The sequence below is a fragment of the Gossypium arboreum genome, chromosome 12, assembly GCF_025698485.1.
Source record: "Gossypium arboreum isolate Shixiya-1 chromosome 12, ASM2569848v2, whole genome shotgun sequence".
NCBI lineage: Eukaryota > Viridiplantae > Streptophyta > Magnoliopsida > Malvales > Malvaceae > Gossypium > Gossypium arboreum.
Window position 1 is genome coordinate 114,314,297 of NC_069081.1, and position 62,525 is coordinate 114,376,821.

General features: G+C 32.4%; 7 protein-coding genes across 9 annotated transcripts; 4 read left to right on the forward strand and 3 right to left on the reverse strand.

Moving 5' to 3' along the window:
• Positions 1–10,232: 10,232 nt before the first annotated feature.
• LOC108476988 (uncharacterized) lies at positions 10,233–14,224 on the forward strand. The gene is made up of 10 exons (XM_017779385.2): positions 10,233–10,439; positions 10,857–10,916; positions 11,038–11,077; positions 11,604–11,782; positions 11,922–11,960; positions 12,063–12,149; positions 12,524–12,584; positions 12,884–13,008; positions 13,715–13,806; positions 13,940–14,224. Exons 1-10 carry the CDS (start codon positions 10,392–10,394, stop codon positions 14,052–14,054), a joined length of 846 nt encoding a protein of 281 aa, XP_017634874.1. The 5' UTR covers positions 10,233–10,391; the 3' UTR covers positions 14,055–14,224.
• A 2,971-nt stretch (positions 14,225–17,195) lies between these two features.
• LOC108479555 (E3 ubiquitin ligase PARAQUAT TOLERANCE 3-like) lies at positions 17,196–23,671 on the forward strand. Of its 2 annotated transcripts, none has more exons than XM_017782234.2 (15): positions 17,196–18,186; positions 18,407–18,503; positions 18,696–18,777; positions 18,921–19,087; positions 19,179–19,255; positions 19,672–19,728; positions 19,825–19,981; positions 20,074–20,222; positions 20,325–20,489; positions 20,583–20,882; positions 21,309–21,350; positions 21,460–21,709; positions 21,897–22,016; positions 22,237–22,315; positions 22,807–23,671. In XM_017782234.2, exons 1-15 carry the CDS (start codon positions 18,021–18,023, stop codon positions 23,467–23,469), a joined length of 2,571 nt encoding a protein of 856 aa, XP_017637723.1. In that variant the 5' UTR covers positions 17,196–18,020; the 3' UTR covers positions 23,470–23,671. The 2 variants fall into 2 exon arrangements, with proteins under 2 accessions (XP_017637723.1, XP_017637722.1); XM_017782233.2 differs by having other exon boundaries at positions 17,201–18,186; positions 19,663–19,728.
• Positions 23,672–24,434: 763 nt separating this feature from the next.
• On the forward strand, positions 24,435–26,233 carry LOC108476540 (60S ribosomal protein L15-1). The gene is made up of 4 exons (XM_017778768.2): positions 24,435–24,578; positions 24,934–25,100; positions 25,536–25,733; positions 25,822–26,233. The coding sequence occupies exons 1-4, from the start codon at positions 24,575–24,577 to the stop codon at positions 26,065–26,067; spliced, it is 615 nt and encodes a 204-aa protein (XP_017634257.1). The 5' UTR covers positions 24,435–24,574; the 3' UTR covers positions 26,068–26,233.
• A 14-nt stretch (positions 26,234–26,247) lies between these two features.
• Positions 26,248–35,533, reverse strand: LOC108476539 (DNA mismatch repair protein MSH4). The gene is made up of 24 exons (XM_017778767.2): positions 35,342–35,533; positions 34,578–34,781; positions 34,427–34,462; positions 34,223–34,335; positions 33,181–33,226; positions 32,935–32,981; positions 32,734–32,841; positions 32,464–32,539; positions 31,574–31,646; positions 31,299–31,444; positions 31,122–31,207; positions 30,553–30,692; positions 30,323–30,462; positions 30,173–30,223; positions 29,803–29,866; positions 29,155–29,298; positions 28,999–29,066; positions 28,875–28,933; positions 28,316–28,472; positions 27,423–27,475; positions 27,249–27,347; positions 27,034–27,148; positions 26,836–26,958; positions 26,248–26,586 (listed from the first exon to the last, which is right to left on the reverse strand). The coding sequence occupies exons 1-24, from the start codon at positions 35,405–35,407 to the stop codon at positions 26,422–26,424; spliced, it is 2,379 nt and encodes a 792-aa protein (XP_017634256.1). The 5' UTR covers positions 35,408–35,533; the 3' UTR covers positions 26,248–26,421.
• A 55-nt stretch (positions 35,534–35,588) lies between these two features.
• On the reverse strand, positions 35,589–38,057 carry LOC108478457 (uncharacterized). The gene is made up of 7 exons (XM_017780917.2): positions 37,498–38,057; positions 37,226–37,396; positions 36,804–36,968; positions 36,570–36,734; positions 36,342–36,476; positions 36,087–36,184; positions 35,589–35,994 (listed from the first exon to the last, which is right to left on the reverse strand). Exons 1-7 carry the CDS (start codon positions 37,678–37,680, stop codon positions 35,793–35,795), a joined length of 1,119 nt encoding a protein of 372 aa, XP_017636406.1. The 5' UTR covers positions 37,681–38,057; the 3' UTR covers positions 35,589–35,792.
• A 2,103-nt stretch (positions 38,058–40,160) lies between these two features.
• Positions 40,161–41,298, reverse strand: LOC108478263 (uncharacterized). 2 transcript variants are annotated; one of them, XM_017780702.2, is made up of 3 exons: positions 40,986–41,298; positions 40,713–40,865; positions 40,161–40,461 (listed from the first exon to the last, which is right to left on the reverse strand). In XM_017780702.2, exons 1-2 carry the CDS (start codon positions 40,989–40,991, stop codon positions 40,713–40,715), a joined length of 159 nt encoding a protein of 52 aa, XP_017636191.1. In that variant the 5' UTR covers positions 40,992–41,298; the 3' UTR covers positions 40,161–40,461. The 2 variants fall into 2 exon arrangements, with proteins under 2 accessions (XP_017636191.1, XP_017636190.1); XM_017780701.2 differs by having other exon boundaries at positions 40,717–40,865; positions 40,986–41,297.
• Positions 41,299–54,819: 13,521 nt separating this feature from the next.
• LOC108477432 (uncharacterized) lies at positions 54,820–60,155 on the forward strand. The gene is made up of 11 exons (XM_017779973.2): positions 54,820–55,368; positions 56,112–56,187; positions 56,362–56,472; positions 56,749–56,865; positions 56,942–57,289; positions 57,673–57,995; positions 58,276–58,375; positions 58,467–58,526; positions 58,675–58,761; positions 59,090–59,230; positions 59,529–60,155. The coding sequence occupies exons 1-11, from the start codon at positions 55,208–55,210 to the stop codon at positions 59,856–59,858; spliced, it is 1,854 nt and encodes a 617-aa protein (XP_017635462.1). The 5' UTR covers positions 54,820–55,207; the 3' UTR covers positions 59,859–60,155.
• Positions 60,156–62,525: the final 2,370 nt, after the last annotated feature.

Consider the following 62,525-nt stretch of genomic DNA (forward strand, 5'->3'; position numbering starts at 1 on the left):
CTAAACCTAATTAGCTCTGATACCAATCAATATTGTAACGTCCCCCTACCCGAGACCGTTGCCGGAGTCAAGCAGGAGACATTACAAAACTTATCTTAGCACTTAAACAGTTTTCGTAGTAAACTATCCATCTGCGTCACGGTCGCTAAAAAAATCATATCTCGAGTTACGAAACTCGAAATCCAATTCTGTAAATTTTCCCTGAAACTAGACTCATATATCTACCTACTAATTTTTTTCTAGAATTTTTGGTCTGGCAAATTAGTACAGTTTATTAGAAGAAGTCTCCCCTGTTTCAGGGTTCGGCTACTCTGACCCTTTTGCACTACGAATCAAATTTCTTCTTGTACAGAAATCCAATGACTATGAAATTTGTTTCAATTAAAAATAGACTCAATAAGGAATCCATACATATAAAGTTTGAGTTCTAATTATTAATACACAATTTATGGTGAATTTATAAAGTCAGAACAGGGAATCCAGAAATTGTTCTAACCCTGTTTCCCCAAAACGTAAATATCTCATAAAATACAACTCTTTTACCTATTTTGTTTCTTCCATATAAAAATAGATTCATTAATATTCAATTACATATTTTATTCATCATCTAATTCAATTTATACTATTTTGGTATATTTTCAAAGTTGGACTACTGTTACTGTCCAAATCTGTTTTAGTATAAAATGTTGATAACTAAGTTTATAACATTATCATTTCTTCTCTCTACAACATTTACCAACAATTCCTCTTATTACTCTTCACTAACATATCAAAACATACCATACTTAAGGTTTTGGTAACATTTATAAAACATACCAAAATATCACTTAACAACTTAGATACTTTCAAAATAACCAAAAGACATCCTAGGTACAATGCCATTTTCTAAAAGATAGAAACTTCACCAATTTGAGTTTGGGGATCGGCTTGTATCTTTGAGTCCTTATACTTTCGTACCTAGCTGCATGACGAAACAAACCGCACGCTGAGAATACTCTCAGTGGTATTTCTATAAACAATAGCTTAATCAACTTTAAAACATGGTAATTCAAACACATTATTGCTATTATTCAATATCAATCGATACTTTAATAACCTTTACTTTATTTACCCTTATTAACATAACTCGGACACTAACGGATACACGGATCCAACCCACACTCCGGGATAAGCACATAGTGCTTCATCGAACAAATCCGAACTTTAACATTATAGTACACAAAGTACTTCATCGGAACAAATCCGAACTTTAACAAGAGTCGACACATAGTGTCTCATCGACTCAATGTCGGAATATCCCAATACTTCCAATTCCTATGACATGTCAACTATATCCGACTAGCCCGACATCTTTGTTAATAGGGTATTCAAAATCACATTCATTTCAATATGGTAAAAATACTTACCTCATTCACATTTTCATACAATATAAATATCAAATATAGCAATAACGATTAAGCTCGGTTTATAGAAATACAAACCACTATTTATCGAATTTAATCGATATCTTCCTTCACTTTCTCTTTTCCTTCTTTGATGACGTATCCGATTGCTACGTTTGCTACTATCAATCATACAATTAAAAATCATCAATATACTAATTCATAAAACACATTTTTCACTTTCTATCAAACTTTTACAAAATTCCAATTTCGTCCTTTTTCCATTACTAATCTTTTTTCTTTAACTTAAGCTTCATATTCTCTTTTAATCAACTCATTAACAAATTCTAACTCATAAAATTCATTATAAAACATAAATTTTGAGCTCTATTCAACTTAATCCCTATTTAAACCTAACTTAGAATTCTTTTAATAAATCACTCAATTTTCACTTCTAACTTCAATTCCTATCAATTTAACCCATAAAACCTCAATTTATTCAACCAAATCAATATCTAAAATTTTCTATTTTTCTTCATTTTAACCTCATACATGTAGAACTTTGAATTAGGCATCCATAAACATAAAAATCATAAGAAAATGAACTAAAACAACTTACCAATTAAACTTTAGGGCCTTAATCCTCAAATTTCCCTTTTCTTTTTCTTTCTTTCTTTCCTTCTTTCTTTCTCACGTTTGCTCTCTGTAACTCTTTCTATGTTTCTTTACTCATTATTATTAACCTATAAAAATATAAATTAACATGTGTAATAGCTATAACATAAAATATCTTATAGCTATTACACATATATACCAACTATTACACATGTTATATCATACATTCACACACATGGCACTTAGGGTCTAATTGCTAGATTAGTCCCTTTTACTAATCTTTAATCTATAATTAAACTTTTATACCGTATGCAATTTAGTCATTATTCTAAATTCAAGCTACTTAACTTAATCAAACATTAAATAACCATTCAACTATAATTCATAAATATTTCTAATAAATATTCATGAATAAATTTCACTGAAACAAGACTCAAGACTCAATTTCCGATACCGTAACTTTCGGTTCATTACAACTATGGAGCCGTGGCAATGGGCTCAAAGTTTTGACGAGGGCTTTCGTTATGGTCAAATGACCACAAACTTAGTGGAGGGGGTTAACGCTGTATTGTTGAAAACACGACATCTTCCGATTTCAACAGTCTTCTCGGCTACATTCTACAGGTTGGCTACCTTAATGCCAAGAATAGGTCAGCAACAAGTTAGCCAGATTGAGGCGGGACACGTGTTTGTCGAAGATATTAGGGATGCAATGGTTGCAAACCGTCGGATGGCGAGGTCGATGAATGTAGAAATATATTCATGATGCCTTGAAACGTTTCGAGTTACGGAGACCATTGGTCATCGACCCGGTCTACCACTTAGGTCCTATGGAGTTAATCTCTGGAATAGACAATACGATTGCAGGAGATTCCAAACACTTCATTATCCGTGTGCGCATGTAGTTGCAGCGTGTGCTAAAGTGAACCTTAATGTTGAACAATTTGTCGATGCTGTGTACACGCTCAATCGCATGTTACGTGTATGGGAAAACGAGTTCCCTATCCTGCCCGACCTGTCTACATGGGAAGTGCCTCCGATGACTTTCGAACTTGTCCCAGATAGAGGGCTACGCAGGAATCCGAGAGGTCGTCCGCAATCAACTAGAATCCGTAATGAAATAGACATTAGAGAGAAATCCGACGGTACGCGTTGTGGATTATGCAGGTTAGCTGGTCATAATTGGAGTAAATGCCTGCAGCGAAACTATCATGTCGGACAATCATCATGATCAGGTAGGAATTGAACTTATGTTGTAATGTATTTATTTTATATGGAAAAAATTATATTGCAAATATTCCTCTATTTGTTAAAAATCCATCAAGCTGTTTTCTGGAGTTACAGTTATGAATTTATTTATATCTGGAGCTACGGAACTCCAAATTAAGATCTGCTAATTTTTCTAGAAACTAAGCTCACATATCTTTTTACCATAAAATTTTCAGAATTTTTGATTTAGCCAATTAGTACAGTTTATTCTTTAAAATTACCCTTGCTTTGTTGTTCCACAGCTCCGACCCTTATTCACTAAAAATAAATTATATTATAGTACAGGATTTGGATAATGTTCTCGTCTATTCTCCTGAAAATAGACTCATTAAGGATTCTAAGCATATAAATTTTAACTCATAAATATTTTTGTGAAATTTTTAATAATTTTCTGAAATCAGAACGGGGGATTCTACAATCATTGTGGCTCTGTCTCACAATAATTCAAATATCTCATAATATGAAATTCTTTTACTTACACCGTTTCTTATATGTGAAACTAGACTTTATAAGCTTTAATTCCATATTTCATCTAGCCTTTAATTCAATTTCTACAATTTTTATTGAATTTTCAAAATCGGACTACTGCTACTGTCCAAACTATTTTTATACAATATAATGATATTTATCATAATATCATTTTCAACTAATCATGAACTCACCATTTCATGGATCCCATGGTCAATTACACAATAAAACTTAATATAATCATCATTCAATTCTCATGAAGCACACATAACCAAACATTTTTACCAATTACCTATACTCAATCAACGAATTAGTCACATATACAAACAAGGTAATGGTTGAGTTTACATTTACTCAACTTGCATATATAACTACATATGTATCATCTATTTCATACGTCCATGAAATCTCTATATATACCGGTAATAGTATGTTCCAATTTAATTAATGTTCTAATTAGATTAATGTTGTAATGTATTTAAAGTTTGTTCCAATTTATATTACAAGACTAAGTTTGATACAAGTTTTAGTGTTTTAATGTTCAAAAATGTCCAAATTAATCTAATTTACGTTATGGTCAAATTTTGTTCCACGTTTCAAAGTTTCAATTAATCTAATTAAATATATACAAAAAAATACAAACTTTTTAATATCAAAACCGAAGAAACCCCTAAAATTGATTGTTCGATGGTATGGTCCTAGGGGTATATTTCTGCGGAGGTCGACGTTCACGTTGTGGGTGATCGCGACGACCAACATCCTCTTCAGTCGCAGGTGAAGGTGTCTGATACATAGAAGAAAAATCATATGGCTCGAATGGCATCGATGAACTTGAGCCGGGAGGAGTGCCATGCTGCGGTGGCTACAACCCAGTAGGAGTGGAGTACTGCAGTGGATACGGGCCGGGGGGTAGTGCTATAATGCGGTGGATATGGGCCGGGAGAGGTGCTATGCTGCGGTGGGTACGACCCAAACATATCAAATACTTAATGGTATTCGCCCCCCGATGATCCCGGGAAATTGTCATTGCCCGCCAAATCCGGATGATAAGAAGTATCAGCCGAATGTGAATGCGATGACGAGCCCGGGAAATAGTCATTGCCTGCCAAATCCGGATGATAAGAAGTATCAGTCAAATGTGAATGCGATCGCTCGGACTCGGCCTCCGGCTGTACCTCAGGCTCCGGCTCTAGGTCATGCTCGGCATCTGGCTGTGGATCGGGCTCTATATCGGCCATTAGCTCGTATGCCCCAGATCGCTGCACGTGCGAGGGGACTATAGTCGACTGCCTACCAAGTAAATATGGCTTCCCCATACTAAAGTACCATTGTATGTACTCTAACGATGGGCGCAAATCGGAAGACATATCCATCTGAGGTATTCGAGCCATCCGACTCTCCCACACCGCAATATATCTCCGGTGCGTAACCCTCCAATGCTGTCCATGTCTCCCTCTCTTGTTCTTACCGTGAACCTCCTCCCCCACCTGCATTGGCCGATCCGGGATGTACTGGATGCAACCAAACTGTCGTAGTACTCAATCCCCGTGGTACCACTCGACTATATTGAAACTAATAATTGGTGCGTTAGTGCACCACAAATGAGAATCAACGTAGGCAGACGAGGGTAGAATAGCTGCAATTTATGGTCTACGGTATGGCATCCATATAAACTGCATGATTAATACCATGATTAAAATTTAACACGGTTGGAGTAAGATATACAAAGTAATTACATGTCACGAATATTTGAATAGCTTACCCCTTCCCCGGCATGTTGTTCAATCACAGACGATATATCAGGACAATGTACGACCTTCTGATACCCGGATAAATACTTCATCTACGAAAACAACTTTCAAGTAAATATAGTATCATTAGAATAGTATCATTATAAAGAAATTGTCAATTACTAACAAGTTAAATTTTATCACCTGTTAACTAGCGGATATACGTATGGTTGGTGACTAACCGATGCCAAGAATGGCATCCGATAAAGAGCCCATGATTGCAACAATATAAGGCATCCGCCCATGTCTACAGCATTAGGCTTTGTCGTCCGACAAAGCTCATGATACAACATAGCTAGAACTACGGAACCCCAACTATAGGAGCGAACACTACGCAGATTAGCTAACAGAGGTAAATACTGGATATGAACCTTGTTGTTGTTCGAATTGGGCATCAATACACCCCTTATGAAATGCACAATGTATGTTCGAGCTGCGCACACCAACTCTTCTTCGGTGGTATTATCTGATAAATGCTGAAAATGGGCTTTTAGCCATGTAAATTTCAACTCCGAAAAAGTAGACTCAACATCGCCGGGCGAGGCTCCTTATAGGCTATAACAAAGTGCAGTCGGCTCAGCTATCGCACTTACGCCCGTGAAGGCATCCCCGTCGATTGGGAGCCCAAGCTGTAATGCAACATCCTCTAGAGTGACTGTGCACTCCCCACACGGTAAATGAAAAGTGTGGGTCTCCGATCGCCAACGCTCGACCAATGCGGATATTAAATAGTACCGCAAATCAAACGTCCGGGTCAATGCTGCTGACCCGAATCCAGCTAACTCTAAGTAGGGCATCAGTCGTGCATCCGGGGAATATCCTACACCATTTACCCGGCCCCTTAATATGCGGTACGAGTCCTGACAGTGTTAAATTACAAAAAATAGTTATAATAACATAATTTATTTTCTTAAATTACGTAGATCTTTTTTTAATGGAACCCTTGCTTAACAAATAACAATATATTACCGTATTATTAACTGTGTCACATATGTGAGAAAGTTTCGTATTGATCAATGAAGCCATTGCGATGCCTGCAATTCAAAATAAATTTCGGTTATTAATTTTAGTGTTTGATAGATTTCAAATATTTATTAGAACAACTTATAAAAAAAATAGCAAACAATTTTTTCGACAACATATTTTTTTGCTATACTACATTAAAAATTAAATATATCAAACTTAAATACAAATATTATTATTATTTTAAAATGATAATAAGTAAAATATTTTCGTATATTATTTTTATATTATTTTAGCAAAAATGTTTCAAATGTATTATGTAAGTGTTTTTTATATTAATTTAATAAATAACCCCGATTTTGGCACTTTTTTCGTATTTTTTTATTTTCAGTATCTTATTTTTTAAAATATATTATTTTTGTATTTTATTTCTTTATATTATTTTAGTAAATAATGTTTCAATTGTATTATTTAAGTGTTTTTTATATTTTTTAATAAATAACCTGATTTTAGCACTTTATTCGTATTTTTTCATATCTTATTTTTAAAATATATTATTTTCGTATTTTATTTCTTTATATTATTTTAGTACATAATATTTCAAATGTATTATTTAAGTATTTTTTATATTTTTTAATAAATAACCCTGATTTTAGCACTTTATTAGTATTTTTTCATATATTATTTTTAAAATATATTATTTTTGTATTTTATTTTTTATATTATTTTAGCAAAAATGTTTCAAATGTATTATGTAAGTGTTTTTTATATTAATTTAATAAATAACCCTGATTTTGACACTTTCTTCGTATTTTATTTTCGTATCTTATTTTTAAAATATATTATTTTCGTATTTTATTTCTTCATATTATTTTAGTACATAATGTTTCAAATGTATTATTTAAGTATTTTTATACTTTTTCAATAAATAACCCTGATTTTAGCACTTTATTCTTACTTTTTCAGTATATTATTTTTTAAAATATATTATTTTCGTATTTTATGTTTTTATATTATTTTAGCAAAAATGTTTCAAATGTACTACTTAAGTGTTTCTTTATATTAATGTAATAAATAACCCTGATTTTGACACTTTCTTCGTAATTTTTTATTTTCGTATCTTATTTTTTAAAATATATTATTTTCGTATTTTATTTCTTTATATTATTTTAGTACTTAATGTTTCAAATGTATTATTTAAATGTTTTTATATTTTTTAATAAGTAACCCTAATTTTAGCACTTTATTCATATTTTTCAGTATATTATTTATTAAAATATATTATTTTCGTATTTTGTTTTAGCATAAAATCTTTCAAATGTATTATTTAAGTTTTTTTATATTAATTTAATAAATAACCCGACTTTGGCACCTTGTTCGTATTTTTTAATTTTCGGATTTTATTTTTAAAATATACTATTTTCATATTTTATTTTTATATTATTTTAACAAAAAATCGTCAGCACCACTTTCCCCAAAAAGTTTTTTCATATTTTATTTCTTCTCGTATTTTATTTTGTCATTAATATATTTTTAATATTTTATTTTTATACTATTTTTGTAAAAAGTTTAAAACCCCATCACATAAAAAAATAATCAGAATATAATAAGTCAAATAAATTTAAAAATCTTTTAAACAACCTAAAACACACTTAACAAATAAATTACATAAAATAATAACAATAAAACATTATTTACACATAAATGCTTATTACTTCAATGAAAATATAAAATAAATACGAACATACCTTAATATCTATTCTTAACCAAATAACACCTTGCAAAGAAATAAAAATAAAAATTATATTTGATTTAAATCTAAATCAATCTGTTGTAATTACTAAAACAAATAACTTAAACTAACATTAATTACTCAAATTTATAAAAAATTTATCTTTTTTTTTTCCTTCTTTTTCCTTCCCTCCTCTTCTTCTTCTTCTCCTTCACTTTTTCTTTTTCTTTTTTCTTCTCTCACTGCCGGCCTCCTTCTCCTCCTCCCCTTCTTTTTCTTTCTTCTTCTTCTCTTCTTTCCTTCTCCTTCTTTTCTTTTTCTCCTTCTTTGTTCTCGAAAATGAAGTTTGGGGACCATATATTATGGTTCCCCAAACAAAAAAACAAAACCCCTCTGCATGAGGGGTCAAATCAGCTGAAAAGCACCTGGCACCGGTGCCGCCTCTGCCAGAGGCAACACTGGTGCCACCTCTAGCACCAACATGACCCATTTTTTTTTTTTGTTTTCAGTGTTTTTTTTCTTTTTCAATTTTTTTTACGGTTGAGGCCGTCACGTCAGGGTGGTGCCGCCTGTCAGAGTGGCGTGACCACCCTGACCATACCATTTTCATAATTAATTTTTTAGGTGTATTATTTTTGAATTTTTTTATTTTTTTATATTTTTTTTAGTAAAAAACCTTGTCTTTTATCCTTAAAAAAAAGAAAAGAAAAGAAAAACGACAGGTAAAAATTGAGATTAAGTGGGGATTCTTTTTAACTACTGGTGTAGATGGCATTCCGGGAAACCATGTCTAAAATAGTTATTTGAATTTAATCCAATTGAATTTGTCAATTTATTTTTAGAACTTGAATTTTTTTACTATTTATATTAAATTTAAGTAATTTTATTCGAATCTAATTAATTAAATTATCGGTGGAATATTTGAATGTGTTAAACATTCCCGACTTAATAATTTCAAATAATATTTTAAGTGAAAATTTATAATGTAAATTATGAATTTGAAAATCCAAATCTATTATATGCAAAAATAAAATAAATTTGTATGAAAAATTTGAGTCCATAAAAATAAAATTATTAGAGGATTACTATTTATAGATACTACAAATAGTAATTAAAATATTGTTAAAATCTAATATAAAAAAATTGAAGATTCATAAATATTCTAATTTGACAAATAAGCATTGGATGCAATGATAAAACATACTGTATTTTTAAAAAGGAGGTATAAGTTCAAACCTTAGAGATAACATTGTTGAGAGAGATAGTCACGAATCTCGAACATAAACTGTAAATTAAGAGGGACAACTACGACCTCAAACCCGTGACTATGGCCTATGAGAAGCTTCTCTTGCTGCACTTTTCCCATCTTTCCTTTTTTTTTTTTTGAAGATTTTTCTCCTCTATCTTAAAATGTCTTTGTATTATTATTTTCAATTTATTTTTCAAGTATGTATTTTCAACCCCGAAGCTATTTTTTGTTAATTTTGTCTAATTGCTTAATGTAAAAAGATGTAATAGTGTAATATATATTGGTACTTCTTACATAATTGGATAGTTTTTTTTTCCTTCATACTTTAAAAATAAAAGAAGAAGAGAAAGTGTAATATTTGTCGACTACAAAAAATATTTTACATCATTAGATATTTCAAAAATCACATTAAAATACTTATAGAATTAACGAAAAGAATCAATAAAATACATAATTCGAAAAGTAAAAAACTAAGATTTAATTATAACAGAAGAATTAAATTAGTCAAAAATGTATAGTACAGGGATCTACATTAAATTTTACCAAATAAAATCATAAAATTGACTTTAACAATTCCGGAACACGTCGAGATTTGAAACATTGCCAATAATATGACGCCATGTCATCAAAAGATGCAATAATGACCGGATCAAAATTTAAATGACTAAAAAGCCACTAAGCAACATTCTCTATCCGCCGAGTTCATCCGGCAACAACAGAAATCATCGAGGCTAATTTCGTAACTTAAATCTCCACGTATTTCATCTTAGATCGCCTGCTTCGATAAAGAACAAACGCATAGAAAACAAAATTTCTTCTATTTTTTTTTTAATTTACTTTCCCCTCATGAGTGATTAAAGTGTAGAGAATTCGGATTAAATCTCGAAATCGAAGAATTAAATTTCAAATTCGAGATCTCGTCCATGGCTGCCCCTTTTTTTTCCACTCCTTTTCAACCCTACGTGTATCAGGTAACGTTCTTAAGCAATGTTTCTTTTTGCTCTCAGCCTTTTAGTGATTTTTTGCTTGTTTCATGAGAAAACTAAGGTAAAAAGATTGACAAGCTGGCGTGAAATTTTAATGGAATTTAGGCTTTACTTTTGCAGTTTATATGTTAGGATTTACTCGCATTGTTGAAGCTTTGTAAATTTTGGGGTTTCTTTAATTAGAGCTGACTTTAATTCAATTTCTCTTGAAATTGATCCGTTTATAACCGAGTTATATACAAATTTGTGTAGACTGCAGTAACCAAAGTGTTAGCTAGCTTGTTTGCCTAATTGGGGAAACAGTTTCCGAATGAAACTAGAATTTTAATGTTGTGTAGTTTGGATGTCTGAGCATGTATATTTATATCCGCAATAATCTCTTGTTGATACAAAATCATGTAGAGTCCGCAAGATGCTGTGACCCCATTTCAAATATTGGGGGGTGAAGCTCAAATAGTTCAGGTACTTCCAAGGTTTTATCAAGAAATTTTCTTCTAATTTTAGCCTATGATCTCGTACCTACATTGTAAAACTCTTTTTTTTTTTTTCTTTTAATCTTGGTAATGGTTCTTTCATTTACCAGATAATGTTGAAGCCACAAGAAAAGGTTATTGCAAAACCTGGTATGTTATTTTTCTTTTGTTGTATCCCTTGGTTGGGTTAATGCTGCTATAGTCTTGTGTTTTAATATAGGTATGTGGTCTTCATGCTTTCATGATGCTGGCCGTTGTCGTAGTTTAAGTATTTTGGGATTATACACTAATGTCTCATGGTAAATTCATGAATGATGAGGCTTTCTAGATATTGTGTTAAGTAAATTCCTGGTTGCTAGGCTAGGAGTTTAGCTCTATATTCTACAATTTGAAATGCTACAGTTTCTATTGCCAAGAACATATTGTAGTACAAGTAGTGGCTAGAAGTGTCAAAGTTGAATATAATGGATAAGTTACTTTACTATCAATTGAGCTATCCAGTTGTATCCTATTGGTTTTGCCTATAATTACGATCACATTAGATCCTCTGCTGAAGATCAGTAAGGAGTACTGCTTGATCAATAAGATGATTGGCTTGCTGCATTTGTTAGTTATTGTTTGTTATCATGTAAACTTCAATTCATGCAAAGTTGATGTGGACTATAACAAAATGCAGGTTCCATGTGCTTCATGTCTGGGTCCATTGAGATGGAAAATACTTATGTCCCTGAAAATGAGGTAGGCATGTGGCAGTGGCTCTTTGGCAAGAGCATAACTAGTATTGCTCTTCGCAATAATGGTCCAAATGATGGATTTCTTGGCATTGCTGCACCTTCTCTTGCAAGGGTTCTTCCGGTTTGTATTTCAAACTCAATAATTATCTACTTATTTATAGTGCATGTCATGTCTGAGTACTTCATGATCCCAAAATGGTTGTTTTGTTAATGCTAACTGTGAGCTACATGTTGCTACTGGTTCATGTTTATCTTGACAGATTGATTTAGCAATGTTTGGTGGGGTGCTTTTATGTCAGGTAGCTGACTTGTTCAAGGGAATTCATTTTTGTTGCAAAATTAGCTTGTTTTTTATTGCACTAGTTGGTGTCTTAATGCCATATTGTAAATTTGTTTTGTAGCCAGATGCATTTCTTTGCTCTATCAATGATGTGAAGGTCAATAATACAGTTGATCAGCGGCCACGGAATGTTGTAACTGGTGTAGAGGTGACATAATGATAAATTAATTTTCTTCTCATTTTTCCTTCATCTCTTGGATGCTTATGCAAGCTGTACTTGAAGATCGAGTTATTATCCTGTCCACCACCAGTGGAATAAAAAAAAATTCCAGAAGCAGAGTTAGGACATTGACATGTGTCCTTTTTATTATTTTTAAAAACTTTTAAATTTATTTTAGGGGCACATGCTAATGTCCTGAACCTGCTTGTGGAATATTTGTATTCCACTGGCAGTGGACGGAATAATTACCCCTCAAATATCTTTTTCAGATATATTTCAGATTTGGTTCCTTTGGTTTAGTTCACAGTTTTTTTAAGCTGTTTTTATCCGTGTATTTGATGGATGTGCTATTGGCATAACAGGGGTTTCTGAGACAGAAGTTAACTGGCCAGGGGCTTGCATTTATCCTTGCTGGTGGATCTGGTATGTAGCTTTTCTTTCGTACGTCCTTTAGTCGTCTTTTGAGTTTCTTGAGTTCAAAAGATAGCACATTAGAGGTCATGAAAGAGCATGTTCTATTTTTCTTATGATCTTTTTGTTTTCGCCTTCCTTTCCTGGAAAGTCAAAAGAAAAAGAAAAGGACAAAGAAGTCTTTTCCTATTATTTAGCCAATCATTGATAACATATTCCTTTTACTAGTTACAGCAAAATTTTGACTTTATAGATTTATAAACCTAGGTAAGCTGACCATTGGGATTCTGTGGGCTTCTTTCTTTTGCTAGTTGTGCAGAAAAATCTTGAGGTGGGGGAGGTATTGGCAGTTGATATCTCCTGCATTGCGGCACTTACTTCTTCCATCGATGTTCAAATCAAATACAATGGTCCGATAAGAAGAGCAGTCTTTGGGGTAAGATGCTTTCAGTTAGTTCTTTTCTCTGATACGGAAGTAGTTTTGTGGGGGTACTGGTGCATGTATGTTGTTCTTTTTACAATTGTGTGCCTGTATAAGCATTTTTTATTTTATTTCAGCCAACAATTTTGTTATTGTTAACAGTATTCCTTAGGGTAGCGTTTGGAAACTAAGATTTTAGAATTTGGATTTGAATTTCAAAAATAGTGTAAATTAAGTAGTAAACTATTTAGAAATGTCGCACTCATGATAAAATTTCAAATCCATGGATTTGTTAGATGCCTATTTAGTAATGAATTTCAAATTCTTAAAATTATTTTGGATTTGAGAAATCCATGATTTTATACTTTTCTAATATACATTATATTGAATCTTAACTAATTTATCCGTAACATATGCATTTCATTCTTACAATTTACATTATAAATGAAATTCAAATTCTCAAATCCATGTTCCCGAACAGAGCATAGAAAAATTAGCGATTACATATTGTTAATCTATGACAAATTATGACGTGAAATTATAAGATTGTCATCTGGTAGCTGCCACTGTTGTCAATAAAAGTCAGATCTTCTGATTCTCTATTATGAGCACACTGAATGGCACTTGGTTGATTACTCTACTTGTTCTTAGGACTTTGTTCAATGCCTGTGACTGGGATGTTCGCATATGGCCTTGTAACTTTCTTTTGTTCTTTCTGCAGGGTGACAATTTGGTTACAGCCATTCTAACAGGACCAGGAATTGTTTTCATCCAGAGTTTGCCATTTCATCGTTTTTCACAGCGAATTGCAAGGTAAAATCTGGTTGCACCATCCACAATAGCCACTTGCTGTATCATAAGTTCACTTTCCATATCCTTTTGTACTCCATCTTGACCATCCACAAGGTTTTAACAGGATGAATAAATTGTGGTTTTGGTTTTGCAGGGCGGTTACATCTCCGAACATGAGAGAAAATCCCAAGTTTTTCGTTCAGATAGCCATTTTCTTTTTTCTAGCTTATGTGGTGATTGTATCTTCTTTGATATTGACCGATGTGTGAAATTGTCTTCTTTAATTTTTATTGACCAACTTATCACACCCCCAACCCTTTTTGTTCTTTATTAAACTTAGATTACGTAGATCACAGTGTTTGCTTGTTGGAAAGAAATGTAAACTCTTTTGTTTCATGAGTGAAAATGCTAATTTTATCTCTCTTTTTTATATTAATAATGTATACGGACTAAAGTTAAATTGAACTGTATTATGAGTTAATTTTGGACTATGTCCTTGTATTCTAATTTTAGTGAAATTTTTACATAAATCATGGGTGGATGACATTTCAAAACTAGAAGGATTCACCTTCGGCCATCACTGGCATAACTGGGATAACTCTGCACAGAGATTATCAGATGGGCCTCTATATTGGAAAATGTTCGTTTTAGTTTTATTTTTCAGCAGTTTCTTTTGTTCCTTCCAAATCTCTTTTGCTATTGGACGTTGGAACTGAATCAAGATGGTCAATTCCACTTCGATACTGTATGTATAAGCTGGAATGCTTCATTCTAGTAGTAAACCAGACAATTTTGGATTTTGTTTTGATTGTATCTACCAACTAATAGCAAAGAATAATTAAATAGATTTAGATTTTAATTATGTTTTTAAATTTTTGAATTTTATATTATTTATTTTAGGTGTTGAATGATGAATTATTATATTCATAATATTGACTCTAATATTAACTATAATTAGCATAATGATTAAAATTTTATTTTGATTTATTGTGGAATGTTTCATACACTTGTCAATCCAATTAACCTTATTGTAGACTAAACAAATGAGTATTATTAAATATTTCATTAAAATATGTCGTAAGTTTATGTATTTTTCGTAATTTTAGAATTTAGTCTTTGTATTATTTTTTTAGAATTTAGTTTATCTACTTTTTAAATTTCAAAATTTAAGTCCAATTATTAACGCTATTAAAATTATTTTGTTAAATACAAATTCATTACTGACGTCATTATTTTAGTTACATGATTATTAAGTAAGTATTTTTTTATTTTGAAATGTCATACCAAGTAAATTTAATAAAAAAATTAACGATGTTAAGAATTAGACCTAAATTTTAAAATCTAAAAAGTAGAGGACTAAATCTCTTAAAATAAAAATATATGAATTAAATTTTAAAACTATGAAAAGTGCATAAAACATATTTTAACCTAAATATTTTTATGATTTGCAAATAAAGTTTCATCATCTTAAGCATGTAGGTAGTTAGGTTTGAGATTTTAAATGCTCATGTTTGAGTTCCGTAATATGAAAATTATATATGATTAATTTCTTAGTTTTTATTCAAATGAAAATTTACACATTTATATAATTTGAGACTCAAATCTAAAATTTTAAAATTCCTAGAATTTTAATCTTACCATTAAATCAAGGCATTTAATTTTTAATGATTGGACAAATTACTTCATCATGATATCTTTATTAATACTAATATTTTTATAAATTTTAACGAGTGTACAATATGTTAGATATAAATTTTATTGTCATCAAATTATTTAAACTTTGGAGATTAATAATTTTCAGACATCCTCAAATAATCAATCATTTAAGTGTATGATTTTTGCGTGCTTCTATACATACATTATTAGTTTGATCTTGAATGACTTTCTTGATAAACTCCTTGATTTAAAAAAACATTTCAAAGTCGGTCAACAACTTTGGTTTGACCATTTTTTTGAAGGATGTAATATTGAATTGTGTTGGTAGGAGTTTGGTTGCACCAACTTATACATTTAATTGAATCTCATGAAAACGTTTTGTTGAGATTTGCTGCAACAAGAAGAGTCATTTGTTTCACTAGAACAGTAGTCATATATTTATATTATTGTCGAGATTCTTCACAACTGACATCACAAATTTGGTGAATTTGATGTCTGCAGAAAAGAAATGAAATGCAAAGATTATTTGGCTATGCATGCTAAAAATTTAAACATAAATTTTGAAATAAATATCTGACTTGAAAATTTTAAAGACAAATTTTTTTACTAAACTTTTAAAGAATTCGTTTCTTTGATGGAATCTAAAGATTGTTTAATTTTGATATTGGATGGATGTGATTTGTTTTAAATGTCGTGATGCTTTACTTTTATGGGATTTGGAGAGATGTTTGCTTGATAACTTAATTCAATCTGAATTCAAGAATCTTTTAAGATTTTATTTTGAAAATGATTTTAGAAAGAGTTTAGATTTGAGTATCTTTAAGACTTGATCTTGGATGGTTAAATTTACTTCAAAAATTATCGAGACTTAACTTTAAGAACAAGTTTTATCTATTTTGTGTTGATGCAATTGAATCATGAATCAAAAAACAATTTTTTTTCAAAAGTGGTCAAAGTAGTTTTCATTCTTCGGGATATTTTCATGTTGTGTAATTTTTGAGATTTTTAAAGAACTCTTAGTATTTAATACATTCTCTTCAAGGCTTAATTTTAAAATTTTAAATTTAATTTTGAAGTTGTGAATAAATAAGATGATTTAGAGTGAACTCTTTTATAGTAGCAACTATTTAGATAAAAAATTATTATCAACTATAAATTAATCATTTGAGTGTTTTATAAAGATTAAACTTTTTATTTATTATTCATTTATATTAATTTAAATTAAATAGAGATGAAATAATAATTTATTACAATTACATAAATAATTTGGGTATAATTGAAATTTTAACTATTAATATTCACTCTTCTTTATCACATTCATCGTAATTTTCTTTTTAAAACAAATTTTATCTCAACTTTTAAAATTTAGTGAAATCATTATTATTTATTGGAAGAAAAGTGAAGATCCTTAAAATTATGCCACTAATTTAAATGCGTTAGTGGCAGTCCATGTATATTAGCAGAGTATACACAGCTTATTAAAAATTTTGAAAAAGTTGATAAATATTAAAAAAAAATTGCCTAGTTAAAATTTTAACACTTTATCAAATTTTTATTGAAAAAGATTAATTTAATTAATTTTTGGAAAGGTGATGATGAAAGTGAAAAATAGTCAAAATGACATTCAGAACATTGTAACATTAATTTATTTTAATTTAATTAGTGATAATATAAAATTTTATTATTCATTAATTAATTAATTAAGTTAATGTAATAATAAAACAAGATGCAATATCATTATTTCAACACACGATAACTTTAACTAATTTCGTGGAAAATTGTTTTTAATCAGCACGGCGGCATTTGCACCGCACGTGTAGGCCATATGGCGGTCCAGTATAGATAATTTTTATTTTATTTTTGTTGAAGGTCCAGATTCGGTTATATCTTTTCGATAACCTCTTCCCAAATTCCTATTTCCCCTTTTCTGAAACCCTTTACCCAATCTCATAGCCCTAGAGATTCACGATTATCGCTAATCCTTTAAACCTCTCCAATCTCTAATCGGGTTTCTGCAAGCTTCTAATTTTCATTTTCTTCACTATTTCGGCGCATCAGAATCTCAAGCTTCGAAGCTTCCCGGAGTTTATGTTTGAAGATCCATCCATTGTTGGATTATTTTCTGAAGATTTATTTTTGGTCGCGTTTTTACAAGATCTGAATCGGGCGGATTGATTGATTCAGAGCGATTCTTTAGCACAATAATCGGTAATCGAAGAGTTCGTGTGAATTTGATGATCTAAGAGCAAAGGGGCTTTTTCATTATTCCCTACGATTTACTCTAAACTTCTGGTTTTGCTGAAAGATTCGATTTATTGGAACACTTCATGGAGTTACTGTCAGAGTTGATATCTTGAAGACAGAGCGCGGGATTTTGCATCTAAGAAGGAGCGAGGAGTTTGGTTCGGTTTCTCTTAGAATAAGGAAAAAAAAAAGATTTGTACTGTTTATATTTGTTCTTTTTTCAAGTGAATATCAGGCCTAATATTGTTTTGAAGGCCAATAAATAATTTCATATTTTCTTTTCTGTGTTTTTTAATCATTACAACAATTTTTTTAAGAGGAAAGAAACGTAAAAAATGGCTGTTTATTACAAATTTAAAAGTGCAAGAGATTTTGATTCAATTTCCATGGATGGTCCGTTTATAAGTGTTGGTACTTTGAAAGAAAAAATATTTGAATCAAAGCACTTGGGCAGGGGTACGGACTTCGACCTCGTTGTCACTAATGCACAAACTAATGAAGGTTGGTCTTTGTCAATGCTTTGGATTTCTTGTTTTTCATTAAATCTAGCATAAAAATATCAGTTAGGAGTATGACCAAATCTTCCGTTCTATTGGAATTCTCCTCGGGGTCTATTTTGTTTCTTGACTGGATATTAAGATTGTACTTTAGTAATTGTATTCGTTCATGAAATAGTTTGTTTGTAGTATTTTATAGACTCGTTTTCTTTTTTCAATTTCAGAATATCTTGATGAAGCAATGTTAATCCCAAAAAACACTTCTGTATTAATTCGCCGGGTTCCTGGAAAGCCTCGCATGCCCATTGTTGCTGCTCAAGAGTACTATCTCAATCCTTTAGATACATAACCACTCAAATATTTTAATTTAGTGACCTTGTTAAGAAAGCAAGTATGAAAGGTTCAGTTACCTGCATGAAGTTGATGCTTTGTGTGTTCAGATTAGTTCCGACTTTTAGTGGCTACTATTGTGAGAGAACACCTGATTCTAGGTTTGCGCTTTATTCTTCACAGGCCTAAGGTGGGAAATCAGATTGAGAATGCTCAACCAGAAAAGAGTAACTTACTGGATGCTGATTCATCTGTACCCAAATATGTAAGCTTCACTTTGACATATTTTCCTTGATGAAAATTGGCTTGTCTTTCTGCTAACGTTTTTTTGCCTTTGACAAATGTTGAGTTTATCAGAAAAGAGAAAAATATAGAAACCTAATGGAAGGCTTGTATTTTTATTTGTAGCCTGAAGACTCTGAATGGGATGAATTTGGGAACGATTTGTATTCAATCCCTGAAACGCTGCCCGTGCAGTCAAGTAATCCACTTCTTGATGCTCCCCCTACCAATAAAGCTGATGAGGACAGCAAGATTAAGGCTCTAATAGATACACCTGCCTTGGATTGGCAGCGGTGAGTTGAGTGCAGTTTTCTTTCTTTCTTTTTATTTTATTTTATTTCTTGTATTGGTGCAATTTTCAATCTTAATTATCTCGATTTGCAGCCAAGGTGCTGATGGCTTTGGACCTGGTAGAGGCTTTGGTAGGGGTATGGGTGGAAGGATGGGCGGGCGTGGTTTTGGTGATTCTCTTATGCCCTTTTTAGCTTCATTACATTCTTTATCATGGTGGTGATGGTTGGGGGGTGTCTTGGTGGGTAGGGTCATGAGTTTCTGTATAGGATGTTCATTTAATGTTAAATGTGTTGGTTATTTAAGCTTAATCTTTTTCTGCTGCTTATTATTGTGGTATAAATGTGCCTTGTGCCTTTGCTTGTTAGTGACCTATGTAGGTTAACTGAAGTTGGAACTTCCACTTTTTTGGTGGAATAACATATAACAATTTTTTGTATAAACTTGTTTCTGCTTGGAAGAGAGTCGTTCGTTCTCATTTAGATCAGTAGTTTTTGAAATTTTGTGGGACATTTCGTTGCTGTAACCATTCTTCTGAATAGTGTTCTGAGCTGAGATTTATTTGTTTCTCATTGAGGTCGATTAGGATTGGAGCGCAAAACACCTCCTCAGGGCTATGTTTGTCACCGTTGCAAGGTGCCTGGTATGTTGAATTTACATTCTTTCTTTCTTTCTTTATTTATTTGCTTTTTGATCACTTTTTAGTGAACCTGTGGTTACTATGGAATTTGTGATGCAGGGCATTTTATTCAGCACTGCCCTACAAATGGTGATCCAAACTATGATATTAAAAGGGTGAAACCTCCAACTGGCATTCCAAAGTCAATGCTAATGGCAACTCCAGATGGCTCATATGCATTGCCAAGTGGAGCAGTTGCAGTTTTGAAGCCCAACGAGTAACTATTTTGTCTTATTAGTGTGGTTTTGTCTTCTGCTTGTAGGCAATTTTATTTGTCATGCTTGAAAACTAATTTTTGATTTCCAACAGGGCTGCTTTTGAGAAAGAAATTGAGGGCTTACCTTCCACTCGTTCTGTTGGTGACCTTCCACCGGAACTCCATTGCCCATTGTGCAAAGAAGTAATGAAAGATGCTGTTCTAACTAGCAAATGTTGTTTTAAGAGTTTTTGTGATAAATGTGAGTTTTGTTGCTTCATTTTCCATGCATCTTTGGTTCTTTTCCCTGTCAAATGGTTTTGTATGTGCGTGTTGAAGCTCACTTTAACAAAATGTAACTCAGGTATAAGGGACCACATTATCTCAAAGTCAATGTGCGTATGTGGGGCGACCAACATACTCGCTGATGATCTTCTGCCAAATAAGACCTTAAGAGATACAATCAATCGTATACTGGAGTCTGGTAACAGCAGTGCTGACAATGCTGGAAGCACTTTTCAAGTTCAAGGTTCATCATTTTGATCTACTCAAATGAATTCACATTCAAATGACTCTATGGCGTATGTTCTTTTTAATGATTTGTCCTATCTCTCAAATTTAGATATGGAATCTGCGCGGTGTCCACAACCAAAAATTCCATCTCCTACTACATCTGCTGCATCTAAGGAAGAGCAGAAGCCAGTATATGTGAAGGAAGAAAGTTCTGATGTGAAGGATAAAGCTAATGAGATTAAAGTAGATATTCTCCCACAGCAGGTCTTGGAGAAAGTAAAGACTGCTAAACTAGCTGATGCATCCGACGCCACATTGGAATCAATGAGTGTGAAGGAGCCTGCATCACATGGGAGTGCCCCACTTGTGGACGAAGAAGTGCAACAGAAGTTGGCTTCTGGAGAGGCAGGTAATTATGATTTGTTTCGTAATTTATTTGTTATGTTGGTTTGGCCAAGTTAAAAGACAACACTTAATAACATTGGTACTGATCTCCTCTCGGAAGTGGTGAGATTTAGGGTCAAACCTGGGTGGAAATGCTTGGTGTGGGTTATCTCATTCCATTTTAGCCTCAGTACCATTCTTTTTCTTCAAAGCTTGTGGCTGGGATATATTTCTTGTGTCATTTTCTAAAGAAGTTTCCGAATGCATCTATTAAGAACTTAGATTCTTAAAAGGCACTAAATTTTTGTCATCTTTCCTGTTTCATCTAGCACTCTTGAGTTGATTTTATGTTATTTGTGTGTATTATAGGGAGAGTAAATGTATTATTTTTTAGTGGAAATGAGGAAAATAAATGGATTGGTGGTTTAATTTTGATCCTTTGATTCTCCAGGAAAGAAAAAGAAAAAGAAGAAGGTTCGTTTGCCAGGAAATGGTAGGCCTGCAGCCTTTATTTTGTATTTCGTGATGGTCCAAACTACATGTTAGTTTCCTAAAATCATTAGGATTATTTCTAACCTGAATGTTATTCGTTTTCATTACAGATTTGCAATGGAAAGCCCCTCAGGATCTTGCAGCTGAGAACTATATGATGTCTATGGGTCCCTCTGCCTATAACCCTTACTGGACTGGTATGCAGCCTGGGATGGATGGATTTATGGGTCCCTATGGTGGAGCAATGCCCTATATGGGGGGCTATGGACTAAGTCCATTTGATATGCCATTTGGAGGTGTTATGCCTCCAGATGCTTTTGGTGCTCAAAATTATATGTTTCCTCCTGTCCCACCTCAGAGGTATGTGTGACATTTGTTAAGTAGCCTATGCCATTTTATAGCAGTTGTGTTTGGTGTTGCTTGAGTTTGAACATGGGATTTTTGTCATTTCTGAAAGAGCTATTGTCTCGTATATCTTATGATTTGTTATGCAACTTGATGCCATCTAGACATCGTTGATTGAATTATTGAATTTAATGGTTTGTAGGGATCTTGCGGAGTTCGGAATGGGTATGAATGTTGCCCCACCTATCATGAGCAGAGAGGAATTTGAGGCTCGGCAAGCTGCTTTGAGGAGGAAGCGTGAAAATGAGAGACGAAGTGAAAGGTACTGAACATACTTTTCTCATTCTGAGCTTTCTAGTTGCACTAATTGTTCTTCAATTGGACTACTTTCCATTGTCCTTGGAATAACTCCTAGTCATTCACTTGAGTCCTGATATCCCCTGAAAAGGGCTTCCTATAGGTGTTAAATAATATCTTTCTGTTCACAGAGATGGGTTTCACATGATGAAATGGTTTACTTACTATTTCCAAAATAATTGCAGGGAGTTCTCTACTAGAGACCGGGAATTTGTTAGGGAAGTAAGCAACAGTGCTGATGTTTCGTCATTGAAGTCAAAATCTGTATGTGTTCTTTATTTTCCTAGCTTTGTTTTATTCTTGTTGTTTGTGATGGCAGGAGTTATGCTACATGATTTTTAGCAACCGATTGGCTAGGATGCGCTAAGTTGTAGATACCAAATTTGTTTGTCATTAAGTAAATGCGATTCAATGGTTGTTTCAATTGGCCATTCTAATTTTTATGCTTTTAATTTTGGCTATGAACACATGGTTCCACATAATTGATATTGAGAGGAAGAATATAAAACTTGGATCTTTCTGGCAGGCTGTTTTAACTCGGACCTACACTGCAAAGTTTTGAAATTTCTACATTTCTTGTTTTTTGAATTTTTATTCAAATAATTTCATGGCTGTTTACTCTTTACATTGGAAAATGATGAGCACATGGAGTTGGTCAGAGTCAGGGTTTAAGTGCTGTATTTCTGCCAAGTGACATCAGAAGAATAAGATGGTCTGCTGATGGTGACCATTCCTATTACGTTTGTTTGTTGCAGAAGCCTATTCCACAAATGTCAGGTGGTGACCGTCGCAGCGATCATCTACGGCATCGATCAGAGAGGACCTCCCCAGAACGTTCCTTACAGGACCATGAAGCACCTCCCTGCCCTGCAAAGAGGAAAGCTGACCAGCATCATGACCTTGAACGTGATTATGACTATGATGATCGTGACAATGGTCGTGATCGCGAACGTGATCGCCATCATCATCATCATGATCGCTCCGAGTCTTCCAAGCATTCCCTCGAACCTGCAACTAAAGCCACTTCCTCGACTGCTACTGCAGGAACTGATAAGAAGCCAAAGGCAAGTGTGTTTTCTCGCATTAGCTTTCCTGAAGAAGAAATTAGCAAGAAGAAAAGGAAGATATCTTCTGATGCACCTGCATCTTCTGGCCATCACAAGCCATCCTCCAATGGATATGATTACAAAACATCTTCCTCTGCCAAGCCAGTTTCTGCTACAAGTAGTGGTGGCGGGAGAAAGAGCAGCAGTAGCAATGCTGTAGACTATGAGTCGAGTGATGATGATAGACATTTCAAAAGGAAACCATCGAGGTACGAGTCATCACCGCTGCCATCAGCCGAGTGGGAAGAAGAACGGAGGCATTCAAGAGGATCAAGGGAACGGGAGCGTAGCAGCTATAGTAAACATAGATAGAATATAGAAGAGGTTGTAGCACTACTGCTTGTTGCTCAAGAAACGTATGCACGCTTAAGAGCAATAGCATGCCTTTGCACCGTTATGATACTCTTTTTGAAGTCCTAATGGAGGGATTTGTGGGGAAAATGATACTTTTTTTTTGGGGGGGCTTTGTACTTTACTAGTGTCTTTAATAATTAAAAAAAAAAATTCCAATTTAGTATTATACTTATTTTTTTCCTTATCGAATGCTTTTTTATTATTACATATACATGTATTTGTAAATGGAAATTCTCAACCTGGACATTTTTGTTTATGAAAGGTATAAATATAAATTAATTCGAGTACTTTGATTCAAGCAATTTATATATGTAGTTTTAGTGTAATCATGTATATAAACTTTTAATTTTAATTCAATTCTATATAAAATTGTAATGTAAAATTGTTTGAATTAAATTAAAATATTGTACATGCAATTTAAAAAGTACATGAATAATTTTAACAATTAAATCAAATTAAAATATCATATATACAGTTACTTAATCCTTTCTTTTTTAATAGTTAAATAAAAATTAGCATGCATCCGTCTAACCCTAAAATGATTGAATTAATCAATATTTCATCTCTATAAAGTTATTTTTTTCATGTTTTTAATTATTTAAAATTATTTATAGAAGAAACTAATTGAAGAAAGCTCTTCTATTAAGTAAAAACATTAATTTAAATTAATTGACATTATTATTGTTGCAATAACTGATAAAATAGGGATGAAATATGCTTAAGTATGTAATGATTAATATTGTGTACTTTAAAAAATTGAGGGCGTAGTTTTTATAGAGATTGTAAAAAAAGAAGAAGAAGAAAAAACACTAACCAAAATAAAGAACACAAGCATTTGATTGGGCCAAATTGGCTGTTCTAAAGTAGTCCATAATTTATTTGGAAGGCTCCCATGTTTATCTTTCAGGCTTGAATCATAATAACTAAAATGAACGGGCCAGTTAAAGGTGTCCAATCAGGCTCGTTCTTTGTAATAGGTTATTTATTTGACTCTTTGCCCTAGCCTCCTTCAGCTCTGTTTCTGTACAAGCGAAACCCTAGCCACTCTCTGCTCAACTCGCCAATGGGTACTCCTTCGAACTCACATTCCTTCTTTCTCTACTGATTATAGCCACAGATCTTTCAATGTTTTTCTCATGGGTTTCATTCTAAGTCCTTTCACATTTCTATTAAGCGATTGATTCTATTATTATTTTTTTTTTTTGGCGGTTTTGAAAAAAGTTGGATCTTTTCAATTTGTATTGGTTTTTATGGTTTTATACTGGTATCTGATGTCGCACTGTTATGCTATGGAACAAAGTGTTCATGTTTATAGAAATTGCGAAGCAATGTATTTAATTTATATATATTAATACTCTGTTTTGCATAACGGTTTCTGTGAATTATTGAAGGATCCTTATTTATGGGAATGGTTAAATGTAGGGGCTTATAAGTACGTGTCGGAGCTATGGAGGAAGAAGCAGTCGGATGTGATGAGGTTTTTACAGAGGGTGAGGTGCTGGGAATACCGCCAGCATCCATCAATTGTTAGGGTCAACCATCCTACTCGCCCTGACAAGGCACGCCGCTTGGGTTATAAGGCCAAACAAGTAATGTCCGTTTCAACATTTTGTGCATGCTTATTTTAGTTAAGGTGTTAGCCTCTTCTTTTTTTTATTTTTATTTTTACATATAATTCTAAAGAACATAGTAAGAATGCTAGCTTTAACACTTGATTTTTGCTGAGGTCAAACTAAGTGTCTAGTGTCCACTGCCTTATCAAGGGATGCTTCTTTTTCAGATCACTTAGATTAAATTAAACAATTAATCGTTTGTAAATGTCATTTGATGTTCCTAGGTGTTTTTGTTCTTTGAAATGATATATAATGTGATTTTTTGGGACAGAATAGTAACTATATCTATCCATGATTTTTTCTTCTTCTTCCTTTTTTTTTTTTTCAAATTAAATCTATGTCATTGTATGCATGTAGGTACCTTTTTTCCCCAATTGATTTGATCTGAAAAATTTGTGCACTCCTATCCAGGGTTATGTGGTTTACCGTGTCCGTGTTAGGAGGGGTGGTCGCAAGAGGCCTGTTCCCAAGGGTATCGTGTATGGTAAGCCCACAAACCAGGGTGTCACCCAATTGAAGTTCCAGCGCAGCAAACGGTCTGTTGCTGAGGAGCGTGCTGGCCGAAAGTTGGGAGGTCTCAGAGTTGTTAACTCGTACTGGATCAATGAGGTATGTTGTAGGGCTTACTAAAAGTTACAGTTTGCCACCTGAATTTGAAATGGCTTGGCTCTCATTTCTGCCTTATTTTATTGATTAGGATTCTACTTACAAGTACTTTGAGGTTATCCTGGTGGATGTTGCACACAATGCTATCCGCAATGACCCAAGAATTAACTGGATCTGCAATCCGGTTCACAAGCACAGGGAACTTCGAGGACTTACATCTGCTGGTAAGAAAAACAGGGGTCTCCATGGAAAGGGTCATTTGCACCACAAGAACCGTCCTTCTCGCAGGGCAACCTGGAAGAGAAACAACACTCTCTCCCTTCGCCGCTACCGCTGAGTTACTGTGTTCAACTTTTTATCCTTGTTGATTTTAGAAGTCATCGTTTTGAGTTTGAAATTTTTGGAAGTTTTAAAAAACCTGACTCTTTGAATTTACATGCAATTTATTTTCGTTTTGGATGCTATGAATTTCTGAAGTTATTGCTACGTGCTTTTCAGAATAACTACTTGCACATCATTTGTCTATCTTGGGCTCTTATTTTCTGTTAAATGCCTTCTGATTTTATATTGAGTAGAATTTGTCATCGACTCCTTTACATCCAAATTCATTGGTAACATTATCTTTGGGTTCTGAGCTAATATCTGGGATTACCATTTTATTCCCTTTACTGTTTAGATTAAGAGGTCAGCTTTATAGTTTACCATCAATATAGCTCTCCTTGAGAAGGTGCAATGCCTGCCGGATAGCGTCTTCCTTTTGATTTGAATACTTTAAGCATATTAGTCGTTGAGCAGCATGGTAGGCCATCATTATTTGATTATGATTCAGGCAGTTCACTTCCATCTCGTTTACTTCCTGGACATTAGACATTATTAGAATGCTGAATTAGCACTGTCTGCTATAGAGATCAACAAAAGAAGAAACCATAACCATCAAGAGATCAGGTACATAAGATATTATTCGGACGAAAGTGGCATTGCCTGCCGTAGTATGAACTGTTAGAAGGCAATCGCAGGTGATAAAGTGGTTGGCTTTGCCCTCAAAGCGTTGCGCAAAATAAATAAGATTTTCAGATCATCTTTGTTTCTAGTTGATGGAAATTACCTTCTCCGTAATCCTTGATGTTATGCTTCGAGCTGTTTCAATCACTGAACTTGGTAACCCTGCAACTTCTGCTAGTAGAAGACCATAGTGTGCTACGTGCTTAGGGCCATCATTGAGTCGGAACTGGGTAAAATCGGTGTTTCCAATCAGCAAAAGTTGCAAAACTCTTTGTCAGGGCAAAAAAGATGGAAATCTCACCTTAAAGTCTAGGTGGCTGTTTCTAATGTCAACGTAGAAGTGAAGAATTTTCACATTTGGATATATGGTTGCTAGTTTCGACAAATTCTCCATATGAGTAGCAAATATAGTATACCTAAAGATAACAAAAAATGTACAAAAAAAGATTTCGATTTGTGCAAGTTTGATCATTGCTACACAAAAACAATGGAAATGGATTAAGAAAAAACGGTTACGCGTTGAGGGATAGCAAATGTTCACAGCAGCTCCATGCTATTGCCAAACCATCAGAAGAAGAAGTAGCCCTCCCAAGTTCATCCATAACAATCAAGCTCCTGTATCACGTGAGCCAACGTAATCTTTGTTACATTTCATATACCAATTTGTTAACGACCTCAAAAGATTATTACCTTTGGGAGACATTCTGCATGATGAATGCAGTCTCTTTCATCTCTGTCATAAACTGTAACAACCAAACAACGAATGAGATGGTACTTTTTATCCTTGTGGTTCATTTCTAGAAGAATCTAAATTAGACTATCCGATACACCGTTCTATTGCATCTCGAGGAAGATGCCTAGACTTAATGCATTTTAAAACGATTTTATTTTGCCTCCACTCCTAACCAGATATTTCCGGCATTTGCATTGAAACACTAGTTTACAAGCCTGGATGATGGTTTGAAAACCTAAAGACAATTCCTCAAAATATAATTAGGATTTAGGAGATACAAGCATATTATATTTCAACCTAACAATTAATGTATTCTTATCAAGTAAATGTATTTTCTCTATATTTATATAATTTTTGAGGCATTAATATTGTTTGTGTTTTATAAATTCCGAGACACATTTATATATTCATATTGTGTTTATGTTAAATTTTTACATCGTGCTTTAATAAAATTTCCCATATAATGTCCAATTTTTTTTTAAATCCCATTTGTACAAATGTTAAACTTAAAAACTTTAACCCTTAAAGTAAATTATACGCCAGAAAATGCAAAGAATCGTATGGCGATCACATTTATAATTTTTTTACATACTATAAGGAGCTACGCCCTTGTACAGACAAAAAAAGAAGAAGATGAAAACAAGTTTCGGCATGTTTAGATATGACATAGTAAGGACTAAAAATGAAATGAACCCAATAACCGTTGGTCTTCAAGTTAAACTGAATACACGGTGCAGCTTCCATTAAACACTTATTTTGAACATTATCTTTGCTTTTCATCAGGAATAAAAGCAAGATGGCACGAGAATATTGCTTAAATATTTGCGATAGTGAAGTTCAGATAATGTACCGTACTAGAGTTTGATTCAAGGTTATCCATTGTGCCCATCCTTGTAAATATACGATCAACTACTCTAATTGTTGCGAAGTGGGCCGGAACATAGCAGCCAATCTGAGCTAGAATAATTATGAGACACACTTGTTGAAGATAAGTGCTCTTCCCGCTCCTGGTTGAAGAAAGTAGATAGTTTAAAACTTTGAACTAATGCAAAGAATTATCTATTTTACTCTATTATGGTAGCATAACTATCAGAAGTTCAAAAAGTTATTGATCATGTTTAGGTAAAGTAATGACATAATGTGCAAAGACCTGAGGCGGCCACCTAAGGCTAAAGCGAACTGCAATCAGAATCATGAGAGTCGGTCCAAACTCGATGATAAGAAAACAATTATAAGGCAAAAAATTCTGCAGTCCCAGTCATCACTTGAAGTTAAAAAGCAAGTAAATGTTTTTTCTTTTATATACATAATATCTATGTAGATTGGAAGGGCTACAATGAAAACAAAAAAGGGTAGCCACAATGGCTTAAAACTCTTAACAAGGCAGTTTCCATGAAAGAGTTCCTTACATGTTTGGTCCCATTACAATCACCATATTTGATGCTTCAGAAATAAAGATGCTGTTGGGCTGCAACCAAAAACATTAAAAATCTTAATGGTACCAAAGAACTTTAAGAAGAATCCACGACATACCACGAAATCGCTGTGTATGCTTTCTAGGATGGGGTGTCTTCCAGCGTCAATTGCTAGAGGGCCATTATCTGCTAGCAACTAATCACAATTAAATTTACCCTAATCAAACCCGGAACATGAAAAGAATACATGTTACAAATTGGAAAATAAAAATACCAGTAAATTCTGGCCGAGTATATCGGTCAACAGGCTTGGTTGATATTGTATGAGCAAACGAATTCACAATCATATCTAAGAGGCACAGGACTTCAGCAAGAAGTGTGAACATCAGGATGTCCTCCCTTATGGCATCAACTAGGGCTACAAATCACATAAAGTTAACATAAGAATGAATGAAACAATAAAAACATTTAAATAACATAGATAAAGACTCCATTTGTGAATCAAAATTTGAAAATATAGTATGCATCTTTAAATATTTTGATTACTCATCATCCAGTACTTTCAGAAGCTATATCGGTAAGTTAAATGAAATCTATATAATCAATGCAATTAATTGCAATGGCACTTACTTCTGACAAGATTTCTAGTGCCAATTGCATCAATTGGCAGAATGTTAAGAACGAATTCCAAAAAAGTAGAAGAACAGAGGAATTTGGTAGACGAGAGAGAAAAGAGAAGAAGAAAGAAAATGTTTCATTCAACGTTTCATTCAATTTCCATCCCCTCTCCTCTGCTGTTAAACACGAGGAAGAGAGGTCCGGCTGGTTTTGAATTTCGGTTAAAAACGGTTATGGCCAGCTGTAGTATGAAACACTCCGTTTTATTAAACGGTGATATAGGAACTACGCAGTCAGCACAAACCTTCCAAGCAAACTTCGGTTCTAACATAGCACTCTCCAGCTGCAGATTTATTTCTGACATTCAACTGCAATTACACAATTTAGATTGATTGATCAAAGCATTTTTTAAGACCTAGAGAAGCTGATAAAAGTAGAACTGTTAAAAATATAGTAGCAAGCTGATATTGACAAACAAAATTTGGCTACATCGAATACAAAATCAATTGTTATTCTGATAATATACTAATCAATCAACCCCAGAACTGTTTCCAATGAATATATGCAAACTAACACCACAATCTTTGGTTTTTTTCTGGATAAGTGAGCAGATTCTATATCATACCACGAACCAAGATCAAACCACAACAATGGCATCCTTAAACAATACTTACAGATGCAAGTTCCAAAGTCGAGCAATGTACATTATTCCCATGTTTCACAACCTGATTTTTCAATCACAAGCATACCAAAGTCTGAGATGATCCAAGGAAATCATCATTTATATCATAGATGAAGTAACAAAGAGAATTGCCAATTTCAACCTGAATGAACTTGCTAGGAAGCTTTCCTTGAATATCTTTACGGGGAATGCTAAAGTAAAAACCCCGTCTATTGTTAAATGGAAGTTTCAGATTTGGCAGCTTGTATTCTTCCCGATACTTGTTTGCTAGGTTATGTATAGCTGTCAATTCAAAATGAAATAGTAAAAATAGCCAATTCAAGAATGATGGAAATAAAGGAAAGAAAGATATGGAGAAGAAGAGGGCAGAACCTTCGCTAGTATCACAAAAAGATCTCCGAGCAATATCTAATAGTCCATCAATTCCAGCCTTGACAGCAAAACACTGCTGTGTGCGAGCAATAAAAGGAACACGTGCGTGAAGCACATTTTCATCAATCACCTCTCCAATTCTAACAGAAGAAAGTTTCTTCCAGAAATTAGTAGTTCTGTTTTATGCTTATATAGTTCTTTTTATCTGTTGAATATAAGATTTACCAGATATCAATGAGAAAAATGCACAGCAAAATATTAATCAACAAACTGAAGGGAAAATCTGTAATTTATCAATAGAATGTCAATAAATCATTAAAATTCCAATGTTAAGTTCTTAAGTTTTTGGAGGAATCCAAAATCAACATGTTTGCCACTTGCCAATAGTCCTGAGTTTCCTTTTCAATAACTTGGAATATGCTTTCCATTTTTCTTTTGGCTAATTAGAATCTTGTTAGCATCTTGGGCACAAATTGAAAAGCAGATGAATGAGCAATACTCTCAGGGAGAGCGTAGTAAAGAAAAAAAAATATTTCCAAGTTGTCAGTTTAGGACAATGTGCCACATACCTCTTTCTAATGTCAGCATATTTCTCATTTTCACATACAGACTTGTAAACGTTTGCAAGAATAAAACATTGTGCATCCTTAAGAACCTAAAATTTTTAACATTGCCACCAGTATATCAAAATAAGTTCCAGAAGTTCAATAGGAGCCCACTGGTGAAAGGGAGAAGAGAAACTTTACCTTGGACAATAATGGCAAGGCATCTAATGCAGTTTTGAGAAGGATAATACTTGATATCAACATTTGGCTCTTCTTAGCATCGTCCGCACCTAAGACTTCATTTGTTATTTTCTTTGGCTTGAAGCAGAAATGACAAAGTACCCTATCTGAAAGATGAGAATGAACAGGTCAGTTTGCAGTCATAAATCTACAAATTTCTAATTGACTGATTAATCTATATTCTTGAATTTTTTTTTCTGTTTAGGGCTATGCCTTCTCCTAAAACTTCCACTTACCAGTCTCCTTTGGGAACTTACGCAAGACCTGAGAGAGTCCAAAAAATAGCTGTTCATTGCTCATTAACTCATCCTGGAAATTCAAGAGCAAAAGAGATTATCTTTTGTATTGTTCCAAAACAGATACCTGTAGGTTGTTGCAGTGTGCCTTAATGAACTTAGACTTTGGAGTCAGACTAAAGCTCATAAGGTGACTAAGAAGGAGTCTCTTATCCTAAAAATTGAAATGAATATCCTAATTTCAAATATTTCAAAAGATCCTAACCAGAAAAGTATCTATGATTGGAAATTAACTCAATCAACCGAGAAAGGAAATCAACCTGTCAGACAAGGCCCTAAGAAAGTAAGCATTAGAATGTCTTTGAGTTTGGAGCATCATAATGTCACTCTAAAACAATATGGATAGCAAGTAAAAATGAACAAGAACATACAGCTCTTTGTTTAAGCTCACTTCACACTAATCCCTAAAACATAATGGAACCATCACCAAGCAGATCTGAACGGTTAAAAATGGATTCATTCACCACAACCAAGTGGTTGAGGTGTAAGGTTCTGGTGACTTAACTTGAAAACATATAGCTAATATATACTTTTATACCATTAATTGCATTCACATCTTCAAGTGTGCAAAAAAATGAAATAATGTAACCAACCAATGGAATTATTTTTGGCATCACCTGATAAGTGCTACTACTTTAAAATGATTTCAGTTGAAAACATAATGCTGCAAAAAGAATTGCTAGTCTATATAGAATGCTCGTTTTAAAATCCACAAGATCTCCAGGAGAAGTTAGAGAAGTCTATGGAAGTTAGCAGAGTCTCATTGAGTAGGTCAAAAGTTAAAATAGCTCCATAGCAGAAATCTGATGGAAAGTAAAAGCAAGACTAACCAAACAATCCAGACGAGTATTGATAGTTTCAATATCTTTTAGAGGCTGCAAAAGATTAGCGCGAAGAAGTCTAGTCCTGGAGAAGAAGTTTCACATTTGCATACAAAAATAAAAACATTAGGTGCTATCCAAAATGGTTTTCCGTGATCAAATAAAAATTTTAAATACTCCTCAAGGGAAGCTTTTAAGCGGTGAAACAAGGTAGCTTAAAAGTAAATGGAAGAAGCAGTTCATGCGACGACATGTCATCATATCTGATTCTCAACATACCCTCCAATAGTTTTTGTTGTCTTGAGCATGTGGAACAAACTTCTTTTCTTGCTGCTTGTACCCCAAAGTGCAGAATGAAGTGGTTCAACAATTTCCAAGTTATGGACACTGCCATCCACAGTCAAACATAAACCTTTTAGTGGAAAAATATGGTTACCAGATCCAACTGATAGGTGCAAGAGAAGCAGAAAGTAGCAATACCTCGTAGTATCAATGTTCATGTGGTCAAATGATCCATTAAATGTGACCTGGGGCAGAGAATATTCAAGAGAAAAAGGGTAAAGGTTGTAACTCTTCACAAAGCAAAAGGATGATGAACTAATTATAACAACTCTTACTTTGCCTCAAGGTGACACACATATATTTAAGGGATAGATTAGCTTTAGTGATAGAACAATCACTCAGTTTTTACCCAACCATTGCACTGGTATGTTATGAAGCACATACCGCTAATGAATGGCTTGTGATAATGACACCTTTCTCTGCTTCAATCCTGAGTAAGGGCACAAGATTGAATTTATGTTTCAGTCATATAAAGTTGGTAAAAAAAGGTAAATAAAAATTTTATGAGAAGCACCATGAAATCAGAAACTTGAAGAAAGGAAGACTCCAAATGATCAAATTGAAAGGAGAGCCCAAAGATGAAAGCAAAGCATATAGCTCAATGAAGAATGGGATACTTAGGGTAGTTTACAGGAACTAGCAGATGAAGAATGGATCATATTTGGTTTTTAGCTTTCAATCAAAGTTTTAAGTGCAGGAAAGTTTTCCCTTTAACTCAGTTTTATTTAGCCCTTGATGATAAAGAATAATACCATTTTCAAGAAAATCTAAAAGCTTTGCCAGGTTTGAATTTTTCCTGATGAAGAGCTTCCTTAAACAATATCAAGAGAACGAGAGCTGGATAGGCAATGACATACAAAAATAACCAATTTGTTCTGGCCCCAACAACTTATTGAAACTATTCATAGAAAGATGCCCATCTCATTCAGTTTCAACACAAGACCTTAATAGACGTGCGAATCCATGTATGTGTATCATATCTCATGTTTATTCCCACATTAGTGATGTAAATATAAACACATCACGAATTATAAAATGTATCAAAATTCTAAATGCAAATATGATATATTAAATACGTTGCGTTAATCACATTTAAACATGTCATGTCGCATTTATAGAACATGTTTTTTTGTTTTCATCATGTTTGAAATTGCTAGATCTAGACCTTAAACACCATAGGCTATAGTCTAATTAATGCTAACCCTTCTTCAATTGTTAGGAAAAAGATAGAGAGGTTGCAGCTATTATGACTATGCCAGTGTTTTTTTAAGCCTGAAAAGTTACCAGTCCTGAATCTCAAGCTTTTTGCCCGACTACTTATAAGACTGACATAGACATCACCCATGAACAATAAATGACACCTAAAACATTCTACCATGTCAACCTGACTAAAGTTTCAAACAAGTAGTTTAAGCTCCGAAAGTACCACTTGATTGCAGCAGAAGCAGAAGCCAAGCAAAGATAATATTGTTTGTAGTATGTATCCAGACCAAGGGCTGAAGGCTCTCTGGCTGCTAGATTCTTAATCAGCATTGCACCCTGAATATTTAATGACGGTGAAATTCCCACAAAAGACATACAACTCTCAGCCCTGTAATATAAAATGTTGCTGAAGAGTGAGATGTATGACCTTGGTGTCATCAAAGCAACCACGAGCCATTACAACCTGCAAAAACCATACATGGTTTTTAACTAAGTCATCAAGTTAACAGATAAATTTCATACATAAATAAATTTGCTCACAACAACATCAGGACTTTCTAACTGTCAAGTTATGTCACCTTCTTGACTGAAGCGTAAAACCGATCCACCAGTTCTGATACTCCCACCATACCTTCAGGAGCTAGTTTGTTAGGAGGAACAATGATCACCACGGGATCATAGAAATGCAGCAATGTTTTTGTATTTTGATATGAGATACTGGTTTCAATGTATTGAGAAAGATGCAGTGAAGCTGATCTTAAGTCGAAGGCAGCCATTCCAACCTGTACAAAGATTGCAGATAGCCAAGCAGTATGACTGCACTGCTAGATAATCATATAACCTTGCAGAGTATTATTTTATTTAATCAGGCTATTATTGAATTGGACTCAGTGCCGATTTCTGCTTGTGGAATTAATCTCAAGTAGTACTATGTCATAATAATTTTATAAAGCCCAGCCGTCCATTGTGATATGAAACTTTTAGTTAGGCATGTATATTTGAAATAACAAAGGGAAAAAAAGTAAATGGAACACAGTTTGTATCATATTTCAAGCGAAGAAAATGCAGTTTGAGCGTTGACTTGCAGGTTTCATTGCCTAGAAACTGAAGGGAAACGGAAATAAAGAGAAGATTTAAGTTGATTTTATTTTAAAATTTTGAAATTCGAAGTGGAAACTACATTACACCATGCGAGTAAAATCAGGTGACTTCAATGAAAAAAAATTAAAAGCTGCCGGAGCGAGTATTCAAACAAAAAATAAAAGGAAAATTACTGCTAGTAGAATCTCAAATATTTTTTTTTCAGTTTATCATGCATTTCTCAAGATCCAAACGGAGTTACCTCTTTAGCTCTGTTTTCAATGAGACCGATCACGAAGCTTGACCTTTCTCCTCCATCGTCTTCCATATCGATTAAGCGGCAAAATGTTAACGCCAAATTTTAAAATAGGCGTTAAAGCCCGCGAATATTTATACTGCATCACGGCCCTTACTTAATTGAACGTGGTGCGTAAAGCTTGTTATCATGCGCACCCCCAAGGCTAAGGGTAGCAAATAATAAATAAATAATAAAAAGAACAATACACTCATTTTCTCCAGAATAAGAAAAAGAAAAAGGAAATTAAAAATTATTTAATTTTACAAATTTATTATTTATACATGCACAGTGTCATATGGATTGTTTAATCATTATAGCATGTCATTTTGTTTGTAAATAAGATACAAAAAAGGAGAAAGTAAATAACAATAATTATGGTGAATTTGGCCTTTCTGATCATGGTGACAATGAAAGCTTAACAATTATGTTCATCCAAGACTTCTTCAATGTTAACAAACCGGCCCTTCTGGATGGAAAGTTGTGCCCCAACTCCCATGGCAACTGAGATCAACCCATCATTTAAATCAACAGCGGGAGTCTTTGCACCTTTTACTCTAATTGCAGACAAGAAGTTAAGGTGCTCCAAATAGCTAGAACCGTGATGCAATCCTTCATACCTGGAAAAATAAGGCAGTTTTGGATCAAATCGAAATGCTAACCATAAACAAGATGTTGGTGCTGGAACTGAGAAAAAGAGAGAGTGACCAACTTTATTAGTCGATTCTCAGCTTTTAGAGTCTGGACCCCGTCTCTACCCTCCATCCTAGAGCCGAAACGCACAATGCTTTCAGGAACAAAGGCTTCGCCCTAGTGCAGTATCATAATTTGAATCAGAGGAACAATTATGATAATGCATCTCTGGCAATCATTATGATAATGCATTTAGAAGCTACTAACGAAGTCAATAACTATTAGGAACAATGACAAACACCACAAGTTCAAGCATAAGAGGAAGAGAAAAGACCTTGCCAGTGTGACCGACAACAGAAATTTCTTGCTCATTTTTACTCCCTTCCGCAAACATGCAGAGGTCAAGCATCCCTCGAGCACCATTGTCAAATTCGACAATAACATATGCATTGTCAATAATGTCAGGTACCTGGTCATAAATAAAAGAAAAAATTGACATTCAGGAAACGTGAGCATGATACTCAAATCTATATCAAGCAAAAGAATTTAGTCATACTATGACCTTTCCGTCATATATTTCATCTTTGTGATTAACATCCATGGCACCAGAAGCCATCATACGAACAGGGTTTGCACCTGCAAACAGCCTCATCAAATCAAAGAAGTGGCAGCACTTCTCTACCAGGGTCCCTCCCGTGTTAGAATTGAACCGGTTCCAGTTGTTAACCTATTACAAGCACAAAGTCAATGAATTATATGGCGAAAATGATTGCAAAAGTTGAGTAGCTAACTTCACCTTAATTAGGAAAGGGAACCGATGTTCTCGAATTGCCACCATCTTGACCTGTCCAAGAGTTCCACCCTTCACTATCTCTATCAATTTCGCGACTGGTGGCATGTATCTATATTCCAATCCAACTTGTACCAGCATATCAGGCCTCTTTCTAGCAGCATTTACAACCTAATTTAATGATAAACTATATTTACCACATCAGTTAACCGAGGAAGAACATTTCATGAGAAAATCAAAATGCATCGAAACCGCTACAAACAATCAAATTCAGAAGAAATATATTAAAGCAAATTGAAGCATATTGTTTCCGCTACTGGCTGCTATAGAAACAACCCCAACATCAATTTGGAAAACCTTAATACGCTACGAACAGATAGAAGCTGTACATGAAACTTAAAGCTCAATAGAAGCTGTAAGTGAGTAACCTTTCTGCAGTCGGCGACCGAAGTACACAATGGTTTCTCAACTAGAACATGATGAGGTTTAGGATGGTTCAAAATATCCATCAGAATCAGATAATGAGTCATATTAGGGCTTGACACAACAACTACATCACATAAGCCACTGTCCAGTAGTTCCTGGTGCCCCGAGAAGACCTTCATGTATAAAAACAACTCAAGTCACAACAATCTTTTATATCAAAGTCAGCTGAAAGGAAATTTAGAAATGATTTGCAGTTCAACAGAAACTCATATACCTTAAGTGGCCAATCAAAGGATTGAGCCAGTTCCAAGGCAAGTTGCTGAGAGGGGAGGTGAGGATCAGCTATGCAAACAACCACCACTCCTTGGGTTCTAAGATGGTGAAGATTAATAAGATGTTCTCTTCCCATCATCCCTACCCCTATGATTCCATACTTCACAGTTTCATTGACTACCATGCTTGGAAGACTTGACCTCAAGTTTGGACTCTTATTCGCTGGTGGAGTGGCAAAGGCTTGGATTCAAGTCTTATATCAGTTCTGCCCGATTCTATCCCTGGGACCATCCCCTACTCCTTATAAAAAGAATTCCTTACATATTTTTTGCTTCCTTTATTTCCATATTTCCATATTTCCATATCCATATCCTTTATTTCCAATCCTCCCCCTCAAAATTAACAATTAATTAGACCCTCAAAATTAATTATTTTCGAAGCCTCTAACCTCCGTTGAATGATAACGTTCCAGATTATCAGCAAAAATGTTAATGTGACAATTTAAAGTCGAAAATTGCTGATGGTTGACGGCATCACTCAATGAGAAATTCACAAGGTTTTAAGAACTAGACGATGCTTTATTTTTGGCATAATATAAAATTTACCTTTTAACATTTAGTTTTTTTTAAATTTTTACTTATTTTCTTTAAGTTAAATTTATTTTAAAATTTTTAAAATAGTCAAATTTAACCACTTTTTAAAATAGTAGAATTATTATTATTTTAACAAAAATAATAATTGTTTAAAATTTCATGAACTTTTATATTTTTAAATTTTATTTCATTTTTTATATTTTTAAATTATTTTAATCTATTATATAAAAAATAATTTCATGTCAGTATATGTAATATGAATTATACATAAATTATTATGCGAGTTACTACGTCAATATTATTAAAAATAACCCATTTTTGACAGTAATATTCATTTGAAATATAATCGATAAGAATCAAGAGAGGTTATTGTGTTAATGAATGGTTGAGCTTTTAATATCCAGAGGGAAAAAATCTTTTTGTGGACAATGGTTTTATTGTTAATGTTTCAGCTTTGTTTGATGGTACATTTGGAAATTCTGCATTAGACGAAAATTTGAAGGCCTAGCGTCACCGACACTATTATTTTCCATGGTCTGATATGGAGCATAGAGAGAGGGTGTCCTGTACGTGCAACTGAAAGTCCAATGCAGCAACAGCCAACACAGGAGAGCATACAGCAGAAGGTCATAATCGTGATTGTCAAAGATTGCTGTTGGTGGGGCTCATGCTTCAGCGTACTGTTGTAAAAGTACAATGCATGGTGTTTTAGCAAAGACTGAAACTAGCTTAGTAAAAGGGCTATAGGAATGTGATCGTAAATTCGGCCTCGTTGGCTATCAATAAGATTATCCATGCTTCCTCTAAGGTGATTATGAAGTGCAAACTATTTGTTACTTAGGCCTAATTTAGTAAAAGTACTTTTGAAGAGAAGCTAAAATTTTCAGCTTCTAAAAAACATACGTTATGACCAATTTTTGACTTGAAAAAGGTGTTTAGAAATGCTTTTGTCCCAAAAATGTTTTGTCTCAAGAGTGCTTCTTAGAAACAACTACAAAACTGGCCTTAAGAAATGGAATTATCAGAATACTCAGAGCGCATAGAGAGGCAAATAGGTGTGTGATTTACTTGCTTCTTTAACTATGTTAGCTTGAGCCTCTTGTTTTAGACCATCCTCCTCACCGGGTGATGCAGGGCATGCTTGAAGATTACTTCAATGCTACCTTAAATGCTTATTTAAGCAATGTGGTGCAACCATGGCATGCAGCTCTAATTTCAATGCTATAATCATATCATTCCATTCTTCAGACCCGTAAATCTACAAAATAAGGGTCAAATGAACCACAGCAAAGGCTATCATGTCCTACCAATTGTCCAATACATAAGCTAGTGGATTGCTTTTGCTACAATTGCTACAATCTACCGTTCCATTGTTCAGATATGTAAATCTACATCACTCATTCATATGCACCACCACAACAGTGCAACCCTGTTCTACCGATAGTGAATTAAGGGAACATGTCCTTTTGCTACTATTTCAAGAATCTATTGTCCCATTGTTTTGGAACTATAAATCTACATAATTCAGTTCAAATGAACCACTGCAAAGGTGCTAGCATGTCCTACTGATAGAAACTAGTGGAGTAAAGTATCATGTTCTTTACCTCTATTATTTACATTTAATGTATCCTCCCAAATCATGGTCAATTTAATCATTCAAACAATCTCGTACGATAGCATCTTATCAGAAACAAGTTTTAACATCAAGAAAATGAATCGGAACAAACAATCTTTTAGATAGCTTGAACACCAGGTCTTAGCTAATGGGTGGTGCCAAAATGGGTGGTGCCAAAGTACATTATTGTTTGGTTAACTAATCCAACCGGCAAACCATGCTAATAGTGGTATATGAAACCTAAGCATATCCACACACCACTACAATCAAAGCAGAAATATGTTGCAAGCCATTTTCCAGTCCATGAAACACACAACAGACACTATCAAAATGCCATTTCCATCACACACCACATGGAAGGAAGAAACTAGAGACGTTCCAGATAGGAAAGGCTGCTACATGATAGGTGTTAGAATCAAAGGCATATATATGGAAGAGAAAGAAAATAAACCCAGATTAGTAGTAAAACAACCAATATCATAGAATTGATATATTATGGTGCTAAATAGTTAAACTAATCAAAGCCCATAAATTGAACAAACCAACAGATTTCATCTTTTATAAAATTCAATTAATACCCACACAACTATCACAAAATAGAACCGAGGGTTTTATAATTCATTTACATTTTTTGTATCTGCAGGCCATTCAAGGCCTTCTTTCAATGCTTCCCTCATCTTTCTTCAAATTTAAATCACCAATTTCGCAGAAAGACAAGTCTCTCTTCCACCAAAATCTCTATATTAAAACTTTGTTCCTGAAATGCCAACATCAAACATAAATACTAGTTTGTCATGTAAAAAGAATTCTTCGATCCAAACGAAATCGAAATTTGTACAAATTCAGTTGATTAAATTTGTTAAATCTCCAAATTAACATTGAGATTAAGAAATAATCTCAACTAACTCTAGATCTAATATAACAAAACGTGATTCAAAATAAGAGGGGAAAAATATTATATTCTCTCTTTAAAGGAAATGGATATTGAGCACTTAAGTAAAGGCACACCTACGTCTGTTTGGAATAAGAAGAAGAGGAAGGGACGCGTTTGTTACGGAACATCATGTATCCGACGGGCAATACAACTCCGATCATCATGACCGCTGCTCCGATGATATATCTTAACGGACTCGGTGGTTCAACCTCTATCATTGTTTTGAACTGCACGGCACACAATCATAAACCAACGTTAACAATCAATTTGATAGTTGCAATTGCAAAAGAAAATTCTTCATAATTGCGAAGTTCGAGATCTGGATCGAACCGTATAAGGAGACTTACTGGCATTGTTTTGGGGGCTTGGCTTGTCCTTTGGGTATAACTCTGATTCGAAACGCAGAGGATTTGGGCCACCGGCCGAAGAAAGGAACTAGCTAACAGAGAGGGGAGGATTTAGGGTTAATCTGGGAAATCTGGATCTGTTGGGTTCGCAATTCTCAGCTGTGGGATTTGGGGTTATTGGTAAGTTTTTTTTGCTTAAGGTCAAAAGATCCCAAACTGGCATAATCTGTTCCAATTTTTTATATCCGCTTAAATGTTGTTGTTTGTTGTTTTCAAATATTCATTTAATTTTCACAACACCTCAAAATAATTAAAACTGTAAAATTAAGATATAAGTTAGCTCTCCTATAAACAGTCACCCTAAACAGCATCGGTTATAATTGTCAAGTTTCTTTTAAAAAAATATTTTTTTATGTTTTATTTTAATTTTTATAATAAATTTTCACTTATAATAGCAAGTAGGATTTTCATTAAATTAATATTTTATAACAGCATAGTCTAAATTTTAAATAAAATTATAGTTATTTCATATAAGCAAGCTTATTAATTATTATTTATTAAATGAAAATAATTTTAATTAAAATATTATTTCAATAAAATAATTAAATTTTACGTGAATAAATATATTAATAATATTTTATTAACAGAAAATAATCTTCAACAAGTGTAATTAAATATATCAATTTAAGAAAGCGTAAAGTTCCTTAATTAAATATTCTACTATAAACTTGGAATATAAATTTATACATTTATTACTTGAATTTAGTAATTCATTATAATTTAATTAATTTAATTTGATAACTCATATTGATTAATTGAACTTTCTAATTAATCATGTGAAAAATATAAAATAAAATATGCATAAAAGCAATAATACATGCTGTTGGACCTAATTTTTTGCCCGGCCCAAAACCTGTTAAAACCCAAAATACAATCCCCAAACCAAAGAACCAAACAGACCAGTTTTAAGCCCAAAATACAAAAAATAGACTAAACCCTAGCCCAAGTTTTTAGCCCAATAACTTAATTTCTTTTTCCAGCAAAAGGAAAACCTTCAGGCAAGCTGCTGCTTGTGCCCACGCCCAGCGCACCTCCCCCGCACGTCGCTCGCCTCCACTGAGCCGTACGCTCCACTACTAGCCCACATCAGAGAAGTGCTTAATCGAACCTACAAATACAAAAATCAGTTGTAAAAAAAAGGTTATAAAAGCCTTCAAAAACAATGTAAAAAAGGATCTTTTTTTTGGAGAAAATAGAGAATACACACAAAAGAGGAATCAATAAAAAAATTAAACTCAAAGTTTTAAAGGTTACTTTACTTCTTCTTTGGGTATTTTTTTTTTTTTTGCTTTATATTTACGTTTCTTTTTTCTTTCTTATTTATTTATTGGGTTTTATGTAAATAAATTTGAAACAAGAATTAAAGAGAAGGTTTTACCTGGGTCTTAGTGATTTAGAACCCGAATGCCTGGGAAATGTGAAGATTCGGGCAGGGGATTTCGTCCATGGCTATAACAGTGGCCTTCTTTCTTGCCGAATTTGGCGTTCATGTAGAGAGCTTTCACTCTGTTTTTAAAAATGAATAAGGAGGGTGATGCTTTAAATTTTTGAGTGTTTTAAAACTTTTTTTGCTTTAAATTTTTGGGTGTTCTAAAAGTTTTTTTTAAGGTTAAAATAAAAGGAAACAAATAAGTTTAAGTGGGTAAGGAAACAAAACAGCATTGGGGAATGAAATTAGTGCGCCTTTTGGCCTGGATCCATGCGCATTGTACCTTTCAATGGGTAATTTGTGCAATCAGGTCCCTCTTTTGTGCTAGTCTTCAATCGGGCCATGTTAAGTTTCTTAAATTATTTAAATTTATCCCTGTAACCTGCGCGCTATTTCAATTTGGCCCTCCCCTTTTAGTGCAGTATTTTAAGATTTGGGGCATTTTCAATTCTAGACCTCGAACATTTATACGCATTTAATTTTAGCCAAAATTCTGTTTTAATAATTTATTTTACTTATAAATTGTCCCTTGGATTTTGTTTTTTCCTCTCAATTAAATTTCAGTTTTTTAAAATAATCATGTTTCAACATATTATCTTGATTTCATACTTTTGTGATTTTTAGAATAATCATGTTTATATGAAATACCTTTATATATTATTATTACTACTATATGTATTATTTATATTAAGCTTTTCCTGTGTATATATTACTTTGTATATTATTTACTTTTAATCTTCTATGCATATTATTTTTTTTTTGGAATTTCATTTATGCTACATATTTTTTTCTTCCTTATTTTTATTTTGATACAATTCAAGCTTTCATTCAAATTATTTACTTTATAATATTTCTTTTAAAATTTATTTGTACATTACTATTTGATATATTATTTTTCCCTATTTATTTTTTTTAAATTCTTATATTTATTACCCTTTTAAAATTTTCTTATAGTTTATGTAGTTATATTTTCAAATTTTCTTTTTCCTATTATTTATTTTATTTTAGAAAAACTTGTTATATTTTATTTGGGTGATTTATTTGAAACTTCTTTTAAAATTGGTTTCTTATGCATTGACTGTAATACCCCATACCCGTACCTGAGACCGGGATAGGATACGAGGCATTACCGAGATTTTCAGAATAATTTCAATTAATTTATATTATTTAGTATTCATTTTCTTGTTTCATGTAACATTCTTTTCATATATTCAATTCAATTATATCATATAAAATACGATACAATACTTAAATTTTCATATTTACATGTTCATGCAGGATATACGAACCTACCTGACTAAATTGCGAAATACCAAGATTTAGGGGCATATTGGTAATTTACCGTATTCCCAAATTGCACCCAATCTTAAATTGATAATTTCATTCAATTTATTAATTTAGATAATAAAACAATTCATTCCTTCAATTTAGTCATTTTCGACATTTTTACAAAATTACCCATAAAGTTTTACTTTTATTCAATTTAGTCCTTGAGCCTAAAACATACAAATTAGCCATGCTAGCTGAATATTCATACATATTTTCCTCCTCCTCCTCTCCATTCCACATCCTTAGTATAAACAACACACTTGTAGGTAACATTATCCATAATTTTCACTATCTACTTATGTGAATATTCAAGCTGTCCATCTGTGTCATAGTCACTAAATTATTTTTATCTTGAGCTACAGAACTCCAAATTAAGATCCGCCAATTTTCCCTGAAACTAGACTCATATACCTTTTTACCATAAAAATTTCATAATTTTTGGTTGGGCCAATTAATACAGTTTATTCATTAAAGTCTCTCATGTTCTGCTGTCTGATAGTTCCGACCCTTCTTCACTAAAAATTAATTATCTTCTTGTACAGGATTCGAATGATGTCCTCGTTTATTTCTCTTGAAAATAGACTCATTCAGGATTCTAAAAATATAAATTTAAGCCCCTAATTATTTTTATCCAATTTTTTATGATTTTCCAAAGTCAGAACAGGGGAACTCGAAATCATTCTGACCTTGTCTCACAAAAGTTATTGTATCTCATGATTTACAATTCCATTGCTTACATAATTTCTTTTATAAGAAACTAGACTCAATAAGCTTTAATTTCATATTTTATTCATCCTCTAATTCGATTTACATAATTTTTGGTGATTTTTCAAAGTTAGACTACTGCTGCTGTCTAAAACAGTTTTAGTGCAAAATGTTGATTTCCATTTTGCCCCAAATTTCACAATTCATACAATTCAATCCTTGCTCAATTAACCCTCAATTAAGATAATTTTCTCAATTAATACTTTTTCTAGACATTATAAGTTATTTCATAACTACTGAAATTCAGAATTTCCATATGGAACTCTAACTTCAAACTCTTTTACAATTAGGTCCCAAACATTTACTTTCTATTCAATTCTTTCAATAAAATCAGCATATAAATAATTTAAAGCTCTAATTCCATGCCAAATCATCATGTACTTCCAGCACATATTCATAGAAACTTTCAATTTCTTTCATAGAATCAAAAACTAATGAATTCAACAAGTGGACCTAGTTGTAAAAGTCACAAAAACATAAAAATTTCAAGGAGAAAGCAAGAATTAAACTTACATGAAGCTAGAGTATGAAAACCAGCTTGAACCCTCCTCCATGGCTGTTTTTCAGCTGATGAATATGAAGAGAAATGAAGAGAATTCTAGATATTCCAATTAAGTCCCATTTTTATTTAGCCAATTTTGGCAATTTTCCAATTTTGCCCTTATTTCATCCATTTCCTGATTTTTCTCAGCTATTGCCGCCAAAAATATCTCCTTTAGGATTATTTGCACTTTAGGTCCTTCCTCATTTGACAATTGAGCTATTTAATCCTTCTAGCAACTTTTACACTCTTTTCAATTTAGTCTTTTTTATTTAATTAACCACCCAAACGTCAAATTTTTTTGACTAAATTTTAATACTACCTCACCAACACTCCATAAATATTTCTAAAAATATTTATGGCTCGATTTATGAAGTCGAGGTCTCGATACCTCACTCTCGACCCAATTTACCTAATTAATTCTTTTAAATCACCAAATTCACTAATTCAAAAATGCTTTTATATTCGCATTTGACTCATAGGTATTAATTTATTAAATTTTTAACTCACCCGTCGGATTTGGTGATCTCAAATCTCTATTCTCGATACCACTGAAAATTAGGCTGTTACATTGACCATTGGATATAAATGGTGGTATTTTTATAATATATGATGTGCTGTTATTGCATGTATTCTAAGTTGTTCTTTTGCATTTCCTTATTATCTTATATTATTCATGAGATGTTATTGCCACGTGTTTTATTCCTTATGTTATCAAGTCTTTTTTTATAAAAATACATTTCATTTATTTATTACATTTCATTTGAAATTTTTAAACGAGGCAATGTTCGGTATTTAAAGAATTCGAAGAATCGTGCCCTAACGTACTGGGTTTTGCTTTCTTTGTTTGTCTTGAATATTCGAATATCCTCTTACCAGTTCACTCTCAAAAAAAATTTTCAAAATAAAGGCAATGTTCGGAATTTAAAGAATTCGAAGAATCGTGCCCTAACGTACTGGGTTTCGCTTTCTTTGTTTGTCTTAAATATTTGAATATCCTCTTAAGGCTAAAACGCACATTTTAAAGGCAAGCTCACAATTGAGGGTCAAAAATGTTGTGTCCTAACGTACTGGATGTAATGTTTTACCTTGAGGTGAGATGGTCTTTAATACACATTTGACTTACCTAAATGTTTTAAAAGCCAATAAAAGGAGGATCGCGTTTTGAACTCTGTCCAAATCTTTAATTTTCGACGTTAAGACACTAAATAATCAATCAAGTACCAATTTTGGGCGTGTCGAGGGTGCTAATCATTCCTCGTATGTAACTGACTCCCGAACCGGTTTTCTATTTTCACAGACCAAAATCGTCGTTTTGAAAAATTTATTTATTTATTAAAAACGACCGTGTTTTGAGGTGATCCAATCACACCCTATTAAAAACGATTGGTGGCTACTCCCAACTTTTCGTTTTCAAAAGTCGATTTCCCGTTTTCAAAAAAATGGTTTCGACACATGCATCTATTATACTTTTTTTAATTTTGTTGATTCAATTTCTACTTTCTTTCTTTTTTGAACATAATTCTTACTTTATTTAGTTGATAGAAATTCACGATATGAATTATACAGTAAACTTACAATGATTATCCTTTACAAGAGCATGCTATTATGGGGCTGTTAAAAAAAGGGTTGACTGTATTAAAATTTATGGTTTCGATTGTAATTCTACCAAGTGTACTTTTCTAAATTTTACATAATTTTAAGAGGATAAATGCCTAGTTTATACGTGAACTTTAGTCTAATGTGCAATTTGATACATGAACTTTGATTTGGTGCAATTATACACATGAAATTTAAATTGTGGTTCATATGTATACATGAAACTTTGATTTTAATTCAATTGCACACATTTAAATAAATGTGTATATAATTTATTAAACATAAAATGATGCTAATTCAATAATGTTGTTAGTGATTTGTGAAAATTGAATTTAATCAAAATTTCATGTATAAAATCTTAAAAAATCAAAGCTCATGTATGGCATTGTACATTGGATCAAAGTTCATGTATTGTCTTGATATTTATCTCAAACTAAAATGTCAAAAGTATCTCCATGATTACTACTCAACTAAGTTAAGATTCCGTTGATAGGTGACATCAACTCAGTCACCCTTTTAAATGTAGTATAGATAAATAAATAAATAAATTACAAGCTAACAAGGATAAACATCTCATATAGACAAAGGCCAATAAAACTACAAACCTAATTACATAGAACGAAGAAATTAGTCGGGGACCTTAGTCTCAAAGCAGACATAGCCCCAAAAGGTAAGACAACCTAAATTTATAATGATGAAAACAAGCCTCCATCCCTTATATTAGGCTTCCCCACTTAAATTTGAAACAAAGGGAGATCTCAACTCGTTATCATGACCCTCTCAACTGAATGACACTTTTAGCCATCAAGAAAAAAAATCATGATGTGGTGAATCTATATGCAATTCTTTTCTCCCGTTATAGTTGAAATATCTCTAATTTGAAACAACAGATGCAATGAAACTCCAGACAAAATTGCGATCCCTTGAAAACTAGATAGACTATAAGTCACTAAAGACTTGGAGAAAATGAGTCACTATAAGACACGAGCATCATGACAATCACTACATGACACTAAATCATGACTCAAACCTTGGGCTAACAAAAAATTATTTTTCTAACAACTTATCATCTTCCTACCATAAAATTGGTTAAAGTTCGACATTGATACAAAACCAAGGGCAGTATTGGGATAATAGTCAGTTGTTCTACAACCATAGAGTTAGCCACCATGAAAACAATAGAAAAATTTAGACTAAAAACCTGAATACAACCGCTCAGGATCCTCGATTGGTGATTCGAACGGTTAGGCACCTTAGACTAAGCAAGATCAGTGCTTGAAAGTTGGTATGCTAACGATGAGAGGGAGGCTATATTAGAATATGCCAAAAGATTAATCATATGATAATTGTAATAATATACTTTTACCTAGTTTATTAACAAAGGCATTGTCATTACTATTTTCAGTCTTTATTTCTGTGTTAAATAAATTGTATAATGAATAATCCTAAGAATGATATGTGATATCAAGTATTATTGTAAGTTTGGATAATAATAATGCATTGAGACTAACATGTGCTTGATTGATCGCAAGTGTTGTTATGAATATGTGATATCAAGTCAACAAGTAAGTATATGTTAGAGAATGATATATTGGACTGACCCACCATAAGAATGCTTCTTAGATTATTATGTAATAGGCATGACATTTCTCATAGTGATAAAGGTATGTATAATCTTTAGACTTGTATAATGTTTAGACTTGAGATCACTATTATTCCAACATCGTAAGTCATATGCTTTAACACAATCAAATGTCTTTCATAAATGGTTGTACTATAAAGACTTATGTTGGATATGTCAAAATCTATATAGGTGAAATGTGAGTGGTCAAGATAAATTTTGTCTCTCCTACATAATGGGAGTAATATCTTAGGCCTTCTAATTAGACCTGTCCACGGGTCGGGCCACCCGACCCACCTGAAAAATGAGATGGTTTAGGTAAAAATATAGGCTCGAAAAATGGGCTTGGGCAAAAGATAATGCCCATTTAAAAAACGGCTCGAGTCTTGGGTAAGCCTTTTTTTGCCCAAGCTCAGCCAGAATATGCAAAAAAAAACTACTATTTTTCTACTTTTTTATTATTTCGTTACTATTTTCTTGTTGTTTTCATTATTTTGCTACTATTTCACAATTATGTTGCTACTATTTTGTTGTTATTATTTAGATATTGTATAACTATTATTTTATTGTTAATTTTGTTACTAGTTTAGAAGTATTTGCTTATTAAGTTGCACCTATCTTAGTGTTATTTAATATACATATTTTTAAAGAAATATTTTCAATTTGTAGAGAAAAAATTATTTTAGTGCTTTTAGTATTTTTGATGTATTATATATATTTTAAAAAAAATCATATAAAATTTTAATACGGACGGGTCGGGCCCGAGTTTTAGTATTTTTATCCAGGCCGGGCTTGGACAAAATTTTAGGTCCATTTTTCAGGTCGGGCCAGGCCCGAGCTTAGCAAATGGGCCTAAAATTTTGTTTTGACCCAGTCGGGCCCATTGACACCTATACTTTTAATAGAGTTAGACCGAAAATGCATGATTATGCTCAAATGAGTTGATATGATATATCACATTTATTTGTTTATCTTAATTTACTCAATGTATCAAGAAATAAGAGATTAAACTATACAAGTGCAATTATTTCATATATTGTATCTAATCTAGATATCAAGGACAAAGGGATAGGTTATATGATAACATTATCACCAAAATGTTATGTCGGATCATGACTTATTGTAACTTGGGTAGTAATGATACATTTCTAGATGTCACTCACTGTTTGTAACATTAGAAATGCTCTAATATTACTATCAATGTTGCAAGAGCCTACAAGATTACATCCTGTGGTTGAAGCGATCATAATCCAAAAAAATTGATATTATATTTAATTGTCACATGGATTAAATTAATTATAGAAATATTCTTATGATTAATTTGATTTGACAAAGTTTATGTGTACATACTTCATGTACACACATAGAGAATACAATTAAAATAAGGGTAATATATAAAAATAGTCACTTTTGTTTGTCCCAGGTTACATTTTAGTCACTTATGTTTGAAATGTTACATTTTAGTCACTTATGTTTGAAATGTTACGTTTTAGTCACTTATGTTATGATTTTGTTACAAAGTGATCACTCCATCATTAAGTTCCGTTATCTCTCTAACGGTAATCCTACATGGCAGTCCAACTAGATTTTAGGTGCCAACTTAGATTTCTAAATGAGATGAAAATAGATTTTTAATTAAAAAATTTAATTAATTAAAATTTTTAAACCTAAACCTTAACTAAAAAAATTGTTCATCTTATATTTTTTATTTTTCTTCCGCCTCTTCTTTTTTTCAATGGTTTTTTTTTTTTTTTACATTTGACTGGAAAAACTATTATTAAGTTCAAAATAATTGAAATCAAATTGTCTGCTTCATAAAGATGGATTCAATGGAAGGTTCAGGTATCTCTTCTTTGCATTCCTCTATCTCTTTTATTCAATACTGGAAAACAAAAGATTAGATTTTTTATTGTTTAATAAAAACTCTAAATTAAATTTTTTTAAGGAATTCAAGTGGATTACCAAAAAATCTAAGAATTTCTAACTCAATCGTAGCCCTGCCATCCAACTGGAGAAAAACATTCGACAAGAGAAAAGTACCATACGTTTTCAAGCTTAAACATTGATTTCATTGTCAATAAAGTGACATGAAGTTGAGAAGAAGCCAATTTTTAATTTCAAGAATTTTAATTTAGGGATTTCATTAAACAATAAAAAAAATCTAATCTTTTGTTTTTCAGTATTGAATAAAAGAGATAGAGGAATGCAAAGAAGACATACCTGAACCCTCCATTGAATCCATTTTTATGAAGCAGTCAATTTGATTTCAACCATTTTGATCTTAATAATAATTTTTCCAGTCAAATGAAAAAAAAAAACCATTGAAAAATAGAAGAGACGAAAGAAAAGTAAAAAAGAGGAGATGAACAGTTTTTTTAATTAAGGTTTAGGTTTAAAAATTTTAATTAATTAATTTTTTTAATTAAAAATCTATTTTCATCCCATTTAGAAATCCAAGTTGGCACCTAAAATCTAGTTGGACTGCTACGTAGGATTGCCGTTAGAGAGATAACGAAACTTAAAGATAGAGTGATCACTTCGTAATAAAATAATAACATAAGTGAATAAAACGTAAAATTTCAAACATAAATGACTAAAATGTAACCTGAGGCAAACAAAAGTGACTATTTTTGTAGATTACTCTTAAAATAATATATGAATTGGGTTAATATAAATTTTAAATGGGAGTACTTTTAACGAAATTATTAAATAAAATTATTTAATATTTTTCAATCAAAGATACATTTTACTATTTTAATAAAATAATATATGAATTGGATTAATGTTTTATGGTGGTTTCCTTAAATTCCTCTATGGAAATATTTTATTCAATATAGGATTTTGAATAAAAGGAAGCTTGAATCTGAATTTTAGGTTATCCGAAATACTATTTTTGACTAGTAAAAAAAGAGTTTCATTTTTTTTATCTAAAATTTTTGAAGACTGTTCTAAACGTCTTTCATCCGGACGAATCACGTAAAAGTTAGGACATTTTGTTCCGGTTAAAGCTTTGCATCTCGACAGTAGTTTCAAATATGTATCAGTGTTGCTCTCTTCCATATCATTTTAAGTTACATTTTTAATCTTATACATGGATTCATGGGTTGTGATCGTTTGAGTCATTTTTCCGCTGCGCCATGGGGGTAAGGACATTCCAATGAGCTCCTCCAAACCTTTGGATGCATATTTGGCTAGCAACAGTGAAGGTGGGAGAGGTTAGTCAGATTTGGGTTAGTTTGATGGGTTTTGAAAATGGAACCTTCAACGACTACCGCAACTCTAGTGACCAACCCAAGCTAGATGAACTCCAGTAAAATGTGCATTGATAAATGTAAAATCTTTAGTTGATGAATGTTATAAAATATGCATAATAAAAATTGAAATGTATAAATGTATTAAAATAAAGCTTTAGTTGAGTGATAAATTAAAAGTTTTGCTAATACAATTGGTTCGAATTCCAATATCACAATATGTATTTTTTATTGATTTTTAAATAAAAAGACTAAATTAACCTCAAATAATATAATTTATTTTAATTACAAAAAATATTTTCGTAATTTTCTTAACTAAGTTAGTGACACGATTGAAGAAGACACCAACTCAATAAAACACTTATTTAATAAAATAGTATAGATATTTAAAATATAATTTAATTCAAAAATACTAATGTGATTTTATACTCTTATAGTTTTTGTAAAACCAAACATAATATTTTTGTTTATCATTCCTATCCCATTCAACTAATCAAACAACTTAATATTTGTTGCATTTCATTCCTATTTTATTAAATAAACCATGAAAAAAAATCAAATGAGACAAAACCGATCACCAAATCCACCTTCATCCTTGTCGCTATAAATTAAATCCTAGCCACATAACTAGGCAAAAACCAAGCATTTCGTTGGGACCAAATCTTTATTGCATTTAGTCTTTGACTACGGGGAATATGGCATCTCATTCCCAAAAATATAACTCTGGTGGTTATCTTGTTCGGGTTAGATTCGAATTTTATATTATTAGTTAAAATTTTTATATTAATATTTATTATAAATTTATAATTACATTAAAATAAAAATAATGTGTTATTCAAGCATAATTTCGATTGACTTGATAAATGTGGCCCGAGATTAAACATGTGTCTATAGTGTGAAGGGTTGAATTACTGGTCATCTTAATTTGTCATGAAATTGTGTTAAAAGAATGGTAATAGTGGACTTGAATTGAAATTTTTGTATTATCACTTCAAATTTTAGGGTTGAATTGAAATCTAGAGATTTTTACCCAAATTCCAAAAAGGAAAAAAATCAGATGTGACTTTCCAACGACATATTTATGCTTTAATTCGAATCCATCATACACTACAAATTAGGTACATCCACGTGTAGTATGAATAGGCAATTTGCACAATGAATTGACTTCAAATGATGTATATCAGAAATAAGATTTGCATATTTCCATATATCCACTGCATATTCAATTTTTAACTAAGGCATTTTCTTCGATTTCTAAAATATCACATTCGATCCGATGACAATTTAATTTATTTTTATATAAATTTTAAATTTTCATTTTACTTTTTTTCATTTAAATGTTGTTACATATATCTTATTAAATATATCCATATCAGAGATACTTATAATATTTAATTTTGTTATCCACATCAAAGATACTAACATTTTCCATTAGGAGAATTATTCCACCTCATTGTTAGGAGTATACAAGTTAATTATCTTTGACAATCTAATCATTCCAATAATACACCTACACTTGTCATTTACACATCCTCTAATTTAGTAATATTATATTACTTTGTCGATTTATCTAGAGACTAACAAATGACAATTAAACTTTATTAGGACATGCCACGTGGTATGAGATCAATACATTTATATACATCTCTTCTTTGATTCTCTCATTCGAACCATCTTTATGGTGACCACTCTTATTTTTCCTTCATCCTAGCTCCTCCTTCTTCTTTGCCCAATTCTATCATCCCCACTTTAGGGTTCTTCACCTTTATTGGGTGAACTCCTTGTATCAATAGATTTATGTTAGTATGTTGTTCAAGTATATATGATGATTTATCCATTTCAATTTAACTAATTATTCAACACTTCATGAGTATTGTTATAACGATTAAGTTATAAATGTATTGATGGCGATTGTAGTGGTCGTTCACATCATGAGTGATGTGGAGAGACGATCAATGTGGTGACTTCTCTAAGTTGAGATGATACTTTAGCATAGTGTAGGTTATATATCTTGTCTTGTGTCTCCTATTTGATGGATTACTCTTTGTTTAGTGCTGAAAGGGAGTAATTTTATGGTGGGAGTTTGGTTTGGCGTGTATTTCAACTATCAAACACTTTATCTCATAAGTGCTAAGGGCGGAGTAACGATAGGTATCAGCTTAAAAACATCATTGGAGTTGACTTGAGGAGATTGAATTGAGTGCTTGTCAAGTTAATGAGGTAAATGATTGACAAGTACTAATAGGAACTCTTTTCCATATATCTCCGAGAGATCAAGTAGGCCCATTTTGTATGATGCGATGTTCTAGTGAGGCAAGCCTTTTTATGAGGTTGGGAAAGCTACGAGGTTGAACTTTCTTCATTCAATTATAAGATTGATGGTTTGGCAAAATATGATACGACAAGGGTATAACAAGTATAATAATTGATTATGATATATTTCAATTTTAATTTAAGGTTAAAAGTGATGTAATTAAGAGGGAAAAGCTTGACCCCTTGAATAAATAGTAATATATATTTTTTAACACTTCAAAAATTAATAATTCAATTTAATCTTTTTAATTTTAATTAAATAAAAATATTTTATTTTACCTCTCTTAATAATTAATAATTCAATTTAAACCACTCTAAGACACCATTTTTAATGGTTGCCTCCAAAACTTTTAATTTCATCTTGCCCAGAACAAAATTATTGACTTCCTTTTCTCCCTTGATTTGTAAAATACCAAAAGAAAACTAAAAACAAGTAGCTTATTCAAAATATAACAAATCAATTATACTTCAAAATTTATCGTCATAGACGGCAGGAACATGTAAGAAACTAAAATTTATTGTCATTTTAGCATGCACTTGGCTTAAGTGCCTATATCCCTCCAATAATAGCAATACCATTTTTTTCTCTTTTAATTCGTATGCTTTTTTTACGAAGCTGTGATAAAATTTTATCATCTTCTGTTATTCTTCTTTAGTTAACTCATATTCTCAATCTAATCCATTTGTTAACTTAAACATCATAACGTGTTTCGAGCACAAATTCGATACTTCTATAACATTTGTTTCAATTTCATGTCTACTCTCAACATAAACCTGCGTCAAGATTATTTAGATGCAATGAACATGAACTGACCAAATTGTAGAATTTGTCAGAATCACATTAATTTCCATTGACTGGTTTTGTTGTTTTTAACCTTACTTTCCTGTCTATATATATATGTATTATGTATTTTCTTAATATTCACTTTTTATCGAGGTAAATATTAGACAGAGGAGACCAGGTGAAATAACTCCTCACATTGAATGCACTCAACAACTCTGAAGTTTATCATCTAAAGCAGGCAACTACCAGGTCCCATCGGGGGAGGGAAACTTTTGCCTTGTTTACTTTCACATTCTTATGTGAACATTCAAGCTTTTTTTTTTTTTTAAATTTCATTTACTACCATTTACATAACCCCATTTTGATGAACTATATCTCTCGAGTTTTGCCACTTCTATTACAACATTCATCATATAATCTTTGTCGGGTGGTTTTTTTCCTTGTCAAGTTCTAACTTCGATTGTTTCTCAACAAAAAATATATATAAAATAGCAAATCATTATTTTATGGTATAGAGTGAAAGAATGTGAATGTTTGGAATAGTGTGTAGAGTTGCTGACGTACAAGAAATGGATGGTTTTCGATTAGATCAGGAAGAAGGAGCAACAACAGCAGGGGGAGGAAAGGAGACTGAAGAATCTTCTTGGTCATCAAATCCACAAGTTCAGGCTCAACATAGACGTTCTAAGAGGTGACCTTCACATCTTCCAAGTTTCTTATGTTGTTTTTTTCAACTTGTTGTGCAATAATTAATCATAAAGTTAGTTGGACACTGTTGGGAATGTTACTAACCATGTCAATTTTTCTGTAGTTCTAAGGGTTTATTTTTCTTTGTACTTAACTGGTGTTTGCTTCTTTTTCATCCCCCCTTATCTTGTATTGCCTTTACTTGATAAGCAAGTGAAAAATTTGGGATCTTGTAAGTTTGAATATGGTGCAATAGGTCTATGGATAAATAATCTCTCTTGGTTCAATTGGCAGCAATATTAGTGAAGCAGGATTCAGGAGAATGATTTGCTGTTGTTGTTTTACCTGGATATGGTATGAATACTTGATTGCTAAGACTCACTAGGGAACAAATGAACCTCGAATTTTGATCTAATCATCTTAGTAAATTTTCAGTGGAATGTTCTATTATAAACTACCAAATGAGGAAGTACACATCATGTTTTTAGCTTTTCACCATTCTGCTTCTAGGCTTTTGTTTTAGCTGCGAGCTTCATTCTGATTATGAAGTGATGAATAATGAAGCCCTTAATGAGTGCTTTCACAAGTTTGTAATTCTTGTAAGTAGCCATAAGTTATAGAGTTGGTTTGATTAACTTTACAAGTGCAATTTGAGCATATAATCTTTCCATAAAATTATTGTAATTCTCAGAATCAGTTAAATCTCATTCTGACAGTTCCAATTACTATTCCTTGCTTTTGTTTCAGTGCGTCGGACAGAAATCTCGATGTTTTAAGAGGCAAAGTTTCGCGTCCGGTGAAGAAAGAGCAAAATGAAGTACATGTGAGGATACATTTTCTGAACAATTCCAAACTATGGCCATCTCATGCTATATTAGAGGACTGAAGTTATATATATAGCCTTGTTTTGCAGTGTTGAACGAGTATGAGAATTATGCATACTTCTTTTTCTATTTATTTACCCTTTTACTGTTTTTCAAATGTGAAAAAGTTTCAGGCATCTCCATTATCAACAAGGGCTTGTAGGACTCGAAGTCCTCTTCATGATTGCTCTGCTTATGGCAACAAGAATATTTCAGTGAACCAACGAGCCTCTTTGGAGAAAGATGTAAGCCTTCAACTTAGATGGTTTTCTTTGATTATAAATGTTTGACTGAATGTCTGAAAGGCATATAGATACTTCATGTGTGATGAAGGTGAACCCTTATAGTTCTATTTCAGTTGGGCCATAAATGGGTAATGAACCCATATGCATTCCATGAGAGACTTGACATGTGCACCTAAACAATGGATCAATGGTCTTTTATGCTGAATAGCTATATAATTTATCTCTTTGCTGCATAAGTTTCGACATTAGCATAACCATGGTTTTCCCCCTTTTCAGATAGAACTACTGCAATTACGTTTGCAACAAGAAAAATCTATGCGACTTATGCTTGAAAGAGCAATGGGGCGGGCTTCAAGCACTCTATCACCGGGGCATAGGCATTTTGCTACACAGGTAATATGATTTCTGGGAATGTGACTTTCTAGCTGTTTATGAAAACCAATCCTCAGCGAATATTGGCTAATTTCAGACAAAGGAATTGATTGCGGAGATCGAGTTACTTGAAGAAGAGGTTGCAAACCGTGAGCAACATGTACTTTCTCTCTATAGGAGTGTTTTTGACCAGTGCGTTAGTCGGCAACCTTCTGAGCAGAGTTCAGGCAAGGCATCTCCTGCCCATATGAAGCATGCATCAAGGAAACACCCAAGTGTTATTTCAAGTGCATTTTGTTCTTCAAAAAAGTTCCCTCTGAAACCTTGGCAAGCTCTAGTTTCCACAAATGATTCTGGGAAAAGAATCTCTAGAAGTATTGATGCGTCACAGTTCTGTGGAAAAAACGACATTCTATTTGACAAGACATCTTCACACTCTGTTAAGGCAAGAAACATGCGTACTCTAATTTTCTCTTTTACAACTGTGTTGTTAATTCTTGTTTTGTTCATTTAAAAGCTCATTCTTGTTTTGTTGTGAAAATTAAGAGTTGCATGTTTCTGATATATCAAGAGCCTTGACGTCATAGATGGATGGGCATCTTGAGCAAGGGCTATCTCATACTATTCTGCAACAATAACAAGTTGGATTCCTTAATCTGTTTTTTATATATATTGTTCCGGTGAAAATATTAAATTCAAAGATTGTGTTATATTGAAATCGATCATGCATTTTGTATTTTACCGTGTGAACCATAAGCCTAATCTGTTTTATAATGCCATGGCCATGCATGTTTGATGTCCAGACTTTCTTACCCTCGCATTTTTCAGGCTCATGAAAAAGTTCAAGGTATGGAAAAATCCTCAGTGCTGCGAACCCTGAAAGATCATCTATACCAGTGTCCAAGCAAGTTGTCGGAGGAGATGGTCAGATGTATGGCAGCTGTATATTGCGGGCTTCGTCCTGCAACGTCTCCAAGTTCCAAGAAAAACCAGTCGCCTTTATTGTCAAGGTCATCAACTAATGTTGTACTTCCTAGACGTGGCGCCGGAGACGACCAGGATTTCTCTTGCACGTCTGATATTGAAATATCTTGGATATCAACTGATACGAACCAATTTTCTAGAGCATCTTATGCCATCAGTAACTACAGGTTGGTTTATTATAGATACATATATATATATAAATATGCAAAAAGAAAATAGAGAAATAAACATAGACATGGAAATACTGTGTTTTGAGGAAATTAAGGTACACATTGCACAAGCAATTTGAGAGCAACTTCTTTTTTTTTCTCTTTTCTTGTGATACAAGTCAAATTCAAGTTTAATGTTTGTTTTTCTTTTTTATTTAAATCAACAGCATGTTTCCTCTTATATTTCATCACATCCTTTGAAACTGACACAATTTGTGCATTAATTTGTCAACTTCAGAGCTCTAGTAGAACAACTAGAAAAAGTGACAGTGAATCAGATGGAATTTAATGCCCAAATTGCATTTTGGATCAATGTGTACAATGCCCTTGTTATGCATGTAAGCGCAAATTCATTTACCAGCTCGTTCGTTGCTTCCTTCTTCTTTTTTTTTTTTTACCATCTTTAACTCTCAAATTTTCCTTGTGCAGGCATATTTAGCATATGGAATTCCCCATGGTTCTTTAAGACGGTTAGCCTTGTTTCACAAGGTAGTCCTATACTTAAATCCAAGCCGAAAACAAATTTAAGCATTTAATGACATCTTAAGAATTTGTGGGAACCTCTAAGAGTGGTTGCATCTTTATTATGATTTAGTCAGTTATTAGATGATAAAATTCGTTTTTCTGCATAGTGCAGGCTTCATACAACATTGGTGGCCATATCATAACTGCAAATACCATAGAGCAGTCAATATTTTGCTTCCGTACACCTCGAATCGGGCGGGTATAACTTTTGACATCAAGTACATATATAGAAATAGGTTGATAATTCATAATCTTGCAATATCCAGTACATAATGTTATCTGATTACTGATTAATTCAATATGTTTCACATCTTTTCCCTCCAGTATGTAATGGATATTTCAATAATCTTTTAGCATCTCATTGTTGGCTATAATATAATGCAATAGGTTTAAGGTGTTTATCACTTATCAGTGTAACCTTTTCAACCTTTGAAGACTAGAAACTTGTCTTACAGTGGAAATCAGCTACAATAACTAGCCAATTTCCTGATATTCATATATTTTATCTGATATTGTTTAAATATCAGTGGCTAGAGACAATCCTCTCCACAGCATTAAGGAAAAAATCTGGTGAAGAAAGGCAAATTATCAGTTCAAATTTTGGTCTTCCATATTCCCAACCACTTGCTTGCTTTGCTCTCTGTACTGGAGCTTTTTCTGATCCTGTGGTAATTTCTACTTGCCTTTTACAGTGTTTTGCAGTATAATTGTCATACAATATAATTTAGTAGGGTTTACATATAATTGATCCGTTTCAGTTAAAATGTCAAAATTCAAAACTTATCCAGTTATTTTCATCTCAATAAAAGTTAGTTATCCAGTTTAGTGCTTGTATTGATTGAAAAGATACAATCTTGATACTTAATCACATAAATAGCATATTTTGAAGTCCTATTATTGATTTTGAAAGCCTTTTTTTTTTTTTTTCAATTTAACCTGTTTTTGGCTCATCTTACACCTTTGTAGCTAAAAGTTTACACAGCATCAAATGTTAAAGAAGAGTTAGAAGCTGCAAAAAGAGACTTCCTTCAAGCAAATGTAGTTGTTAAGAAGTCAAAGAAAGTATTCCTACCCAGAGTTCTTGAAAGATTTGCTAAAGAAGCCTCCATCAACTCAGACGATCTCTTGAACTGGGTTCTTGAAAATGTCGACAAAAAGCTCCACAATTCAATACAGAAATGTATGGACGGCAAATCCAAGAAGAAACCATCACATTGCATTGACTGGTTGCCTTACAGTTCAAGATTCAGGTATATTTTCTCAAAGGATCTAACGGAGAAGCCATGGTGGGTGTGACTGAGTTCGACTCTACACGAATTTAACTACGATGGTTCTCGACATATTTTGTTGACGATGAAACGTAAGAGGTATCGCTCATCTATACGTGTAATTCAATGTCAAATTCATTGTACATCCTAATCTTATATCACTTACCATATATTCTAGTGAGATTAATATCTTTGCAAAAGTAGTGCATTTAACTTAATGAGTACATTACAATTCCTAATTGTTTTGAGGCTGTAATAAGCCTTGAAATTCGCTGTGATTGGTGTTATTACTTTGAATGTAATCTACTTTGTGTTTTTTTTTAAACAGTAGGGGTTGTAGAGATTTTGAATCTGGGACCATGACTCTGGAAAATTTAGACATTAGTTGTTTGCCACTTCACCTATGCTTCAGTTGACGAATGCAAATGTTGCATGTAACACAGTGTAATAACTTTTGGTAAAAGTATCATGGCAGTCTTTGTAACGTGAATTAGATTATATTTTATTCTCTCTATTAAAAAAATAAGTAAATTAGTCCATGTACATTAAATCAAAAAGTAAATCGGTCTTACTATTAAAAGTTTTATTCATTTCTACTGATAAAAACTGACCCCAATACGGCAACATGAGTTGTATGTGGTACGCCACATGTAATTGTCTTGTTATTACGTCAGGCATATCAATTTTAACAATATAAATGCATGAAAATTTTAACAAAAATAACCAAGAATACGAAGTCTCCATAATATATGTACCGGTAATCTTTTAAGTTCTAATATCAGCTCTTTTTATATTATAAGTTAAAATTAAATTATATTTTAAAATCAAAATAAAACTTTACCATTATATTAATTTTAACTTATAAAAAATTACAACTTTTGTATATACCAACATACAATATATCAATTTTGGCCAAGCTAGTTACTCCTTTATAAAATTTTTAGCTAGAAATTACTAACGCAAACATTTATTGATAATCTTTGTTTTAGTTTGGGTTTGTTGGTAAAAGTAATTACCATTTAATGCTATTGGATTAAAAATTTTATTAGGTATAATAATAAATTTAATTCATAATATTTAATTTGTCAATTTCAGTCTATTTTTGGATTATTTTGGTTAAATTTTTAGTTAAATTAATTTTTGGACAAAAATTAATTGTTCTGTTAAAATTTAATGGCACCATAACATCCTCACATATTCCACAATTGATGTGGATAATATTTTAATATTTTATATATTTTTAAATTTTAAATTTTTTCATGAATTATGTGATAGTCATTAAAGTTTAAACGCTAAAGTAATAAACAAGTACCAAAATAATTAACAAGATAAATATTAATGGGCTTAATTTGTTATTATATCATTACATAACTAAAGTTAGGCTTAATTAGCCAACTATTTTTGTTGAATATATTAGCCAACCATTTTTAAATCTGGTAACAAATTTAATATCCCTGTTCTTTTTCACTTATAAAAAATGGGGTTAATAAATAAATTTGCCACTTTATTACGTGTAAATATTAAAATTCGTTATTATATTTTATTATGGTTGATTTTATCATTATATGTAATTAAAATTTACAACTAAAATTTGATTTTAATTATATTTTATCATTCAACTTTGATTTTTAATCAAATTTTACACTCAACTACATTCCAGAGGATTTCAAGACAATTTAACCCAAAAAAAGTTTTCAAATATTTCATTTTAATGAATAATTATAATTAATTTATAAAAACATATTAAAATTAAGAATTTATGCTTCCTTTAAATAAATGAGCACTTAATACTACTATTTATACTAGTCTTGTGAGTGAAAATAATTATTACTATAAATTTTATTACACCCGTATAGGTGTGGAAATTACGCATTAGAACGTATGAGTGCGTTTATAAATAAATATAACCATTGATGAACTGTAAGATTTAAAACTAATAATAACCTATAAGCAATAGGTACGAAATTAAAATAAAAATAATTTAGATATTGAGTAAAAAATTTTAATAGGTAAAAACATTAGATTAATAATATTAAATGTGCTTTATTTATCATAAAATAATAAAAAATAAAAAATTTATAATAGGAAAAAAAAGTAAAACTAATAAAAGAGAGAGACAAAGGTGGAAATCTGAAAATGAGAGTAATTTAAAAAAACCATAAATGTGTTTAAAAGTATATATCACAAATGTGTGTTTAAAAGTAATATACAATAAATAATAAAACGTATGGTTTGAAATTAATTAATAATAACACATGAAATATATACATATTAAACTTTAAAAAATTAGATAATAAAATGTGCATAATAGAATTAAAATGTATACACATATTAAAATAAAACTTTAGTTGAGTTGTAAATTAAATATTTTATTAATGCAATTGGTTTGGGTTCAAATATCATCAGTATACATATTTTTATTAAATAAAAATACTAAATATCCTTGAATAATATAACTTATTTTTAATTACAAAAGTACATTTTCATAATTTTTCTAACCGAGTTAGTGACCCGATTGAGGGTGACACGAATTCGATTAGGTACTTAAATAATGTATAGATTATTTATTTTGTAGTTTGATTTTTTATGTACATTTATTAGTGAATTGATTAAGTGAATCAAATGATATCAAAATCGATCAATCTTGAAGAATGTATGGAGTAAACCTATTTACTTCAGATTAAATTTACTCTTT

Bases quoted from the DNA above. Each gene is read 5' to 3' on its own strand.
- LOC108476539 (XM_017778767.2), bottom strand. From the start codon at position 35,407: ATGGAAGACGATGGAGGAGAAAGGTCAAGCTTCGTGATCGGTCTCATT. The intron at 32,540-32,733 runs GTATGTTGAGAA...CTTCTTCTCCAG, and splicing joins ACAACAAAAACTATTGGAGG to GACTAGACTTCTTCGCGCTA. The intron at 27,348-27,422 runs GTAATAATCTTT...CACGTGATACAG, and splicing joins ATGCAGAATGTCTCCCAAAG to GAGCTTGATTGTTATGGATG.
- LOC108478457 (XM_017780917.2), bottom strand. From the start codon at position 37,680: ATGGTAGTCAATGAAACTGTGAAGTATGGAATCATAGGGGTAGGGATG. The intron at 36,969-37,225 runs GTTACTCACTTA...TCATTAAATTAG, and splicing joins CGGTCGCCGACTGCAGAAAG to GTTGTAAATGCTGCTAGAAA. The intron at 36,735-36,803 runs GTGAAGTTAGCT...TGCTTGTAATAG, and splicing joins GGTTCCCTTTCCTAATTAAG to GTTAACAACTGGAACCGGTT.
- LOC108477432 (XM_017779973.2), top strand. From the start codon at position 55,208: ATGTTTGGAATAGTGTGTAGAGTTGCTGACGTACAAGAAATGGATGGT. The intron at 56,866-56,941 runs GTAATATGATTT...GGCTAATTTCAG, and splicing joins ATAGGCATTTTGCTACACAG to ACAAAGGAATTGATTGCGGA. The intron at 59,231-59,528 runs GTAATTTCTACT...ACACCTTTGTAG, and splicing joins GAGCTTTTTCTGATCCTGTG to CTAAAAGTTTACACAGCATC.
- LOC108476540 (XM_017778768.2), top strand. The intron at 25,101-25,535 runs GTAATGTCCGTT...ACTCCTATCCAG, and splicing joins TGGGTTATAAGGCCAAACAA to GGTTATGTGGTTTACCGTGT. The intron at 25,734-25,821 runs GTATGTTGTAGG...TTTATTGATTAG, and splicing joins ACTCGTACTGGATCAATGAG to GATTCTACTTACAAGTACTT.
- LOC108476988 (XM_017779385.2), top strand. From the start codon at position 10,392: ATGGCTGCCCCTTTTTTTTCCACTCCTTTTCAACCCTACGTGTATCAG. The intron at 11,078-11,603 runs GTATGTTATTTT...AACAAAATGCAG, and splicing joins AAAGGTTATTGCAAAACCTG to GTTCCATGTGCTTCATGTCT. The intron at 11,961-12,062 runs GTAGCTGACTTG...TTTGTTTTGTAG, and splicing joins GTGGGGTGCTTTTATGTCAG to CCAGATGCATTTCTTTGCTC.
- LOC108479555 (XM_017782233.2), top strand. From the start codon at position 18,021: ATGGCTGTTTATTACAAATTTAAAAGTGCAAGAGATTTTGATTCAATT. The intron at 20,883-21,308 runs GTAATTATGATT...TTGATTCTCCAG, and splicing joins GTTGGCTTCTGGAGAGGCAG to GAAAGAAAAAGAAAAAGAAG. The intron at 22,017-22,236 runs GTACTGAACATA...AAATAATTGCAG, and splicing joins AATGAGAGACGAAGTGAAAG to GGAGTTCTCTACTAGAGACC.